At 49.1% G+C, this 63,405-nt stretch overlaps 2 protein-coding genes across 7 annotated transcripts; one reads left to right on the top strand and one right to left on the bottom strand.

Annotated features, from left to right (window-relative positions):
* The first annotated feature begins 13,736 nt into the window (after positions 1-13,736).
* On the top strand, positions 13,737-46,534 carry HCN3 (hyperpolarization activated cyclic nucleotide gated potassium channel 3). 6 transcript variants are annotated; one of them, XM_075261485.1, is made up of 10 exons: positions 13,738-14,924; positions 14,973-14,996; positions 15,117-16,836; positions 24,814-25,243; positions 25,415-25,576; positions 39,528-39,746; positions 39,826-39,972; positions 40,052-40,292; positions 40,479-40,643; positions 44,872-46,534. In XM_075261485.1, the coding sequence occupies exons 1-10, from the start codon at positions 14,057-14,059 to the stop codon at positions 45,972-45,974; spliced, it is 5,079 nt and encodes a 1,692-aa protein (XP_075117586.1). In that variant the 5' UTR covers positions 13,738-14,056; the 3' UTR covers positions 45,975-46,534. The 6 variants fall into 6 exon arrangements, with proteins under 6 accessions (XP_075117584.1, XP_075117586.1, XP_075117585.1 ...); XM_075261484.1 differs by having other exon boundaries at positions 13,738-14,996; positions 15,117-15,230; positions 15,279-16,836; XM_075261483.1 differs by having other exon boundaries at positions 13,737-14,996.
* A 2,481-nt stretch (positions 46,535-49,015) lies between these two features.
* On the bottom strand, positions 49,016-62,143 carry PKLR (pyruvate kinase L/R). Its single transcript, XM_075261489.1, is given in 13 exon segments — positions 49,016-49,189; positions 49,345-49,526; positions 49,616-49,782; positions 50,852-51,004; positions 51,133-51,283; positions 51,355-51,625; positions 51,737-51,940; positions 52,030-52,069; positions 52,072-52,127; positions 53,588-53,621; positions 53,624-53,685; positions 58,317-58,499; positions 62,038-62,143. Coding segments are annotated over 13 exon segments (1,626 nt in total). The 5' UTR covers positions 62,054-62,143; the 3' UTR covers positions 49,016-49,082.
* Between the last annotated feature and the right edge of the window lie 1,262 nt (positions 62,144-63,405).

The following is a 63,405-nucleotide window of genomic DNA, read 5'->3' as shown; positions in this document are numbered from 1 at the left end:
TGTGGCGCCCCCTATGTACTGAGCCCTCTCCTCACCTCCCCCTGTGTGGCGCCCCCTATGTACTGAGCCCTCTCCTCACCTCCCCCTGTGTGGCGCCCCCTATGTACTGAGCCCTCTCCTCACCTCCCCCTGTGTGGCGCCCCCTATATACTGAGCCCTCTCCTCACCTCCCCCTGTGTGGCGCCCCCTATATACTGAGCCCTCTCCTCACCTCCCCCTGTGTGGCGCCCCCTATGTACTGCGCCCTCTCCTCACCTCCCCCTGTGTGGCGCCCCCTATGTACTGCGCCCTCTCCTCACCTCCCCACTGTGTGGCGCCCCCTATATACTGAGCCCTCTCCTCACCTCCCCCCTGTGTGGCGCCCCCTATGTACTGAGCCCCCTCCTCACCTCCCCCTGTGTGGCGCCCCCTATGTACTGAGCCCCCTCCTCCCCCTGTGTGGCGCCCCCTATATACTGAGCCCTCTCCTCACCTCCCCCCTGTGTGGCGCCCCCTATATACTGAGCCCTCTCCTCACCTCCCCCTGTGTGGCGCCCCCTATGTACTGCGCCCTCTCCTCACCTCCCCCCTGTGTGGCGCCCCCTATGTACTGAGCCCCCTCCTCACCTCCCCCTGTGTGGCGCCCCCTATGTACTGTGCCCCCTCCTCACCTCCCCCTGTGTGGCGCCCCCTATGTACTGCGCCCTCTCCTCACCTCCCCCCTGTGTGGCGCCCCCTATATACTGAGCCCTCTCCTCACCTCCCCCTGTGTGGCGCCCCCTATGTACTGCGCCCTCTCCTCACCTCCCCCTGTGTGGCGCCCCCTATGTACTGCACCCTCTCCTCACCTCCCCCTGTGTGGCGCCCCCTATGTACTGAGCCCTCTCCTCACCTCCCCCTGTGTGGCGCCCCCTATGTACTGAGCCCTCTCCTCATCTCCCCCTGTGTGGCGCCCCCTATGTACTGCGCCCTCTCCTCACCTCCCCCTGTATGGCGCCCCCTATGTACTGAGCCCTCTCCTCACCTCCCCCTGTGTGGCGCCCCCTATGTACTGAGCCCCCTCCTCCCCCTGTGTGGCGCCCCCTATGTACTGCGCCCTCTCCTCACCTCCCCCTGTGTGGCGCCCCCTATGTACTGCGCCCTCTCCTCACCTCCCCCTGTGTGGCGCCCCCTATGTACTGAGCCCTCTCCTCACCTCCCCCTGTGTGGCGCCCCCTATGTACTGAGCCCTCTCCTCACCTCCCCCTGTGTGGCGCCCCCTATGTACTGAGCCCCCTCCTCCCCCTGTGTGGCGCCCCCTATGTACTGAGCCCTCTCCTCACCTCCCCCTGTGTGGCACCCCCTATATACTGAGCCCTCTCCTCACCTCCCTCTGTGTGGCGCCCCCTATGTACTGAGCCCCCTCCTCCCCCTGTGTGGCGCCCCCTATGTACTGAGCCCCCTCCTCACCTCCCCCTATATACTGAGCCCTCTCCTCACCTCCCCCTGTGTGGCGCCCCCTATGTACTGAGCCCCCTCCTCCCCCTGTGTGGCGCCCCCTATGTACTGAGCCCCCTCCTCACCTCCCCCTGTGTGGCGCCCCCTATATACTGAGCCCTCTCCTCACCTCCCCCTGTGTGGCGCCCCCTATGTACTGTGCCCTCTCCTCACCTCCCCCTGTGTGGCGCCCCCTATATACTGAGCCCTCTCCTCACCTCCCCCTGTGCGGCGCCCCCTATGTACTGAGCCCTCTCCTCTCCTCCCCGTGTGGCGCCCCCTATATACTGAGCCCTCTCCTCACCTCCCCCTGTGTGGCGCCCCCTATGTACTGAGCCCCCTCCTCACCTCCCCCTGTGTGGCGCCCCCTATATACTGCGCCCTCTCCTCACCTCCCCCTGTGTGGCGCCCCCTATGTACTGTGCCCTCTCCTCACCTCCCCCTGTGTGGCGCCCCCTATGTACTGAGCCCTCTCCTCACCTCCCCCTGTGTGGCGCCCCCTATGTACTGAGCCCTCTCCTCACCTCCCCCTGTGTGGCGCCCCCTATGTACTGAGCCCTCTCCTCACCTCCCCCTGTGTGGCGCCCCCTATGTACTGAGCCCTCTCCTCACCTCCCCCTGTGTGGCGCCCCCTATATACTGCGCCCTCTCCTCACCTCCCCCTGTGTGGCGCCCCCTATATACTGAGCCCTCTCCTCACCTCCCCCTGTGTGGCGCCCCCTATGTACTGAGCCCTCTCCTCACCTCCCCCTGTGTGGCGCCCCCTATGTACTGCGCCCTCTCCTCACCTCCCTCCTGTGTGGCGCCCCCTATGTACTGCGCCCTCTTCCTCACCTCCCCCTGTGTGGCGCCCCCTATGTACTGCGCCCTCTCCTCACCTCCCTCCTGTGTGGCGCCCCCTATATACTGAGCCCTCTCCTCACCTCCCCCCTGTGTGGCGCCCCCTATGTACTGCGCCCTCTCCTCACCTCCCCCTGTGTGGCGCCCCCTATATACTGCGCCCTCTCCTCACCTCCCCCTGTGTGGCGCCCCCTATATACTGAGCCCTCTCCTCACCTCCCCCTGTGTGGCGCCCCCTATGTACTGAGCCCTCTCCTCACCTCCCCCTGTGTGGCGCCCCCTATATACTGCGCCCTCTCCTCACCTCCCCCTGTGTGGCGCCCCCTATATACTGAGCCCTCTCCTCATCTGCCCCCTGTGTGGCGCCCCCTATATACTGAGCCCTCTCCTCACCTCCCCCTGTGTGGCGCCCCCTATATACTGAGCCCTCTCCTCACCTCCCCCCTGTGTGGCGCCCCCTATATACTGAGCCCTCTCCTCACCTCCCCCTGTGTGGCGCCCCCTATGTACTGCGCCCTCTCCTCACCTCCCTCCTGTGTGGCGCCCCCTATATACTGAGCCCTCTCCTCACCTCCCCCCTGTGTGGCGCCCCCTATGTACTGCGCCCTCTCCTCATCTGCCCCCTGTGTGGCGCCCCCTATATACTGAGCCCTCTCCTCACCTCCCCCTGTGTGGCGCCCCCTATATACTGAGCCCTCTCCTCACCTCCCCCTGTGTGGCGCCCCCTATATACTGAGCCCTCTCCTCACCTCCCCCTGTATGGCGCCCCCTATGTACTGCGCCCTCTCCTCACCTCCCCCTGTGTGGCGCCCCCTATATACTGAGCTCTCTCCTCACCTCGCGCCGCCTCTGTCACTTCCATCGCGTGAGTTCCCGCTTATTTCGCGCCTTAAATGGAGCAATCAGCGAGCGATGGGCGTGTCCAAAGCAACAACCAATCAGTGAGCAGAATCACAGTTATCGAGGAACCTCGGCGGCCATGTCAAGTGTGGGCAAGAAAGGTAAAGAACGTGAAGAGTTATTGATGACGACTGAGGTGACTGTGTACCCCGACTACAGAGAGGCCGGGGGTGTCAGGTGTACCCCGGGATATAACACTGAGGTATTGGGGGTGTCAGGTGTACCCCGGGATATAACACTGAGGTATTGGGGGTGTCAGGTGTACCCCAGGATATAACACTGAGGTATTGGGGGTGTCAGGTGTACCCCAGGATATAACACTGAGGTATTGGGGGTGTCAGGTGTACCCCAGGATATAACACTGAGGTATTGGGGGTGTCAGGTGTACCCCAGGATATAACACTGAGGTATTGGAGGTGTCAGGTGTACCCTAGGATATAACACTGAGGTATTGGGGGTGTCAGGTGTACCCTAGGATATAACACTGAGGTATTGGGGGTGTCAGGTGTACCCCGGGATATAACACTGAGATATTGGAGGTGTCAGGTGTACCCTAGGATATAACACTGAGGTATTGGGGGTGTCAGGTGTACCCCAGGATATAACACTGAGGTATTGGGGGTGTCAGGTGTACCCCAGGATATAACACTGAGGTATTGGGGGTGTCAGGTGTACCCCAGGATATAACACTGAGGTATTGGGGGTGTCAGGTGTACCCCGGGATATAACACTGAGGTATTGGGGGTGTCAGGTGTACCCCGGGATATAACACTGAGGTATTGGGGGTGTCAGGTGTACCCCAGGATATAACACTGAGGTATTGGGGGTGTCAGGTGTACCCCAGGATATAACACTGAGGTATTGGGGGTGTCAGGTGTACCCCGGGATATAACACTGAGGTATTGGGGGTGTCAGGTGTACCCCGGGATATAACACTGAGGTATTGGGGGTGTCAGGTGTACCCCAGGATATAACACTGAGGTATTGGGGGTGTCAGGTGTACCCCGGGATATAACACTGAGGTATTGGGGGTGTCAGGTGTACCCCAGGATATAACACTGAGGTATTGGGGGTGTCAGGTGTACCCCAGGATATAACACTGAGGTATTGGGGGTGTCAGGTGTACCCCAGGATATAACACTGAGGTATTGGGGGTGTCAGGTGTACCCCAGGATATAACACTGAGGTATTGGAGGTGTCAGGTGTACCCTAGGATATAACACTGAGGTATTGGGGGTGTCAGGTGTACCCTAGGATATAACACTGAGGTATTGGGGGTGTCAGGTGTACCCCGGGATATAACACTGAGATATTGGAGGTGTCAGGTGTACCCTAGGATATAACACTGAGGTATTGGGGGTGTCAGGTGTACCCCAGGATATAACACTGAGGTATTGGGGGTGTCAGGTGTACCCCAGGATATAACACTGAGGTATTGGGGGTGTCAGGTGTACCCCAGGATATAACACTGAGGTATTGGGGGTGTCAGGTGTACCCCGGGATATAACACTGAGGTATTGGGGGTGTCAGGTGTACCCCGGGATATAACACTGAGGTATTGGGGGTGTCAGGTGTACCCCAGGATATAACACTGAGGTATTGGGGGTGTCAGGTGTACCCCAGGATATAACACTGAGGTATTGGGGGTGTCAGGTGTACCCCGGGATATAACACTGAGGTATTGGGGGTGTCAGGTGTACCCCGGGATATAACACTGAGGTATTGGGGGTGTCAGGTGTACCCCAGGATATAACACTGAGGTATTGGGGGTGTCAGGTGTATCCCGGGATATAACACTGAGGTATTGGGGGTGTCAGGTGTACCCCGGGATATAACACTGAGGTATTGGAGGTGTCAGGTGTACCCTAGGATATAACACTGAGGTATTGGAGGTGTCAGGTGTACCCCGGGATATAACACTGAGGTATTGGGGGTGTCAGGTGTACCCCAGGATATAACACTGAGGTATTGGAGGTGTCAGGTGTACCCCGGGATATAACACTGAGGTATTGGAGGTGTCAGGTGTACCCCAGGATATAACACTGAGGTATTGGAGGTGTCAGGTGTACCCCAGGATATAACACTGAGGTATTGGGGGTGTCAGGTGTACCCCAGGATATAACACTGAGGTATTGGGGGTGTCAGGTGTACCCCAGGATATAACACTGAGGTATTGGGGGTGTCAGGTGTACCCCAGGATATAACACTGAGGTGTCAGGTGTACCCCGGGATATAACACTGAGGTATTGGAGGTGTCAGGTGTACCCCAGGATATAACACTGAGGTGTCAGGTGTACCCCGGGATATAACACTGAGGTATTGGAGGTGTCAGGTGTACCCCAGGATATAACACTGAGGTATTGGAGGTGTCAGGTGTACCCCAGGATATAACACTGAGGTATTGGGGGTGTCAGGTGTACCCCAGGATATAACACTGAGGTATTGGGGGTGTCAGGTGTACCCCGGGATATAACACTGAGGTATTGGAGGTGTCAGGTGTACCCCGGGATATAACACTGAGGTATTGGGGGTGTCAGGTGTACCCCAGGATATAACACTGAGGTATTGGGGGTGTCAGGTGTACCCCAGGATATAACACTGAGGTATTGGGGGTGTCAGGTGTACCCCGGGATATAACACTGAGGTATTGGGGGTGTCAGGTGTACCCCGGGATATAACACTGAGGTATTGGAGGTGTCAGGTGTACCCCAGGATATAACACTGAGGTATTGGAGGTGTCAGGTGTACCCTAGGATATAACACTGAGGTATTGGAGGTGTCAGGTGTACCCCAGGATATAACACTGAGGTATTGGAGGTGTCAGGTGTACCCTAGGATATAACACTGAGGTATTGGGGGTGTCAGGTGTACCCCAGGATATAACACTGAGGTATTGGGGGTGTCAGGTGTACCCCGGGATATAACACTGAGGTATTGGAGGTGTCAGGTGTACCCCAGGATATAACACTGAGGTATTGGAGGTGTCAGGTGTACCCTAGGATATAACACTGAGGTATTGGGGGTGTCAGGTGTACCCCAGGATATAACACTGAGGTATTGGAGGTGTCATGTGTACCCTAGGATATAACACTGAGGTATTGGAGGTGTCAGGTGTACCCTAGGATATAACACTGAGGTATTGGGGGTGTCAGGTGTACCCCGTGATATAACACTGAGGTATTGGGGGTGTCAGGTGTACCCCAGGATATAACACTGAGGTATTGGAGGTGTCAGGTGTACCCTAGGATATAACACTGAGGTATTGGGGGTGTCAGGTGTACCCCAGGATATAACACTGAGGTATTGGGGGTGTCAGGTGTACCCCAGGATATAACACTGAGGTATTGGGGGTGTCAGGTGTACCCCAGGATATAACACTGAGGTATTGGAGGTGTCAGGTGTACCCCAGGATATAACACTGAGGTATTGGAGGTGTCAGGTGTACCCCAGGATATAACACTGAGGTATTGGAGGTGTCAGGTGTACCCTAGGATATAACACTGAGGTATTGGGGGTGTCAGGTGTACCCCAGGATATAACACTGAGGTATTGGGGGTGTCAGGTGTACCCCAGGATATAACACTGAGGTATTGGAGGTGTCAGGTGTACCCCGGGATATAACACTGAGGTATTGGGGGTGTCAGGTGTACCCCAGGATATAACACTGAGGTATTGGGGGTGTCAGGTGTACCCCAGGATATAACACTGAGGTATTGGAGGTGTCAGGTGTACCCCAGGATATAACATGAGGTATTGGGGGTGTCAGGTGTAAACTGTACCCCCAGATAGGGAGGTCCGTCAGCTATAATCCTCCCCCTGCAGGTCTATCTATGCAGATATGTAAATGATTATACAGTGGGTTTGATCTGATCAGGCATCGGGTCTTACCACAAGAAGCCATAAGAGTACTTCCCCTGCTGCTCTACACAATGGCTACTTTTGGGTAGTGTACTTCTTTGTGAGAAATCGTCTGCTCGACGCACTCAAAGACATTTTGCTCAGCTGACAGATGTAGAGAGGGGTCAGGAGGTGTCAGGGCAGTGGTCATGTGAGGGCCCCAAAAATAAGCTCCTGATGGTCCAGCCAGATCCCCAGTACAGGGGACAGTTTGATCTGCTGACAAGCACCAGCTGCTCTCACAGCATCCTTATCCACCCTCCAGGAAAAAAGAAATTTGGTGTCAAGGCATTCATTATATGTCCTGTCACTGACAACCAGACATCACTTTTGTTTGCAGAGTTGTCGTGACTGAGAAACTTCTATAGTGATGAATCCAGGATCTATTTGGGATCTGATAAAGGTCAGTTTGGAGTATGGAGATCTGTAGTGTGTACTTATATATACATGTAATCTGTACATATAGTAGTGATATGTACAGGACACACTGCCCCCTGCTGGGGTGATGATGTGGGGGCCATCACATAGGACAGTCGGTCCCCCCTAGTAGTGATATGTACAGGACACACTGCCCCCTGCTGGTGAGATGATGTGGGGGCCATCACATAGGACAGTCAGTCCCCCCTAGTAGTGATATGTACAGGACACACTGCCCCCTGCTGGTGTGATGATGTGGGCGCCATCACATAGGACAGTCGGTCCCTCCTAGTAGTGATATGTACAGGACACACTGCCCTCTGCTGGTGAGATGATGTGGGAGCCATCACATAGGACAGTCAGTCCCCCCTAGTAGTGATATGTACAGAACACACTGCCCCCTGCTGGGGTGATGATGTGGGGGCCATCACATAGGACAGTCGGTCCCCCCTAGTAGTGATATGTACAGGACACACTGCCCCCTGCTGGTGAGATGATGTGGGGGCCATCACATAGGACAGTCGGTCCCTCCCAGTAGTGATATGTACAGGACACACTGCCCCCTGCTGGGGTGATGATGTGGGGGCCATCACATAGGACAGTCAGTCCTCCCTAGTAGTGATATGTATAGGACACACTGCCCCTTGCTGGTGAGATGATGTGGGAGCCATCACATAGGACAGTCAGTCCCCCCTAGTAGTGATATGTACAGGACACACTGCCCCCTGCTGGTGTGATGATGTGGGGGCCATCACATAGGACAGTCAGTCCCTCCTAGTAGTGATATGTACAGGACACACTGCCCCCTGCTGGTGTGATGATGTGGGGGCCATCACATAGGACAGTCAGCCCCCCTCTAGTAGTGATATGTACAGGACACACTGCCCTCTGCTGGTGAGATGATGTGGGAGCCATCACATAGGACAGTCAGTCCCCCCTAGTAGTGATATGTACAGAACACACTGCCCCCTGCTGGGGTGATGATGTGGGCGCCATCACATAGGACAGTCGGTCCCCCCTAGTAGTGATATGTACAGGACACACTGCCCCCTGCTGGTGAGATGATGTGGGGGCCATCACATAGGACAGTCGGTCCCCCCTAGTAGTGATGTGTACAGGACACACTGCCCCCTGCTGGTGAGATGATGTGGGGGCCATCACATAGGACAGTCAGCCCCCCTCTAGTAGTGATATGTACAGGACACACTGCCCCCTGCTGGTGTGATGATGTGGGGGCCATCACGTAGGACAGTCAGCCCCCCTCTAGTAGTGATATGTACAGGACACACTGCCCCCTGCTGGTGTGTTGATGTGGGGGCCATCACATAGGACAGTCAGCCCCCCTCTAGTAGTGATATGTACAGGACACACTGCCCCCTGCTGGTGTGATGATGTGGGGGGCCATCACATAGGACAGTCAGTACCCCCTAGTAGTGATATGTACAGTACATACTGCCCCCTGCTGGTGAGATGATGTGGGGGGTTTCACATAGGACAGTCAGTCCCCCCTTTGTAGTGATATGTACAGGACACACTGCCCTCTGCTGGTGTGATGATGTGGGAGCCATCACATAGGACAGTCTGTCCCCCCTAGTAGTGATATGTACAGGACACACTGCCCCCTGCTGGTGTGATGATGTGGGGGCCATCACGTAGGACAGTCAGCCCCCCTCTAGTAGTGATATGTACAGGGCACACTGCCCCCTGCTGGTGAGATGATGTGGGGGCCATCACATAGGACAGTCGGTCCCCCCTAGTAGTGATATGTACAGGACACACTGCCCCCTGCTGGTGAGATGATGTGGGGTCATCACATAGGACAGTCAGTCCCCCCTAGTAGTGATATGTACAGGACACAATGCCCCCTGCTGCTGAGATGATGTGTGGGGGGTGTCACATAGGACAGTCAGTCCCCCCTAGTAGTGATATGTACAGGACACACTGCCCCCTGCTGGTGAGATGATGTGGGGGGTGTAACATAGGACAGTCAGTCCCTCCTAGTAGTGATATGTACAGGACACACTGCCCCCTGCTGGTGTGATGATGTGGGGGCCATCACATAGGACAGTCTGTCCCTCCTAGTAGTGATATGTACAGGACACACTGCCCCCTGCTGGTGTGATGATGTGGGGGCCATCACGTAGGACCGTCAGTACCCCCTAGTAGTGATATGTACAGGACACACTGCCCCCTGCTGGGGTGATGATGTGGGGGCCATCACATAGGACAGTCAGCCCCCCTCTAGTAGTGATATGTACAGGACACACTGCCCCCTGCTGGTGAGATGATGTGGGGGCCATCACATAGGACAGTCGGTCCCCCCTAGTAGTGATATGTACAGGACACACTGCCCCCTGCTGGTGAGATGATGTGGGGTCATCACATAGGACAGTCAGTCCCCCCTAGTAGTGATATGTACAGGACACACTGCCCCCTGCTGCTGAGATGATGTGTGGGGGGTGTCACATAGGACAGTCAGTCCCCCCTAGTAGTGATATGTACAGGACACACTGCCCCCTGCTGGTGAGATGATGTGGGGGGTGTAACATAGGACAGTCAGTCCCTCCTAGTAATGATATGTACAGGACACACTGCCCCCTGCTGGTGAGATGATGTGGGGGGTGTAACATAGGACAGTCAGTCCCTCCTAGTAATGATATGTACAGGACACACAGCTCCCTGCTGGTGTGATGATGTGGGGGCCATCACATAGGACAGTCTGTCCCTCCTAGTAGTGATATGTACAGGACACACTGCCCCCTGCTGGTGTGATGATGTGGGGGCCATCACGTAGGACCGTCAGTACCCCCTAGTAGTGATATGTACAGGACACACTGCCCCCTGCTGGGGTGATGATGTGGGGGCCATCACATAGGACAGTCAGCCCCCCTCTAGTAGTGATATGTACAGGACACACTGCCCTCTGCTGGTGAGATGATGTGGGGGCCATCACATAGGACAGTCGGTCCCCCCTAGTAGTGATATGTACAGGACACACTGCCCCCTGCTGGGGTGATGATGTGGGCGCCATCACATAGGACAGTCGGTCCCACCTAGTAGTGATATGTACAGGACACACTGCCCCCTGCTGGTGAGATGATGTGGGGGCCATCACATAGGACAGTCGGTCCCCCCTAGTAGTGATACGAGGACTCTGACAGCTCAGTGATGTATACAGGACACACTGCCCCCTGCTGGCGGTCATCACATAGGACAGTCTATTATTATGATTATATTCCCCGTTATCACTACAGGTGTGTGTTTTTATTATTATATACTAGGCTCTGCCCGTGTCTTTGTCTGCGTGTTGTTGACGTCAATGATCCGCCTATATTCAGCAAATTGCTGAATATAGTTTGCCTGCTCTGACGTTTCGGCAGCTCTCAAGCTGGCCTGCCACTGAACTTGTTCCTTACTTCATTCCTGTGATTGTTCCGGGATCTCATCAGCTCGCTGGGACGCCATATAATGAACGTGTTGTTAGCGTGGATGATCTGCCTACTCCAGCATTTCGTCAGATTTAAGAACCGCTTAATGCCTAGCTTACTCAATCCTCCTCAGCTCCGCTTGAGGAGAAGTCTGTTGACTTCTCACTCCTTCATAGCTCTCATTTTTTGAGAATTTTGCGAGAAATTAGAATTTCGTTTTCCTGGCATGTTCAAAATTTGGAAATTGTCAATTTGGATTAAAGGAGTTTTCCCATCTCAGTGTCTTAGCACACTGCCTTCAGTGTATTTGTCTCCCCCCCCCCCCCCTCCCTCTGGGTAAACAGGACACAGAACACATAAGCAGATCAGATAATATGCAGATGCTTGTACACAATGGACTCAATGTTATCTGTGTGTTACATAGAGAGATAACAGCCCTGGGACCTGAGATAAGCGGCTGCAGGAGCAGTGTAATATAGTATGTGACCATAAATCCAGAACAGTAGTGAAGCCATGTCATTTACCGAGATACAAAGTAGCCGATGTGTTACTCCAGGTTACAGAGTATCTATGGGACATGTAATATAGTATGTGACCATAAATCCAGAACAGTAGTGAAGCCATGTCATTTACCGGGATACAAAGTAGCCGATGTGTTACTCCAGGTTACAGAGTATCTATGGGACATGTAATATAGTATGTGCCCATAAATCCAGAACAGTAGTGAAGCCATGTCATTACTGGGATACAAAGTAGCCGATGTGTTACTCCAGGTTACAGAGTATCTATGGGACATGTAATATAGTATGTGCCCATAAATCCAGAACAGTAGTGAAGCCATGTCATTACTGGGATACAAAGTAGCCGATGTGTTACTCCAGGTTACAGAGTATCTATGGGACATGTAATATAGTATGTGACCATAAATCCAGAACAGTAGTGAAGCCATGTCATTTACCGGGATACAAAGTAGCCGATGTGTTACTCCAGGTTACAGAGTATCTATGGGGAAAATCTCATCCAAATCCGCTCAGTGCTTTATGTGATTGAGGAACAAACATCCAAACTGTCACATGTATAATATTAGTAGGATAGGATATATATATATATATATATATATATATATATATATATATATATATATATTTATACTATCACATGTATATTATTAGTAGGATAGGATATATATATCTTATAATCACATAAAGGGGTATTCTCCCAATAAACAAATAAAACTTAACTTTTATTAGGACTGTTAAAATTTCTACGGAAGCCGCTCGAGCCCCCCAATGCACATTAAACATAGCTATTACCCCATCTCACTAACAGTTTGGATTCAAGGATATACAGGGGTATACTGTGATACTACCTCATCCGTATTAGAGACCCTAGATGTAGGTATTCCCCCAGACCCCTGACTGACAGGAACCCAAGCTGACTTGCCCCTCTGTTCTATATATAGCCCCTATTACATTCAGTGATTGCTAGATAGTGCGGTATACTGCCAGTTCCTATTAGAAGGGTCAGACTGATGGGTAACAGATTATTTGCACTGAACGCTACGTTGTTACGTCCATGACCGGTCAAATTCCTCTCAACGCCTTTCTATCTCCAAAATTCATCAGGAGGCAATTAAGAAATTATAACCTGCATCTGGGGTTTGCTCATGCATGCTGCCTAACCTATCTTCATATAGAAAAGATGTCCCGCAGGTAGCCGGGACCCTGATGGTGGATCCCGGCAGTGCAGAGAGGCATGATTATTACTATTATATCCCCAGTTATACTGCAGGCGGGTGTCTATTACTATTATATCCCCGTTATTACTACAGGCGGGTGTTTATTACTATTATATCCCCGTTATACTACAGGCGGGTGTCTATTATTATTATATCCCCATTATACTGCAGGCGGGTGTCTATTACAATTATATCCCCGTTATTACTACAGGCGGGTGTCTATTATTATTATATCCCCGGTTATACTGCAGGCGGGTGTCTATTATTATTATATCCCCGTTATTACTACAGGCAGGTGTCTATTACTATTATATCCCCGGTTATACTGCAGGCGGTTGTCTATTACTATTATATCCCCTATTATCACTACAAGCGGGTTTTTATTACTATTATATCCCCGTTATCACTACAGGTGGGTGTTTATTACTATTACATCCCCATACAGGCGGGTGTTTATTACTATTATATCCCCGTTATCACTACAGGTGGGTGTTTATTACTATTATATCCCCGTTATCACCACAGGTGGGTGTTTATTACTATTACATCCCCATACAGGCGGGTGTTTATTACTATTATATCCCCGTTATCACTACAGGTCGGTGTTTATTACTATTATATCCCCGTTATCACTACAAGCGGGTGTTTATTACGATTATATCCCCGTTATACTACAGGCGGGTGTTTATTACTATTATATCCCCGTTATCACTACAGGTGGGTGTTTATTACTGTTATGTCCCTCAATATCACTACAGGTGGGTATTTATTACTATTATATCCCCGTACAGACGAGTGTTTATTACTGTCATATCCCCGTACAGGCGGGTGATTTCTCTCTTTATTATCCTCGCACGCTGACATTGTGTGTGGCTGCCTGTTGGCCAGTGGATGGCGCTGTATCTGCTTGTACACCTCCACCTCTGTCCTTGCAGGTTGCTGGAGGTGATGTGCCCGTCCATAGCCGGCTCTGCTTAGAGGTCACATTTGGGATCCTGTGTCTTGTATTTTCCAGCCCCCCTCCCTCCCTCCCCCGTGTCATGGTTGTCATCCTCTGTGTGTCTGCTAGCATCCCTGCCTCCTCCGTTATCCCTCTCGCCTCCTCCTCCTCCTCCCTCCCTTCCTTTCCCCTCCCTCCTTCCTTTCAGGAGCCCTCATTCTGTTACTTACCTAGGACCCATCTGGTGCTCCCTCTCGTCTCCTCACCTGGGTGTGTGCTCGGCTTCTCTCCGCTCCCGTGCACGATGTCAAGGAGATGATGAGCTTATTTGGTTCTCCTCAGGGTGGAGGGCAGAGCCAGGCTGTGAGGGAAACCAGGCCGGAGCTCTGCAAGTGATCATCGCGATATGGGGACCTGGCAAGGAATGTCTTACTGAGCAGCATGGAGCCTCGTAATGGCCAATACTCCCCAGCCAGCTGTATGATGGTGGATGGAGAGGCCAGCATGGCTAGAGAAGAAGCCGCCACTATGCTGACAGGGGTGCCGGGATCATCATCCACTACATATCCACCTGCACCTGGAACAGACCAGTACACTGCTGCTCCCGGAGCCAGCCAGAAGATCCACCACCACCACGCTCCTACTGGTGGACTTAGCCCCAAACCACCTACCGCTGCTGCTGTTGGACTGTCTCTTCCATATGCCACTGTAGGACAGTGTCTGAGTGCTCCGGCAGCCAGCGTCATCCCTACATATGGACCCGACCAAACTTCTTCTTCAGGACCAAACCCAGCTCTTTTCCAGGGATCTAATCAACAGTCAAGGCTGTGCACAAAGTCCGTGACCTCCAGTGTCCCTGCACCCTGCAGACCTTCCACAGAAACTCTGCTACCATTATCAGCTCCTATGCCATCTACCACGCAAGGTCCCATGCCCTCTCCTGCCTCAGGTCCTGTGCCCTCTCCTGCCTCAGGTCCTGTGCCCTCTCCTACCCCAGGTCCTATGTCCTCTCCTACCTCAGGTCCTGTGCCCTCTCCCGCCCCAGGTCCTGTGCCCTCTCCCGCCCCAGGTCCTGTGTCCTCTTCTGCCCCAGGTCCTGTGTCCTCTTCCGCCCCAGGTCCTGTGCCCTCTCCTGCCTCAGGTCCTGTGCCCTCTCCTACCCCAGGTCCTGTGTCCTCTCCTGCCTTAGATCCGGTGCCATCTCCTGCCCCAGGTCCTGTGTCCTCTCCTGCCCCAGGCCCGTTGTCCTCTTCTGCCCCAGGTCCTGTGTCCTCTTCTGCCCCAGGTCCTGTGTCCTCTCCTGCCCCAGGTCCGTTGTCCTCTTCTGCCCTAGGTCCATTGTCCTCTTCTGCCCCAGGTCCTGTGTCCTCTCCTGCCCCAGGTCCGTTGTCCTCTACTGCCCCAGGTCCTGTGCCCTCTTCTGCGCCAGTTCCTGTGCGCTCCCCTGCCTCAGGTGCTGTCTCCTCGGCTGCCTCAGGTCCTGTGCCATCTCCTACCCCAGTTCCTGTGCCCTCTCCTGCCTCAGGTCCTGTCTCCTCTGCTGCCTCAGGTCCTATGCCCTCCCTTGCCGCAGCTCCCTTCGCCACCCCAGTTCCTGGTACCCTATCTTCTCCAGGTTCTTTGCCGCTCCCTGTTCATGGTCCTGCATCCACCCTAATCCCAGGTCCTGTGCCTTCCCCAGCCCCAGGGTCTGTCCCAGGTCCTGCGTCCTCTCCTGCCCTGGTTCCATCTTCTGTCAGTTCTTCTGGTCCGGGTCCTATGACATCTGCTGCTCCACCATCCACTGTTACCGGACCTACCTTGGCAAAAGCTGCGCAGTGTTCAGTGTCAGGACTTGCACACAGTTTTTCTTTAGACCCTACTCAAGCGTCTTACGCAGGATCCGTGCAGCCTTCAGTCTTACCACCCACAGAATCTCTTGCACAAGGTACTTCTCTGCTGTCATGTCCTGCCTCCTCACAGCCTCCATCCACAGAACCACCACTGATATCTGGGACCACCTCTCTGCAGGTTATTAGACAAAATGGAACCTCTCAGCCTAGTCATACTACAAGTACCAGCAAACCTAGTCTGGGAACAAACCAGACACCTGCATTGAGATCCAGTCAGCCGGCCCCCTCAGGGGTACTCCAGCCTCCCAACCACGCACCCATCCTGCCTTTATTAACAGCCTCCAGCCAGCCTCCTGTCACAGGTACATGTCAGGCCGAGCCCAACCAGCCTCCTGTCTCTGGTTCTAGCAAGCCTTCAACCCATTATTATAGCCCACCACAAGTCCCTGCTTTCACTCAGCCTCCTCTTGGTTATAGTTTTCCTGCAATCCCTGCCTCCACCCAGCCTCCTGTCTCAGCTTCCTTTCATCCTCCATTCCCTTCTTCCACCCAGACTCCGGTCCCAGCTTCTGCCAAACCTCCGGTCCCTGCTTCCACCCAGTCTCCGGTCCCTGCTTCCACCCAGCCTCCGCTCCCAGTTTCCACCCAGCCTCCGCTCCCAGTTTCTGCTAAACCTCCGGTCCCTGCTTCCGCCAAGCCTCCGGTCCCTGCTTCCGCCAAGCCTCCAGTCCCTGCTTCCACCTATCCTCTGGTCCCTGTTGCCGCCCAGCCTCCAGTCCCTACTTCCACCCAACCTCCAGTCCCTACTTCCATCCAGCCACCAGACCCTACTCTTCAGGGACCTACTTTGGCTTTACCGAGCCAACCTTCTCCCAGTGAACCCAGTCAAACATGTGTCCTTGCCCAAAGCCAACCTCTTGTGTCAGGGTCCAACCAATCCTCTGTCCCTACAGTAAACCAAGCTCCTAGCAGCGGGCCCAGCCAGTCTCACACCCCAGGAGCTGTCCAGGCCCCCATGTCCAGTCGGCCTTCTGTCACCAGTCAGACACAAGCTTCTGGTCCAAACCGGCCATCAGTCACGGGACTGAGCCAGACTTCTTCTGGACTGAACCAGACACCAACATTTGGTCAGAGCCAGTCTCCGGGCTCTGGCCTAAGTCAGTCCTCAGCACCAGGAGTGAGTTCATTGCTCCCCAAGTCGGAGGCTCCAGAGCAGATTGAAGTGGAGGACCCGGGCACCTTCATGCAGCGCCAGTTTGGTGCCCTCCTGCAACCGGCTGTCAACAAGTTCTCTCTGCGCATGTTTGGAAGTCACAAGGCGGTGGAGATTGAGCAGCAGCGGGTTAAATCGGCAGGGTTCTGGATCATTCACCCCTACAGTGATTTCAGGTTAGTACTTGGTAGAGCAGGAGGCGGCCATGATTCTCTTACCGATCACATGATTACAGGATGAAGGTTTATGTATGTAGCTATGCATGGAGTCAAAGACAAAGTTCTTCATTTATAGGGACCCATTACGGAACACGGTGGGATCCCAGAACATACTGACATCATGTGTCACATGAGCATCATGGGATGTATACATTTATCCTATGTGATTCTGGGTCATACATACATCAACATGATCAACACATACATAGATCATATAATCTACACACTTATTACACATGATAGGAGAACATACATACATACATGTGATCTACACACTTATTACACATGATAGGAGGACATACATGTGATCTACACACTTATTACACATGATATGAGGACATACATACATGTGATCTACACACATTTTGCACATGATAGGAGGACGTACATACATACATGTGATCTACACACTTGTTGCACATGATAGTAGGACATACATAGATCATATAATCTACACACTTATTACACATGATAGGAGGACATACATGCATCATGTGATCTACACACTTATTACACATGATAGGAGGACATACATGCATCATGTGATCTACACACTTATTACACATGATAGGGGGACATACATAGATCATATAATCTACACGCTTATTACACATGATAGGAGGAAATACATAGATCATATAATCTACACACTTATTACACATGATAGGAGGACATACATGCATCATGTGATCTACACACTTATTACACATGATAGGGGGACATACATAGATCATATAATCTACACACTTATTACATATGATAGAGGGACATACATAGATCATATAATCTACACACTTATTACACATGATAGGAGGACATACATGCATCATGTGATCTACACACTTATTACACATGATAGGGGGACATACATAGATCATATAATCTACACACTTATTACATATGATAGAGGGACATACATAGATCATATAATCTACACACTTATTACACATGATAGGAGGAAATACATACATGTGATCTATACACTTATTAATCATGATAGGAGGACATACATACATGTGATCTACACATTTATCACACATACTATGAGGACATGCATGTGTCATAAGATTTACACACCACACGTGATTTGAGGCGGTATATATGCACATTTATCACGTACTCCATTTGATCTGTGACCTGAGAAGAGGCAGATGTCACGTACATGCCTGACACACATGATGACATGCGTCAGTATAGTCATGTGACGTAGCTTACAGGTTTGGCACATATGTCATGTGTTGTTGTGTAGTGACGGTTACTATGCCGCTGTCCGCTCAGAAGGACATCTCTGGGCCTGAGGTTGTCTTATGGGGTTGTGATATGGTATAACATGGGCAGAAACCACATGTGTATGACCAGGGAAGACACTGATGACTCCACATCCTCCACCTGCCTCTAACTATAGACCAATGTCTGGTGATTAGTGGTCACTGCACATCCTCCACCTGTCCCTGATTGTAGGCCAATGTCTGGTGATTAGTGGTCACTCCACATCCTCCACCTGTCCCTGACTGTAGGCCAGTGTCTGGTGATTAGTGGTCACTCCACATCCTCCACCTGTCCCTGACTGTAGGCCAGTGTCTGGTGATTAGTGGTCACTGCACATCCTCCACCTGCCTCTAACTATAGACCAATGTCTGGTGATTAGTGGTCACTGCACATCCTCCACCTGTCCCTGATTGTAGACCAATGTCTGGTGATTAGTGGTCACTGCACATCCTCCACCTGCCTCTAACTATAGACCAATGTCTGGTGATTAGTGGTCACTGCACATCCTCCACCTGCCCCTGACTGTAGGCCAATGTCTGGTGATTAGTGGTCACTGCACATCCTCCACCTGCCCCTGACTGTAGAGCAGTGTCTGGTGATTAGTGGTCACTGCACATCCTCCACCTGCCCCTGACTGTAGGCCAATGTCTGGTGATTAGTGGTCACTGCACATCCTCCACCTGCCCCTGACTGTAGGCCAATGTCTGGTGATTAGTGGTCACTGCACATCCTCCACCTGCCCCTGACTGTAGGCCAATGTCTGGTGATTAGTGGTCACTGCACATCCTCCACCTGCCCCTGACTGTAGGCCAATGTCTGGTGATTAGTGGTCACTGCACATCCTCCACCTGCCCCTGACTGTAGGCCAATGTCTGGTGATTAGTGGTCACTGCACATCCTCCACCTGCCCCTGACTGTAGGCCAATGTCTGGTGATTAGTGGTCACTGCACATCCTCCACCTGTCCCTGACTGTAGAGCAGTGTCTGGTGATTAGTGGTCACTGCACATCCTCCACCTGCCCCTGACTGTAGGCCAGTGTCTGGTGATTAGTGGTCACTGCACATCCTCCACCTGCCCCTGACTGTAGGCCAATGTCTGGTGATTAGTGGTCACTGCACATCCTCCACCTGTCCCTGACTGTAGGCCAGTGTCTGGTGATTAGTGGTCACTGCACATCCTCCACCTGCCCCTGACTGTAGGCCAGTGTCTGGTGATTAGTGGTCACTGCACATCCTCCACCTGCCCCTGACTGTAGGCCAATGTCTGGTGATTAGTGGTCACTGCACATCCTCCACCTGCCCCTGACTGTAGACCAGTGTCTGGTGATTAGTGGTCACTGCACATCCTCCACCTGCCCCTGACTGTAGGCCAATGTCTGGTGATTAGTGGTCACTGCACATCCTCCACCTGCCCCTGACTGTAGGCCAATGTCTGGTGATTAGTGGTCACTGCACATCCTCCACCTGCCCCTGACTGTAGACCAGTGTCTGGTGATTAGTGGTCACTGCACATCCTCCACCTGCCCCTGACTGTAGACCAGTGTCTGGTGATGAGTGGTCACTGTACACCCTATACCTGCCCCTGACTGTAGACCAGTGTCTGGTGATTAGTGGTCACTGTACACCCTATACCTGCCCCTGACTGTAGGCAATGCTGAATACATCCCATAGGCCAATGCTGACTGGTGATTGTGAGCTATCACCTCACTGACACTCACCACGTATAAAGACACTTTTGCATGAAATGATGTTTTATTGAGTGTTCATTCGCAACCATTCCATCCAATGAAAGTAAACACTGATAAAGTATTGTCAATGGGGCCCATGGTAACCTATCGGACATCTGGCCAAGTGCAAGGATTAATCCACATCTCATATTTCATACTTTGGTCCAGTGTAATTCAGAATGCTACGCTTGGCACGTGGGTGAGCTGCTGATGCCAAGCTTATTATACATATGTGACATAAAGCAAGACACAAGTGGAAACGACCCGATAACACTGACAGAAAAGGACACTGGAATCTTAGGTGACAGCAGCCAGTGTCAGGCAGCTGCTGCCAAGGCAAATAAAAGCATAGGGTGACATAATAACTGTAACACTGCCATGAGAAAAACTAAGTCCACTCGCTTTCAGCGCTCTAGTATTATCAGGACATAATAAAAAAAAAAAAATCTGGTCTTTAGAAGGTCTTAAAATTAGGTAGAACTAACCTGAGGCAAAGAGCTACACGACCAATTCCACGGGGTCATTATTTACCAAAATCTGGGCCATAATGAAGGAGCACCCTCACTGCTACCATAGGAATCAAGGGGGTAAGTAACAGCCAAGTGATGGTAATGAAATGCCCTTGATTCATTGAGTGTGACCACCTCGATAGAAGCAGAAGGTTTGGCATTTTGCTGGTCTGGAGTATTTAGGTGATTTATCACAATGTCAAAGAGGAAAGATATCAGCAATGATCTTAGAAAAGTAATTGTTGCAATTCATCAATTGGGAATGAGTTAAAAGGCCTCTCTCTTCTAAACAATCTGAAGGCCATCCTCATCTGAACTGCTGTAGACGCCCATACACCTTCAATGGCTGCCGAGCTGCTCTCTTATACCATGAGCGTGATTCTGCTTCTGACTCGGTGCTGCAATGTCTCTCTGTGTTATAGACATGTGGATTAGACGGGGTAGCCTATCTCTTTAAGGAAATCTTGTCTTTATCAGTCCACCTTGTGGTGTATGGGGACTTATTAGACCATCGTGGCACTGCTAAGAATTCTGGGACAATAATATGAAAATAAGTCCTTGCTCGATCACCACCTTCTGGATGGTAGCATCCTATAGATCAGTGCTTGTTCTTCTTGAAACCTAGTGGTATAATCTTGGAATAAAGCCAAACCAGAATCTCTCTTCCATCTAGATAAGACCAAAGACATGGCACAGTAATAAATCAATGTGGAACAGAAAGCCCCGCCCATCGTAATGATGTCACTCTGCACTTCCGATGACTTCACACCTCGACAGTGTCTATTTGCAGCTCCAGGACACAGGAGTCCAAATGCGATTAAAGCCTGTTCATCTGAGAGAATCTTCTCATCTCCCAAGGAGACGACCACAAGTGAAAGCTCGGACAACCTTCCCGCTAATGACCTCCTCTAAGCCCATCAAAGCTAGCAGCGACCCACCTCCTGCTGAGTCCTAATCAACCCCCTCAGTGTCATCATGTGGGGGTATAATCAGGGTCTTGGGAAAGTGATTGTGTCACACCGCATGATACTGCCTGATAATCCTCTCCACTTCTCCAACACAATCAGATTTGTGTAACGCACTTGTTTCCTTTCCACTTGTCCCTGCTGACCTAAAGACACAGAAGAGGCTTCCCATCTTCCCTAGATACTGTAGGAACGGAATATACCTGCCCGTGACGAGAGAACCCGCAGACAGCTATACATTATGTGATGGAAGAGGATGGTTGCATGGAGACGCTGATCACTACATTGTCTTCTAGTGTCATCCGCCGGGATTGGTGCTAATCTCCTTCAGAGATAATTGTTCATCTTTCGATCACTCTCCTGGAGATGTTTCTCGTACCTGTGTTGTATCTATGACATTTCTGCAAAGATCTGGTCAGATCCTGTGTACATTCCCATGGCTAGGAGGACGCAGAGATGGCTCGCCACCTGTATGGGAATGCTGTAGGTGTTTTTTGGCCAGTGAGGCCTACATGTGATGTCTAACCTGCATCGGATATTTCTCGACAGTTCCCTGCTCTGCTGGCTCCATCAGGAATGACATCTTGTGGTGGTCACCTTGTCTTAAATGGGTCTTCATCAGTCGGAGTTGGTGAGGGCCACTATGTTCACACTACAGAAATGGACTAAGAATTTGAGGCATACATCATCTCCTCTTCCATTTCCACCTCTCCAGCACTGGAGTTATCGAAGTGGCTGATGCCTCGGCTTCTGTGGCTGGATCATCCGTGGAATCCATGGCAGGATGGAGCAGAGTGGTTATTTCATTGCTTTCATCCCTGCCTTCCATTATACTCAGTGGGCAGTATCTGATGCCGATTTTGAGGCACTATCTGTAAGTGACTGCAGATTTTTCTCCTTTAGCTCCTGTTCATGGACCTGGACTGTGAACCCGCAAGTTGTGTCTGCAGAGTAGAGGCCAACCACTGGAGTAAATGGGGAAGAGAGCAAAGGTCAGGTCCACCAAAGCAATAGAGAGGCTGCTGCAGCCAAGGGAATGTAAGGGTTAAAGTCAAAACCAGAAGGGAAGAGAATGGCAGCCAACAAATACAGTCCAGGGTCTAAAGCGAGGTAAGATAAGAAGGTTCACAGTCCACCACTATAGGGAGAGCACATCAGAACTGGCCCAGGTGGAAGTTACACTCAACAACTTTTTGAGATGGGGATCTGAAAGATCTGGCTGGCAAAGTGTGTAGTGAAAAGCTCCAAGACACCCTCCTTTTTATTGGACGCCCCTTTTTGTGACAGGCCCCTCACATAAAGTAGCCACAACGTATGTAATGTCAGACATTCAACTGGACCCCGGGAGGTCAACTGTCTGGGTAGAAGCCTCCTGGATGTTTCTAGAGAGTTGACCAGTATGGTATGAATAGATCCCTATTGTTCCTCCTTCTCCTCTCCTCGGATTGGCTGGTCAGCTTTACCCTCTGGTTGGCTATGGTACTACCAAATGTTACAGTAACCCATGTTTATGAGGGACCACCGAGCCCAGACGATTCTAGAGTGACATTATATCAGACCAAGCTGAACCCAGGCCCATTCATCAGTAGATATGGAGAGACCCTCATACCCTACACAAGTCAGTGGCCTTCTGAACGTCAAACTCCAGATGATGACTGGAAGTGGTTGTGGAGTATTGACCGGATGGACAGGACGCCGATACTGATTAACCAGTGCAGGCTGTTTTGTCCTTTCGCAGTGATAGTACACACATGTTTTGAGGGTTATTGGTGGTGGTGGTGGGGGGGGGGGGGGGTAGGACATTCAGACAATTGACACGAAGAGCTTTGAGTTTCTATCTATTTTATGGTAGTATTTTTGGATGTGATACGGTCTCTGGTTTTCATCTCTGTCAGTAAATAAGTTTCTTTAGTGTTTTCCCCTCTCCATTACAGTCATATTTATGTACAGGATATATAGTGTCGTGTGGTCGGGGGAGGGACTATAAGCAATCAGAGATTGGCTCCATCCTAAAACCTTAAAGGGATTCTACCACTAAACTAACATTTTCTAATGACCACGTCGGAATAGCCTTAAGAAAGTCTATTCGTCTCCTACCCTTAGACGTGGTCTCCAGCCCGCCGTTCCGTAGAAATGCCGGTTTTAACCGGTATGCAAATGAGTTCTCCGCAGCCGCCTCCATCTTGAGCAGCAACTCTGCCTCTTCTGTCTACTGATGCGGTCCAACTTCCGACGCCGGCGCACTAGGCTCTTGTATTGACAAACAAGCACGGCCTCCCAAAAATGGCCGCCGGCCATGATTGGGATCGGCTGGAAAATGATCTGAAATCGGATTTTAAAATCGATTCTGAAATCTCAAGATCGCCTCAACCCTTGTGGTGGCATTTCTTGGAAAGGGGGCCGTTTTTTAGTATTGCTTAGGCCTTGCATCAGTTGTACTTGTTGTTCTGCTCAGCAGAAATGAGGATCCTGAAATCTCAAGATCGGCTCAACCCCATTGGTAACTTTTTCGGCACATGGGACGTATTCAATAGATGTTATTTTCTGTCAGTTTTGGTGGTTTATTATGTTTCTTACAGAGTTAGATAACTATATGGTATAAATAACGTGATAACTTTATGGCTTGGATTGTTTTTACGAAATAAAACCACTTTTTAAGGAAAAAACCTATTTGTTGTTATTTAAACTAGTTCCACTCTCCGATGTCACAGGGTGAGTATTTGATACTCGGCACCTCCTAGTAGGCCTTTGTGAGGACCCCGGCTGCCATGACAACCTTCGACACCCTGTGATCATGTTGCGGGGGTGCTGATGAAGAAACAAAGGGATCCCCTTTTCCCCTGTTAGCGGCAGTCAGCACGGCATATTCCGGGTTAAATGACTGAGATCGGTCTTATCGCTGATCTCGGCTCTCGCATAGACGCAGCTCCTCGGTGTCACGTAATGGTACACAATCGTGCACAAACTACCTGACATCACTACGAGGTGTTCTAACGCTTATTATATACTGTGTTGTACTGCTTGTGTGTCGTCTATGGGTCAGTGTACTGATATGAGGTTGTGCTCCCCGTGTGTAACACTATAGCGGTAGACGGAGGGGAGTGCGGCTCCATAGCAGGACATTGGCCCATTGGTGATCACTAGTGGTGAGTTTGTTCTTCTCTGCCTATATCTTGTATACTAACACGTCTTGTATTCTTCTTCCCTTTGTCGGTGTAATGTCCTCTGTGTCCTGTACATCTCCTTCTCCCATAAATCTTCGCTAATCACAATCTTTTTTTTTTTTTTTTTTATCTTGGCTTCTTTCTTGTGATCTTGTTGTGTCGATGTTCCCCTCTGTAACGTCTGGGCCCTTCTTTACGTTTTCTGTTTTTCACCTCTCGATTGACATTTTTCTTGCCAACCTCTCCACTGTCTCCCCCACTATTGTCCACGTTTCTTCTCCACCTTGTCCCTTTCCTCCAGGTTTTACTGGGATCTAATCATGCTCCTCCTTATGGTGGCAAACTTGATCATTCTCCCTGTGGGAATCACATTTTTCAAAGACCAGAACACTCCCCCCTGGATTGTCTTCAACGTCCTCTCGGACACTTTATTTTTGGCCGACTTGATCCTGAATTTCCGCACAGGAATTGTGGTGGAGGATAACACAGAGATTATTCTGGATCCACACACTATTAAGATGAAGTATTTAAAGAGTTGGTTTCTGGTGGACTTCATCTCCTCCATCCCGGTGGACTACATCTTTCTCATTGTGGATTTGGAGACCAATGTAGACACAGAAGTTTACAAGACCGCCCGGGCTCTCCGAATTGTCAGATTTACCAAAATTCTTAGCCTTTTGCGTCTTCTGCGGCTCTCCCGACTCATCCGTTATATCCATCAGTGGGAGGAGGTGAGGACGTGTCCCATATCCACCTAGTAGTACATGTATGCCTTAGCATAGGACGTGCTGTAGGTGCTGGATATGGCGGTATTCACATGCAGAGTCTGATGCTTACCACCTGATGAGTTCCCAGTAGTCATTATTGCATTGTAAATTGGATCTCTCTCCGTTTTTGGTCAGATTTTCCACATGACCTATGACTTGGCAAGTGCGGTGGTTCGGATCTTCAATCTCATTGGGATGATGTTACTTCTGTGTCACTGGGATGGCTGCCTGCAGTTCCTGGTCCCGATGCTGCAGGAATTTCCTGACGACTGTTGGGTCAGCATTAACAAGATGGTGGTGAGTGATCCATCTGTTCCTCCTAATTACCAATCCCATGCTGTCGTATTAGTGGTTAGTACCCCCCCCCCCTCTCCCCCCACCAAGAGAGTGGAAAGATATGAGCGCCAGCCGTAAACAGCAATGATTTGGACTCTTCTCCCTCATTCTCGTCAGTACTAAACACTTGTAGTAAGCGTTCACTTGGGTGAGTGCCCGCTCCGAAACATCTCTGGCTCCGCATGTTCTCAGCTGCTTCAACACAAAATGTTCTCAACAGATTCTGCCCCATTTCAGGCTGGTGACTGTCATGAGAACCTAGAAAGCCCAAATAAAACACAGGGAGATTGCCAGTCCCTGTATAATCCCCTATATTCAGTAATGTCTTGGGACATCCTCCTATTCCCTGTATAATCCCCTGTATCTATATATGTTCCGGGCCATCCTCCTCCTATTCCCTGTATAATCCCCTGTATCTATATATGTTCCGGGCCATCCTCCTCCTATTCCCTGTATAATCCCCTGTATCTATATATGTTCCGGGCCATCCTCCTCCTATTCCCTGTATAATCCCCTGTATCTATATATGTTCCGGGCCATCCTCCTCCTATTCCCTGTATAATCCCCTGTATCTATATATGTTCCGGGCCATCCTCCTCCTATTCCCTGTATAATCCCCTGTATCTATATATGTTCCGGGCCATCCTCCTCCTATTCCCTGTATAATCCCCTGTATCTATATATGTTCCGGGCCATCCTCCTCCTATTCCCTGTATAATCCCCTGTATCTATATATGTTCCGGGCCATCCTCCTCCTATTCCCTGTATAATCCCCTGTATCTATATATGTTCCGGGCCATCCTCCTCCTATTCCCTGTATAATCCCCTGTATCTATATATGTTTCGGGCCATCCTCCTCCTATTCCCTGTATAATCCCCTGTATCTATATATGTTCTGGGCCATCCTCCTCCTATTCTCTGTATAATCCCCTGTATCTATATATGTCCCGGGCCATCCTCCTCCTATTCTCTGTATAATTCCCTGTATCTATACATGTTCCGGGCCATCCTCCTCCTATTCCCTGTATAATCCCCTGTATCTATACATGTCCCGGGCCATCCTCCTCCTATTCCCTGTATAATCTCCTGTATCTATATATCCCCTATTCCCCTGTATCTATACATGTTCCGGGCCATTCTCCTATTCCCTGTATAATCCCCTGTATCTATATATGTTCCGGGCCATCCTCCTCCTATTCCCTGTATAATCTCCTGTATCTATACATGTTCCGGGCCATCCTCCTCCTATTCCCTGTATAATCCCCTGTATCTATATATGTTCCGGGCCATCCTCCTCCTATTCCCTGTATAATCCCCTGTATCTATATATGTTCCGGGCCATCCTCCTCCTATTCCCTGTATAATCCCCAGTATCTATATATGTTCCGGGCCATCCTCCTCCTATTCCCTGTATAATCCCCTGTATCTATATATGTTCCGGGCCATCCTCCTCCTATTCCCTGTATAATCTCCTGTATCTATATATGTTCCGGGCCATCCTCCTCCTCTTCCCTGTATAATCTCCTGTATCTATATATGTTCCGGGCCATCCTCCTCCTATTCCCTGTATAATCCCCAGTATCTATATATGTTCCGGGCCATCCTCCTCCTATTCCCTGTATAATCCCCTGTATCTATATATGTTCCGGGCCATCCTCCTCCTATTCCCTGTATAATCTCCTGTATCTATATATGTTCCGGGCCATCCTCCTCCTATTCCCTGTATAATTTCCTGTATCTATATATGTTCCGGGCCATCCACCTCCTATTCCCTGTATAATCCCCTGTATTTATATATGTTCCGGGCCATCCTCCTCCTATTCCCTGTATAATCCCTTGCATCTATATATGTCCCGGGCCATCCTCCTCCTATTTCCTGTATAATCCCCTGTATCTATATATGTTCCGGGCCATCCGCCTCCTATTCCCTGTATAATCCCCTGTATTTATATATGTTCCGGGCCATCCTCCTCCTATTCCCTGTATAATCCCCTGTATCTATATATGTTCCGGGCCATCCTCCTCCTATTCCCTGTATAATCCCCTGTATCTATATATGTTCTGAGCCATCCTCCTCCTATTCCCTGTATAATCCCCTGTATCTATATATGTTCCGGGCCATCCGCCTCCTATTCCCTGTATAATCCCCTGTATTTATATATGTTCCGGGCCATCCTCCTCCTATTCCCTGTATAATCCCCTGTATCTATATATGTTCCGGGCCATCCTCCTCCTATTCCCTGTATAATCCCTTGTATCTATATATGTTCCGGGCCATCCTCCTCCTATTCCCTGTATAATCCCCTGTATCTATACATGTTCCGGGCCATCCTCCTCCTATTCTCTGTATAATCCCCTGTATCTATATATGTCCCGGGCCATCCTCCTCCTATTCTCTGTATAATTCCCTGTATCTATACATGTTCCGGGCCATCCTCCTCCTATTCCCTGTATAATCCCCTGTATCTATACATGTCCCGGGCCATCCTCCTCCTATTCCCTGTATAATCTCCTGTATCTATATATCCCCTATTCCCCTGTATCTATACATGTTCCGGGCCATTCTCCTATTCCCTGTATAATCCCCTGTATCTATATATGTTCCGGGCCATCCTCCTCCTATTCCCTGTATAATCTCCTGTATCTATACATGTTCCGGGCCATCCTCCTCCTATTCCCTGTATAATCCCCTGTATCTATATATGTTCCGGGCCATCCTCCTCCTATTCCCTGTATAATCCCCTGTATCTATATATGTTCCGGGCCATCCTCCTCCTATTCCCTGTATAATCCCCAGTATCTATATATGTTCCGGGCCATCCTCCTCCTATTCCCTGTATAATCCCCTGTATCTATATATGTTCCGGGCCATCCTCCTCCTATTCCCTGTATAATCTCCTGTATCTATATATGTTCCGGGCCATCCTCCTCCTCTTCCCTGTATAATCTCCTGTATCTATATATGTTCCGGGCCATCCTCCTCCTATTCCCTGTATAATCCCCAGTATCTATATATGTTCCGGGCCATCCTCCTCCTATTCCCTGTATAATCCCCTGTATCTATATATGTTCCGGGCCATCCTCCTCCTATTCCCTGTATAATCTCCTGTATCTATATATGTTCCGGGCCATCCTCCTCCTATTCCCTGTATAATTTCCTGTATCTATATATGTTCCGGGCCATCCACCTCCTATTCCCTGTATAATCCCCTGTATTTATATATGTTCCGGGCCATCCTCCTCCTATTCCCTGTATAATCCCTTGCATCTATATATGTCCCGGGCCATCCTCCTCCTATTCCCTGTATAATCCCCTGTATCTATATATGTTCCGGGCCATCCTCCTCCTATTCCCTGTATAATCCCCTGTATCTATATATGTTCCGGGCCATCCTCCTCCTATTCCCTGTATAATCCCCTGTATCTATACATGTTCCGGGCCATTCTCCTATTCCCTGTATAATCCCCTGTATCTATATATGTTCCGGGCCATCCTCCTCCTATTCCCTGTATAATCCCCTGTATCTATATATGTTCCGGGCCATCCTCCTCCTATTCCCTGTATAATCCCCTGTATCTATACATGTTCCGGGGCATCCTCCTCCTATTCCCTGTATAATCCCCTGTATCTATATATGTTCCGGGCCATCCTCCTCCTATTCCCTGTATAATCTCCTGTATCTATATATGTTCCGGGGCATCCTCCTCCTATTCCCTGTATAATCCCCAGTATCTATATATGTCCCGGGCCATCCTCCTCCTATTCCCTGTATAATCTCCTGTATCTATACATGTTCCGGGCCATCCTCCTCCTATTCCCTGTATAATCCCCTGTATCTATATATCCCCTATTCCCCTGTATCTATATATGTCCCGGGCCATCCTCCTCCTATTCCCTGTATAATCTCCTGTATCTATATATGTTCCGGGCCATCCTCCTCCTATTCCCTGTATAATCCCCTGTATCTATATATGTTCCGGGCCATCCTCCTCCTATTCCCTGTATAATCCCCTGTATCTATATATGTTCCGGGCCATTCTCCTATTCCCTGTATAATCCCCTGTATCTATATATGTTCCGGGCCATCCTCCTCCTATTCCCTGTATAATCCCCTGTATCTATATATGTTCCGGGCCATCCTCCTCCTATTCCCTGTATAATCCCCTGTATCTATACATGTTCCGGGCCATCCTCCTCCTATTCCCTGTATAATCTCCTGTATCTATATATGTTCCGGGCCATTCTCCTATTCCCTGTATAATCTCCTGTATCTATATATGTTCCGGGCCATCCTCCTCCTATTCCCTGTATAATCCCCAGTATCTATATATGTTCCGGGCCATCCTCCTCCTATTCCCTGTATAATCCCCTGTATCTATATATGTTCCGGGCCATCCTCCTCCTATTCCCTGTATAATCCCCAGTATCTATATATGTTCCGGGCCATCCTCCTCCTATTCCCTGTTTAATCCCCTGTATCTATACATGTTCCGGGCCATTCTCCTATTCCCTGTATAATCCCCTGTATCTATATATGTTCCGGGCCATCCTCCTCCTATTCCCTGTATAATCCCCTGTATCTATACATGTTCCGGGGCATCCTCCTCCTATTCCCTGTATAATCCCCTGTATCTATATATGTCCCGGGCCATCCTCCTCCTATTCCTTGTATAATCTCCTGTATCTATACATGTTCCGGGCCATCCTCCTCCTATTCCCTGTATAATCCCCTGTATGTATATATCCCCTATTCCCCTGTATCTATATATGTTCCGGGCCATCCTCCTCCTATTCCCTGTATAATCCCCTGTATCTATACATGTTCCGGGCCATCCTCCTCCTATTCCCTGTATAATCCCCAGTATCTATATATGTTCCGGGCCATCCTCCTCCTATTCCCTGTATAATCCCCAGTATCTATATATGTTCCGGGCCATCCTCCTCCTATTCCATGTATAATCCCCAGTATCTATATATGTTCCGGGCCATCCGCCTCCTATTCCCTGTATAATCCCCTGTATCTATATATGTTTCGGGCCATCCTCCTCCTATTCCCTGTATAATCCCCTGTATCTATATATGTTCCGGGCCATCCTCCTCCTATTCCCTGTATAATCCCCTGTATCTATATATGTTCCGGGCCATCCTCCTCCTATTCCCTGTATAATCCCCTGTATCTATATATGTTCCGGGGCATCCTCCTCCTATTCCCTGTATAATCCCCAGTATCTATATATGTCCCGGGCCATCCTCCTCCTATTCCCTGTATAATCCCCTGTATCTATACATGTTCCGGGCCATCCTCCTCCTATTCCTTGTATAATCCCCTGTATCTATATATGTTCCGGGCCATCCTCCTCCTATTCCCTGTATAATCCCCTGTATCTATACATGTTCCGGGCCATCCTCCTCCTATTCCCTGTATAATCCCCTGTATCTATACATGTTCCGGGCCATCCTCCTCCTATTCCCTGTATAATCCCCTGTATCTATACATGTTCCGGGCCATTCTCCTATTCCCTGTATAATCCCCTGTATCTATATATGTTCCGGGCCATCCTCCTCCTATTCCCTGTTTAATCCCCTGTATCTATACATGTTCCGGGCCATTCTCCTATTCCCTGTATAATCCCCTGTATCTATATATGTTCCGGGCCATCCTCCTCCTATTCCCTGTATAATCCCCTGTATCTATACATGTTCCGGGGCATCCTCCTCCTATTCCCTGTATAATCCCCTGTATCTATATATGTCCCGGGCCATCCTCCTCCTATTCCTTGTATAATCTCCTGTATCTATACATGTTCCGGGCCATCCTCCTCCTATTCCCTGTATAATCCCCTGTATCTATATATCCCCTATTCCCCTGTATCTATATATGTTCCGGGCCATCCTCCTCCTATTCCCTGTATAATCCCCTGTATCTATATATGTTCCGGGCCATCCCCCTCCTATTCCCTGTATAATCCCCTGTATCTATATATGTTCCGGGCCATCCTCCTCCTATTCCCTGTATAATCCCCTGTATCTATATATGTTCCGGGCCATCCTCCTCCTATTCCCTGTATAATCCCCTGTATCTATATATGTCCCGGGCCATCCTCCTCCTATTCCCTGTATAATCTCCTGTATCTATACATGTTCCGGGCCATCCTCCTCCTATTCCCTGTATAATCTCCTGTATCTATATATGTTCCGGGCCATCCTCCTCCTATTCCCTGTATAATCCCTTGTATCTATATATGTCCCGGGCCATCCTCCTCCTATTCCCTGTATAATCCCCTGTATCTATATATGTTCCGGGCCATCCTCCTCCTATTCCCTGTATAATCCCCTGTATCTATATATGTTCCGGGCCATCCTCCTCCTATTCCCTGTATAATCTCCTGTATCTATATATGTTCCGGGCCATCCTCCTCCTATTCCCTGTATAATCCCCTGTATCTATATATGTTCCGGGCCATCCTCCTCCTATTCCCTGTATAATCCCCTGTATCTATACATGTTCCGGGCCATCCTCCTCCTATTCCCTGTATAATCCCCTGTATCTATACATGTTCCGGGCCATTCTCCTATTCCCTGTATAATCTCCTGTATCTATATATGTTCCGGGCCATCCTCCTCCTATTCCCTGTATAATCCCCTGTATCTATATATGTTCCGGGCCATCCTCCTCCTATTCCCTGTATAATCCCCTGTATCTATATATGTTCCGGGCCATCCTCCTCCTATTCCCTGTATAATCCCCTGTATCTATACATGTTTCGGGCCATCCTCCTCCTATTCCCTGTATAATCCCCTGTATCTATATATGTTCCGGGCCATCCTCCTCCTATTCCCTGTATAATCCCCTGTATCTATATATGTTCCGGGCCATCCTCCTCCTATTCCCTGTATAATCCCCTGTATCTATATATGTTCCGGGCCATCCTCCTCCTATTCCCTGTATAATCTCCTGTATCTATATATGTTCCGGGCCATCCTCCTCCTATTCCCTGTATAATCCCCTGTATCTATATATGTTCCGGGCCATCCTCCTCCTATTCCCTGTATAATCCCCTGTATCTATATATGTTCCGGGCCATCCTCCTCCTATTCCCTGTATAATCCCCTGTATCTATATATGTTCCGGGCCATCCTCCTCCTATTCCCTGTATAATCCCCTGTATCTATATATGTTCCGGGCCATCCTCCTCCTATTCCCTGTATAATCCCCTGTATCTATATATGTTCCGGGCCATCCTCCTCCTATTCCCTGTATAATCCCCTGTATCTATATATGTTCCGGGCCATCCTCCTCCTATTCCCTGTATAATCCCCTGTATCTATATATGTTCCGGGCCATCCTCCTCCTATTCCCTGTATAATCCCCTGTATCTATATATGTTCCGGGCCATCCTCCTCCTATTCCCTGTATAATCTCCTGTATCTATATATGTTCCGGGCCATCCTCCTCCTATTCCCTGTATAATCCCCTGTATCTATATATGTTCCGGGCCATCCTCCTCCTATTCCCTGTATAATCCCCTGTATCTATATATCCCCTATTCCCCTGTATCTATATATGTTCCGGGCCATCCTCCTCCTATTCCCTGTATAATCCCCTGTATCTATATATGTTCCGGGGCATCCTCCTCCTATTCCCTGTATAATCCCCTGTATCTATATATGTTCCGGGGCATCCTCCTCCTATTCCCTGTATAATCCCCTGTATCTATATATGTTCCGGGCCATTCTCCTATTCCCTGTATAATCCCCTGTATCTATATATGTTCCGGGCCATCCTCCTCCTATTCCCTGTATAATCCCCTGTATCTATACATGTTTCGGGCCATCCTCCTCCTATTCCCTGTATAATCCCCTGTATCTATATATGTTCCGGGCCATCCTCCTCCTATTCCCTGTATAATCTCCTGTATCTATATATGTTCCGGGCCATCCTCCTCCTATTCCCTGTATAATCTCCTGTATCTATATATGTCCCGGGCCATCCTCCTCCTATTCCCTGTATAATCCCCTGTATCTATATATGTTCCGGGCCATCCTCCTCCTATTCCCTGTATAATCCCCTGTATCTATATATGTCCCGGGCCATCCTCCTCCTATTCCCTGTATAATCCCCTGTATCTATATATGTTCCGGGCCATCCTCCTCCTATTCCCTGTATAATCCCCTGTATCTATATATGTTCCGGGCCATCCGCCTCCTATTCCCTGTATAATCCCCTGTATCTATATATGTTCCGGGGCATCCTCCTCCTATTCCCTGTATAATCCCCTGTATCTATATATCCCCTATTCCCCTGTATCTATACATGTTTCTGGGACATGGAGTTGGGGCCCTTGTAGAGAGGTTGTCACAGGTCGGGTCCCTGGCTGGTCATGTGACAGGTTCCTGTATTTGGAATCTCTGACATGATGATGTGGTGTCTCCAAGGAGGTTGTTATCTCCTTCCGTGTTATCCTTCTCCAGCTGAGACTCCTCAGCAGATCATGTCTATGGCGTGTCCGCCCGCTGCTGTGCAGTCCGTCTCTACAATCCACCCTATGATAGACGGTCCTACATGTAGCACATAGCATCATTGCGCAGACAGAGGTAGTTGTCAGAGACCGCCCCCGAGGAGCCCAATAGTCCTGCCCACTCCTAGGAGTCGGTAGGACGCCGTGTATAACCCACCAGCACTCTTATTATGACGTGTTATTCCATGCTATGGCCTGTAAAGGCAGAACACACCATGTACACTTAAGATCCGTGTGCTGCACACGCCATTTACCTGTAGACAATTAATGGATGCGTTTTTCAGCTGCCCTGAGGTTTTTTTCCATTAATTTTCATGTAGGTATGGATATCTCTTCTCTAACTGCAAGTGTAATGTGTGCCCGAGCATGGCCGCTGCATGTCCTCCAATCCCCAGCTGTGGGAGACTGCCTATGTCATGGCTGCATGTGTCATACGGAGAGTGCCCGGCAGCAGATAGCATGTTACATGTCTGTATCACATAGCAGTGCATGCCTAATGCATGTCATATATCACAGGTCCCAGCTCACTGCCCAGTACATTAAGGCTCTATGTACAAGAGGCAGAAGGTGAAAATCTTATTACCCCTCCTCCCATCCTGCACCCTGTCACATGTTACTACCAGGGGTAAATCATATATATCTATAATACATAGTGTATGACACTGTCAGGACTCCTAGGACTATATATATCTATATACATAGTGTATGACACTGTCAGGGCTCCTAGGACTATATATATCTATAATACATAGTGTATGACACTGTCAGGACTCCTAGGACTATATATATCTATAATACATAGTGTATGACACTGTCAGGGCTCCTAGGACTATATATATCTATAATACATAGTGTATGACACTGTCAGGGCTCCTAGGACTATATATATCTATAATACATAGTGTATGACACTGTCAGGGCTCCTAGGACTATATATATCTATAATACATAGTGTATGACACTGTCAGGGCTCCTAGGACTATATATATCTATAATACATAGTGTATGACACTGTCAGGGCTCCTAGGACTATATATATCTATAATACATAGTGTATGACACTGTCAGGGCTCCTAGGACTATATATATCTATAATACATAGTGTATGACACTGTCAGGGCTCCTAGGACTATATATATCTATAATACATAGTGTATGACACTGTCAGGGCTCCTAGGACTATATATATATATGTATAATACATAGTGTATGACACTGTCAGGGCTCCTAGGACTATATATATCTATAATACATAGTGTATGACACTGTCAGGGCTCCTAGGACTATATATATCTATAATACATAGTGTATGACACTGTCAGGACTCCTAGGACTATATATATATATATATATATATATATATATATATAATACATAGTGTATGACACTGTCAGGGCTCCTAGGACTATATATATCTATAATACATAGTGTATGACACTGTCAGGGCTCCTAGGACTATATATATCTATAATACATAGTGTATGACACTGTCAGGGCTCCTAGGACTATATATATCTATAATACATAGTGTATGACACTGTCAGGGCTCCTAGGACTATATATATTTATAATACATAGTGTATGACACTGTCAGGGCTCCTAGGACTATATATATCTATAATACATAGTGTATGACACTGTCAGGGCTCCTAGGACTATATATATCTATAATACATAGTGTATGACACTGTCAGGGCTCCTAGGACTATATATATATATGTATAATACATAGTGTATGACACTGTCAGGGCTCCTAGGACTATATATATCTATAATACATAGTGTATGACACTGTCAGGGCTCCTAGGACTATATATATCTATAATACATAGTGTATGACACTGTCAGGACTCCTAGGACTATATATATATCTATAATACATAGTGTATGACACTGTCAGGGCTCCTAGGACTATATATATCTAGAATACATAGTGTATGACACTGACAGGGCTCCTAGGACTATATATATCTATAATACATAGTGTATGACACTGTCAGGACTCCTAGGACTATATATATCTATAATACATAGTGTATGACACTGTCAGGACTCCTAGGACTATATATATCTATAATACATAGTGTATGACACTGTCAGGGCTCCTAGGACTATATATCTATAATACATAGTGTATGACACTGTCAGGGCTCCTAGGACTATATATATCTATAATACACAGTGTATGACACTGTCAGGACTCCTAGGACTATATATATCTATAATACACAGTGTATGACACTGTCAGGATTCCTAGGACTATATATATCTATAACACACAGTGTATGACACTGTCAGGGCTCCTAGGACTATATATATCTATAATACATAGTGTATGACACTGTCAGGACTCCTAGGACTATATATATCTATAATACACAGTGTATGACACTGTCAGGACTCCTAGGACTATATATATCTATAATACATAGTGTATGACACTGTCAGGGCTCCTAGGACTATATATATCTATAATACACAGTGTATGACCAAGGGGCCCAAAGAGTGCCAAGAAAATATTCCCCACACCATGACACCACCACCACCAGCCTGAACCGTTACCGATACAAGGCAGGATGGATCCATGCTTTCATGTTGTTGACGCCAAATTCTGACCCTACCATCCGAATGTCGCAGCAGAAATCCAGACTCATCAGACCAGGCAACGTTTTTCCAATCTTCAATTGTCCAATTTCGATGAGCTTGTGCAAATTGTAGCCTCAGTTTCCTGTTCTTAGCTGAAAGGAGTGGCACCCGGTGTGGTCTTCTGCTGCTGTAGCCCATCTGTAGCCTCAAAGTTGGACGTACTGTGCGGCGTTCAGAGATGCTCTTCTGGCTACCTTGGCTGTAACGGGTGGCTATTTGAGTCACTGTTGCCTTTCTATCAGCTGGAACCAGTCTGGCCATTCTCCTCTGACCTCTGGCATCAACAACGCATTTCCGCCCCCCACAGAACTGCCGCTCACTGGATGTTTTTTCTTTTTCGGACCATTCTCTGTAAACCCTAGAGATGGTTGTGCGTGAAAATCCCAGTAGATCAGCAGTTTCTGAAATACTCAGACCAGCCCTTCTGGCACCAACAACCATGCCACGTTCAAAGGCACTCAAATCACCTTTCTTCCCCCCCATACTGATGCTCGGTTGGAACTGAAGGACATTGTCTTGACCATGTCTACATGCCTAAATGCACTGAGTTGCCGCCATGTGATTGGCTGATTAGAAATTAAGTGTTAACGAGCAGTTGGACAGGTGTACCTAATAAAGTGGCCGGTGAGTGTATATATAATACATAGTGTATGACACTGTCAGGGCTCCTAGGACTACAACAAGATGTATGAGATAATTGTGAAGTGGAAGGAAAATGATTTATTGCACCGTAATCTAATAAAAATCTGAAAAGTGTGATGTGAAGACTCTTCTCCCCCCTGTACTCTGATCCCCCTAAATACAATCCAGTGCACACAATTGTCTTCAAAAGTCATCGAATGAGTTTATAGATTAGTCCGGCTGTGTTTAATGTAGTCTCAGTATATATATATACACACACCTGTTCTGTGAGGGCCTCCGTGGTTTATTAGAGATCACTAGTGAACAAACAGCATCATGAAGACCAAGGAACTCACCAGATAGCAAGAGATAAAGTTGTGGAGAAGTGTAAAGCAGGGTCAGTATGTAAGAACATCTCTTCCCGAGGAGCCCTGGTCAGAGGAGCAGGGACAGGAGCTCAGAGGTGATGGGAAGATGGAGCTAAATACAGGGCAATTCTGGAAGAAAACATGAGACTGAGAAGGAGATTCCAGCAATGACCCGAAACCTCCGGCCCGAGCCCCAGTGACTGGTTTAGATCACAGAATATTCCAGGCACAGTCCAGACCTAAATCCCATGGAAATTACTGATCACAGACGCTCCATCCAATCTGACTGTAAAGGAGGGGCCGAAATCTCATCTCTAGATGTTCAAAGACCGAGCCCAAACCACTTGTAGATGGGATTGTAGCCACAAAGTGTTGGTACAGGGGGCTGAAGACTTTTGCACATCACTTGTCAGATGTTTATTGGATTACTATGTGATAACCTTCTATCATTTTCCTTCCACCTCACATTTATCTGATATTTTGTCTGGGTGTGAAGAGTTTTACAAGGCACTGTAAAGCTGACGTTGCATCAAAGTGAAAGTGACATTATAGTACTCTGGGGTGGAGGCCCAGGGGAGGTGTAAATGATAAAAAAGCATTTATATTCCCTTTTACTCACTTATTTTGGGCCTCCTGGTGGCTTCCCATGCTTTCTCCTAGCCTCCTTGGTGACATCATACACCAGAAATATTTTGGGCCTACTGGTGCCATTCCATGCTTTCTCCCAGCCTCCTTGGTGACATCATACATCAGAAGTATTTTGGGCCTCCTGGTGGAATCCTATGCTTTCTCCCAGCCTCCTTGGTGACATCATACACCAGAAATATTTTGGGCCTCCTGGTGGCTTCCCATGTTTTCTCCCAGCCTTCTTGGTGACATCATACGCCAGAAGTATTTTGGGCCTCCTGGTGGAATCCCATGCTTTCTCTCGACCTTCATGGTGACATCATGAACCAGAAGTATTTTTGGCCTCCTGGTGGCATCCCATTCTTTCTCCTGGCCTCCTTGGTGACATTATACATCAGAAGTATTTTGGGCCTCCTGGTGGCTTCCCATGCTTTCTCCTGGCCTCCTTGGTGACATCATACACCAGAAGTATTTTGGGCCTCCTGGTGGAATCCCATGCTTTCTCTCGACCTTCATGGTGACATCATGAACCAGAAGTATTTTTGGCCTCCTGGTGGCATCCCATTCTTTCTCCTGGCCTCCTTGGTGACATCATACACCAGAAGTATTTTGGGCCTCCTGGTGGAATCCTATGCTTTCTCTCGGCCTCCTTGGTGACATCATACACCAGAAATATTTTGGGCCTCCTGGTGGCTTCCCATGTTTTCTCCCAGCCTTCTTGGTGACATCATACACCAAAAGTATTTTGGGCCTCCTCGTGACATCTCATGTTTTTTTTGGCCTCCTCAGTGATGTCATACACCTGAAGCCATGCCTGAGGCCCAATTCTACAGGCTATCTCTCATGCTCCTCCGCCATCATCACTCTTCCCGCCTCTGTTACCCCTTGTCCTTTCTTCTGTTAGAGTATCTCCTTGCCCTTTCCCTTTCTGGGTGTGGTATGACTGATGACGTCTTGGTAACAGCATGATGGATCTGATGCACTAGCATGTAGCTTGGCATGTTTCATATATAACACGGGTACAATTTTGGTCAGTCCTGATATTTCTGATCTTCACAAGCCTGACTCGCACCATGCACCTGGAGAGGTTGTCCACTCCCATCTCTGACTTAACATCTCTTTTTCACCAGAATGAGTCTTGGGGCAAACAATACTCTCACGCTCTCTTCAAGGCCATGAGTCACATGTTGTGCATCGGGTACGGTCAGCAGGCGCCAGAAGGAATGACCGATGTGTGGCTCACCATGCTCAGTATGATTGTGGGGGCCACGTGTTATGCCATGTTTATTGGCCACGCCACCGCCCTCATTCAGTCTCTGGACTCTTCTCGACGTCAGTACCAGGAGAAGGTAAGGAGGACATCTGATATATGTAAGGTGCTGGTATGACTGTCAGCCATGTGTCATCTATGTATCTTGTGTCCCACAGTATAAGCAGGTGGAGCAGTACATGTCCTTCCACAAGTTGCCCCCTGACACCCGACAGAGAATCCATGAGTATTACGAGCATCGCTACCAGGGCAAGATGTTTGATGAGGAGAATATTCTGGGAGAACTCAGCGAACCCCTCCGAGAAGTAAGTGCCATGATGACCGTCCAGTCCGTCTCGCTCCCACATCATCCTCTGAGTCTTCTCATACCTTTCTCTTATTTAGGAGATCGTAAACTTCAATTGCCGGAACCTTGTGGCCAATATGCCCCTCTTCGCCAATGCGGACCCCAATTTCGTAACTGCCATGTTGACCAAGCTTCGCTTTGAGGTCTTCCAGCCTGCCGATTACATCATACGAGAGGGCACAGTTGGGAAAAAGATGTATTTCATTCAGCATGGAGTGGTCAGCATCCTGACTCGTGGCAGTAAGGAGACCAAGCTCTCCGATGGATCTTACTTTGGAGGTGAGTCTCCGTCTGAAGGTCCTCGACTCTGTACAAAGGAAGGTCGGAGCTCACCTCGGAAACAGGTGTCATCTGCTGTAGGATCAACTAATGTAATAAAGTGTACATGAGGTCCAATCCAAAATGTGAAGGACTTGGACCTTCTCCTTCCTGTCTCAGTTTATACATTGCTGCTTTGCTTTGTAGAGATCTGCCTACTGACACGAGGACGTCGGACGGCCAGTGTACGTGCTGATACCTACTGCCGGCTCTACTCTCTATCTGTGGACAACTTCAATGAAGTCCTGGAGGAATATCCAATGATGCGTCGCGCATTTGAGACAGTGGCCATGGACCGACTGGACAGGATAGGTGAGTAGATAGAAGATTAGCAGCCTGTAGTGGTGTCTGGTCACCGTTCTGTTCTGCTTGGTCATGGTCACTCCTCATCTGTCCTACTCTTCCCCATCATCAGTCCATGGTCACTCCTCATCTGTCCTACTCCTCCCCATTATCAGTCCATGGTCACTCCTCATCTGTCCTATTCCTCCCCATCATCAATCTATGGTCACTCCTCCTCTGTCCTACTCTTCCCCATCACCATTCCTTGTTCACTCCTCATCAGTCCTACTCCTCGCCATCATCAGTCCATGGTCACTCCTCATCTGTCCTACTCCTCCCCATCACCATTCCTTGTTCACTCCTCATCAGTCCTACTCCTCGCCATCATCAGTCCATGGTCACTCCTCATCTGTCCTACTCCTCCCCATCATCAGTCCATGGTCACTCCTCATCTGGCCTACTCCTCCTTATCATCAATCCATGGTCACTCCTCACCTGTCCTACTTCTCAAACATCATCAGTCCATGGTCACTCCTCATCTGTCATACTCCTTCCCATCATCAATCCATGGTCACTCCTCATCTGTCATACTCCTCCCCATCATCAGTCCATGGTCACTCCTCATCTGGCCTACTCCTCCCAATCATCAATCCACGGTCACTCCTCATCTGTCCTACTTCTCCCCATCATCAGTCCATGGTCACTCCTCATCTGTCATACTCCTTCCCATCATCAATCCATGGTCACTCCTCATCTGTCATACTCCTCCCCATCATCAGTCCATGGTCACTCCTCATCTGGCCTACTCCTCCCAATCATCAATCCACGGTCACTCCTCATCTGTCCTACTTCTCCCCATCATCAGTCCATGGTCACTCCTCATCTGTCATACTCCTTCCCATCATCAATCCACGGTCACTCCTCATCTGTCCTACTTCTCCCCATCATCAGTCCATGGTCACTCCTCATCTGTCCTACTCCTCCCCATCATCAGTCCATGGTCACTCCTCATCTGTCATACTCCTCCCCATCATCAGTCCATGGTCACTCCTCATCTGTCCTACTCCTCCCAATCATCAATCCACGGTCACTCCTCATCTGTCCTACTCCTCCCCATCATCAATCCACGGTCACTCCTCATCTGTCCTACTCCTCCCCATCATCAATCCACGGTCACTCCTCATCTGTCCTACTCCTCCCCATCATCAATCCACGGTCACTCCTCATCTGTCATACTCCTCCCCATCATCAGTCCATGGTCACTCCTCATCTGTCCTACTCCTCCCAATCATCAATCCACGGTCACTCCTCATCTGTCCTACTCCTCCCCATCATCAATCCACGGTCACTCCTCATCTGTCCTACTCCTCCCCATCATCAGTCCATGGTCACTCCCCATCTGTCCTACTCCTCCCAATCATCAATCCACGGTCACTCCTCATCTGTCCTACTCCTCCCCATCATCAGTCCATGGTCACTCCTCATCTGTCCTACTCCTCACCCTTCATTAGTTCACGGCCACTCCTCATCTGTCCTACTCCTCCCCATCATCAGTCCATGGTCACTCCTCTTCTGTCCTACTCCTCCCCATCATCAGTCCATGGTCACTCCTCATCTGTCCTACTCCTCACCCTTCATTAGTTCACGGCCACTCATCATTTGTCCTACTCCTCCCCATCATCAGTCCATGGTCACTCCTCTTCTGTCCTACTCCTCCCCATCATCAGTCCATGGTCACTCCTCATCTGTCCTACTTCTCCCCATCATCAGTCCATGGTCACTCCTCATCTGTCCTACTCTTCCCCATCATCAGTCCATGGTCACTCCTCATCTGTCCTACTCTTCCCCATCATCAGTCCATGGTCACTCCTCATCTGTCCTACTCTTCCCCATCATCAATCCACAGTCACTCCTCATCTGTCCTACTCTTTCCCATCATCAGTCCACGGTCACTCCTCATCTGTCCTACTCCTCCCCATCATCAATCCATGGTCACTCCTCATCTGTCCTACTCTTTCCCATCATCAGTCCACGGTCACTCCTCATCTGTCCTACTCCTCCCCATCATCAGTCCATGGTCACTCCTCATCTGTCCTACTCCTCCCCATCATCAATCCACGGTCACTCCTCATCTGTCCTACTCCTCCCCATCATCAGTCCATGGTCACTCCTCATCTGTCCTACTCCTCCCCATCATCAATCCACGGTCACTCCTCATCTGTCCTACCCTTTCCCATCATCAGTCCATGGTCACTCCCCATCTGTCCTACTCTTCCCCATCATCAATCCACGGTCACTCCTCATCTGTCCTACTCCTCCCCATCATCAGTCCATGGTCACTCCTCATCTGTCCTACTCCTCCCCATCATCAGTCCATGGTCACTCCTCATCTGTCCTACTTCTCCCCATCATCAGTCCATGGTCACTCCTCATCTGTCCTACTCTTCCCCATCATCAGTCCATGGTCACTCCCCATCTGTCCTACTCTTCCCCATCATCAGTCCATGGTCACTCCTCATCTGTCCTACTCTTCCCCATCATCAGTCCATGGTCACTCCTCATCTGTCCTACTCTTCCCCATCATCAGTCCATGGTCACTCCTCATCTGTCCTACTCTTCCCCATCATCAATCCACAGTCACTCCTCATCTGTCCTACTCTTTCCCATCATCAGTCCACGGTCACTCCTCATCTGTCCTACTCCTCCCCATCATCAATCCATGGTCACTCCTCATCTGTCCTACTCTTTCCCATCATCAGTCCACGGTCACTCCTCATCTGTCCTACTCCTCCCCATCATCAATCCATGGTCACTCCCCATCTGTCCTACTCTTCCCCATCATCAATCCACGGTCACTCCTCATCTGTCCTACTTCTCCCCATCATCAGTCCATGGTCACTCCTCATCTGTCCTACTCCTCCCCATCATCAATCCACGGTCACTCCTCATCTGTCCTACTCTTTCCCATCATCAGTCCACGGTCACTCCTCATCTGTCCTACTCCTCCCCATCATCAGTCCATGGTCACTCCCCATCTGTCCTACTCTTCCCCATCATCAATCCACGGTCACTCCTCATCTGTCCTACTCCTCCCCATCATCAGTCCATGGTCACTCCTCATCTGTCCTACTCCTCCCCATCATCAGTCCATGGTCACTCCTCATCTGTCCTACTCCTCCCCATCATCAGTCCATGGTCACTCCTCATCTGTCCTACTCCTCCCCATCATCAGTCCATGGTCACTCCTCATCTGTCCTACTCCTCCCTATCTTCAATCCACGGTCACTCCTCATCTGTCCTACTCCTCCCCATCATCAGTCCATGGTCACTCCTCATCTGTCCTACTCCTCCCCATCATCAATCCACGGTCACTCCTCATTTGTTTTACTCCTCCCCATCATCAGTCCATGGTCACTCCTCATCAGTCCTCACCCATCATCATGCTCGGGTTACACTTCATCAGTCCTTGGCCATGCATTATCAGTCCTCACCTTTCATTAGTTCTTGGTTAAACTTCATGAGTCTTTGTCATTGGTCCTTGGTCAGTTCTCATTAGTCATCACTTGTCACCAGTCCTCACCCCACATCAGACTTGGTCAAGCCTTGATTAGTCCTCACTGTTCATCAGTTCATCACCACATTTTAGGGCTAGAGATATTGGTTACGCATCATCAGTCATCTTCTTTACTCCTTGCCTTTCATCAGTCCTTGGTCATGCTTCAACAGTCTCTACCATTCATCAGTCCCTGGTGTCTTCTCATCAGTGTTTATCCCACATCACTCATTGTTTATTCTATGAATATTCCTGAACAGTCCTCTTCATTAGTCCTTGGTCACTTGTCATCAGTCCTTGGTTATGCATTGTCAAGTCTTCACCCTTATTTCAGTCCGTGGTTATGCTTCATCATATTAGCCCATGATCATTTGTCATCAGTCCTCTCTATTAGTCCTTGGTCACCAGTCCTAGTCCCACATCAGTCCTCACTCCTCATCAGTTCTGACACTTGTCTCCTGGTATAACTGTATTAATCTGCCTGTGAATCTTGTATTGTCCCCCTACATGTAGCCTCGTAGATCCAGATCCTACGGCCACTTCACCGCTCTCCACCCCATTGTTGATTCCTTCTATCCTAGGCTGCCTCCATCTTGCATTCCCAGTGCTCTGTGTCCTGCACCTTGTGTCTTGTGAGTGCCCCCTTAGTCGTTCCCAGCTGCTCCCAGCATTACATTCCTTTCCTTGTGTCCACTTCCCCATCAGGTAAGAAGAACTCCATCTTACTACGTAAACGTGCAGAGAACAGCTCAGGTTCGGTGAATAATGAGATGATCCAGCAGATTGTGAAGCACGATCAAGACACTGCCCATAACATCCAGGATCTGCAGGTTCTGGGGACTACGAGGGACTCTACCCACAATAAGACTCTCATCTGGGAGCCCTTGGTTCATGCCCCACTTCAGACTGCAGCAGCCACCACGAATGTGGCCATTGCACTCACACATCAGCAGAACCTTCAGGCTCATGTCTTCCTACCGCCATCTTCTTTACCCGAGACCGCATATGCCAGCCGCCAGGCGAGAAGGTCCCAGCCCAATATTGGGGCTTCTAGACTTTCCTCTGTCAGTTCTCCTTCTGGTGCACAGTCTCACTTGCAGACACCCGTTGGCATTTCTCCTTCTTCTCCATGTGGTGTCCCAAAGCAAGGAGTTGCCGTGCCTCCTGCTCGATTGTGCCAAATTCAGAGAGCGGATCCTCCTGTCCTTGCAAAACCTCTTATGGCCTCACAAGTCCAGCTTTCCCGATCTCGTGGAACTTCTGCATCTACTTCTGTTTTGCAGCAAGCAGCAGGAGCCACAAGCTCTCAAGTAATTGTAGGGCCACTTTCTGGGAGAACTCTGCACTATAGTCTGTCCAGAGCTACGGGGTCTCATATCTCTCTGCTCATGCAGCAAGCGGCCAGCTCCCCGCAACAACTTGTCAAACACAGGAGCATCCAAGGACTTCCAATTGGGAGACTATCACAGGACGTCCGTCTTCTTTCAGCGTCTCAACCCTCGCTGCCCAACAAGGTATCCCAACAGCCGGACAGTGCAGCACCTTCTCGTGCATCAGACTCGCCAGGAGCTCTGAGCAATAAATCCTCCCCGTCTGTTTCTGTCCTTCTCCCCAAACCGTCTCTATCATCTTCGAACGCTCAGTCGGTGCCTTCAGCGTCTCTTTCCATGTCTGGATCTTCAGTCAGTGGCTCAGTTGCTCCACAGTCACCGGCTACATCTCGACAGACCGCGCCATCACGGAAGGGATCAGTAGCCTTTAGTCCTGATATGGATGTTGGGAAACCAAAACTCCCGTCTAACATGTGAAGGCCTCGTGTACAAACCTAATGTAAAGCTCACGAGTCCCTAAAACCTGGAGTCCACCATGAAATACTATTCTGGTCCTGTCTGGTGTCCACATGAGAGAAGGCCGCCATCAGTGATGGTGAATGTGGTGTCCAGTCAAGCCCTGAAGCATACGTATAACAACACGGTGCACGACTCGAGAGTCACTGACATAAACCGTTGTGATCCAGAGCAGACATTAGTCGGGGTGATCATGCCTTACACACAACATAGCTTTATTCTGAAGGAGTAAGGGGCTTGCTGTCAAGTGTCTGGACCCTTTTTTGCTCAGGGTTTGTTCCGGACAGCCATTTTGAGACGCTGGGGGACGACGAGAGGCTGCTGGTGCCCATCTGTAAGGTGTGTACTGGGTTGGGGTAGACATAGATGTATTGGTGGCAAGGTTGATGTTTGCGGAGAACATGCTTGACATCAATCCTTCTAGTGTAATAACATCATCTCATGGACGGAGCGGCACGGAAAGACGCTTCGCACCGCACAATGTGTCCGTGAACCCTCTGGGTGTGACAATAATAAATATGTTATACAATACAAAAGGCCTCTGAACACTCCCACTATATGAGCAGTTGTAAGTCACATGACAGTGGCAGGTAAGTGGCCATGTGCCGGGGGGTAGATGCTGCCCACTCTGCAGGACACCATGTATATATATATGGTGCGGCCTGTCCTCCCAGCGGGCACAGATGGCACAGGCTCTAGCTGACCATGTGAGACCTTATTGAAGAGAATACAAGGCAGATCTAAGAGGTAAGATGGAGTCTGGTGAGGGGGACACAGTGTCAGCAGCGGCAGCAGCTTGTGTTTCTGTAGAGTCCTTCTTTAACAATCCCATTGGTAGTCATTGCATCTACGGAAGTTAAGGCGATCCGTTCTGCCCAGATGATTGGTAGTTTCCAGGAGCAGCAGCGCAGTCTGACAACTATCTAATGAAGCCAAAGGACAGGTTGTCAGGGCTCCAAGTGCATGCTAATCCTACGTCCACAGCCTGAGGGTTGTTGTTCCTTTGTATTAGGGTCATTGAGGACAATGTTATTGTGTCCCCAGCCACACGATCTGCTGATCTATAATGTGGACAGCTGCTCGGGTGGTGGCTTACTCCCTAATCTCCTGGGCCCAGTGCCGAGGTGCTATGTTCACAGCTGGCCACAGACTGAATTACATGGATTACAAGGGTCACTCTTCTGGGAATCAGGTCAGCAGCAGACTGCCGCTGATGTGCGGTGCCCTTCTCCTCCAAAATTATCTCCTCCACCCGCCTCAAACGGTTGTTACCTGTAAACCCATCTCAGAGAGCAGCCCGATGGAGGCAAGTGGTTTAGGCCTCTAGCACCGCACTGCTCCTGCCTTATTACTCGTCGCCATCCAGACTCTTCTAGTCCCCAAATCACCCATCTCCTCCTTCTTCAACTTATCCCCCCCTTCCTCGTGATTCCCCCTTCCAGGTGATTTTGCCTCCTGCCCCTTCCTCCCATGTTCCTGCCTTTTTCACACACTCCCTGCTCCTGTCCCCAGTTCCTTCTTTATGTGCTCCCTGCTCCTGCCCCATCTTTCTCTACTCCTGCCCCTTCTTTTTGTGCTCCCTGTCCCCAGTTCCTTCTTTCTGTGCTCCTGCCCCTTCTTTCTGTGCTCCTGCCCCTTCTTTCTGTGCTCCTGCCCCTTCTTTCTCTGCTCCCCGCCCCTTCTTTCTCTGCTCCCCGCCCCTTCTTTCTCTGCTCCCCGCCCCTTCTTTTTCTCTGCTCCTGCCCCACCTTTCTCTGCCCCATCTTTCTCTGCTCCCTGCTCCTGCCCCATCTTTCTGTGCTCCCTGCTCCTACCCCATCTTTCTCTGCTCCTGCCCCATCTTTTTCTGCTCCTGCCCCTTCTTTCTCTGCTTCTGCCCCTTCTTTCTCTGCTTCTGCCCCCAGTCCCTTCTTTCCATACTCCCGAATCCTGCCCCATCTTTCTCTGCTCCTGCCCCATCTTTCTCTGCTCCTGCCCCTTCTTTCCGTGTTCCGGCCCTTCTTTCTGTGCTCCCTGCTCTTGCCCTCCAGTTCTTTCTTTCTTTCTCTGCTCCTGCCCCAGCCCCTTCTTTCCATGTTCCTGCCCCCAGCCCCTTCATTTTGTGCTCCCTGCTCTTGCCCTCCAGTCCTTTCTTTCTCTGCTTCTGCCCCCAGCCCCTTCTTTCTGTGCTTGCTGCCCCAGTCCCTTCCTCCCATGCTCCTGGATCCAGCCCCAGCCCCTTCTTTCCGTGTTGCAGCTCTTCTTTCTGTGCTCGCTGCCCCAGTCCCTTCTTTCCATGCTCCCGGATCCTGCCCCAGCCCCTTCTTTCCGTGTTGTAGCCCTTCTTTCTGTGCTCGCTGCCCCTTCCTCCCATGCTCCTGGATCCTGCCCCAGCCCCTTCTTTCCGTGTTGCAGCCCTTCTTTCTGTGCTCGCTGCCCCAGTCCCTTCTTTCCATGCTCCCGGATCCTGCCCCTTCTTTCCGTGCCCCAGCCCTTCTTTCTGTGCTCGCTGCCCCAGTCCCTTCCTCCCATGCTCCCGGATCCTGCCCCTTCTTTCCATGTTGCAGCCCTTCTTTCTGTGCTCGCTGCCCCAGTCCCTTCCTCCCATGCTCCCGGATCCAGCCCCTTCTTTCCGTGTTGCAGCCCTTCTTTCTGTGCTCGCTGCCCCAGTCCCTTCCTCCCATGCTCCCGGATCCTGCCCCTTCTTTCCGTGCCCCAGCCCTTCTTTCTGTGCTCGCTGCCCCTTCCTCCCACGCTATATCCCCTTCATCCGCTGCAGAGACAATTATTGCCCAATAATCTGGTATTTCAGAAATCCTTTCAGTAAAGCCCCAATGATTAGTTGTCACTAAGCCGTCTTGGAGGATTCGGGGCCGGGCCTACGTGGAAACCTTCTGTAGTCACATTTCCTATTTTTAGCACACTCTATCAGCGGCCGGCACGTAACGGTTAATATTAGAGATTGCCCTCCTGAAGCCCCATCATCCGGACCCCTGGATAAGCAGGACTATGAAGACCAGATGTAGTCAAAGGAATGTTTAATGTGAAATGTTGGGGCCCACGGGGGCCAGGACAGGGGGTGCACGTCTTCTAGGGAACTCTTTCCACCTTCATGATATTGGTGTATCCCGAGCCTGGTCTCCAGCCCGTCAGGATAATGACAATGTCGTCCTTGTGCAGGAACCCTCGCACCTTCCCTAGATAAAGACAAGACGCTGCAGATGAAGACGGGGCCCCATCGCTGTCACTATAACCTGCGCCCCGTCTCCTGGACACAAAGTCACTAAAGCTCCGCCCTCTTATTCCTCCTTACTGTAATCTGAGGTCACACACGACGCCAAGCAAATCTTACCAATCGCAATTCCAAATTGCACCCTCCGGTCCACATCGTCTGCCCAGACCTCCAACTGTGACTCCCGATACAAGACTGGAAACACGCCCCGATTGAGGTGAGCCTGACGGGCTACCTGCTGGTTACGGGTCACTGCTATAATGGGGGCACGAGGGCGGTAACGCGACAGAAGCTGAGCGGACCTGGCGAGAGTAGAGATGGCAGAAACTAAAACATGATGAGGATTGGAGAGTCGGAAGAATCCCCCCACACACGGCCGACTCCTCCTCACCTGCCTGACGTGGTGAGGACAATGATGGCTCCCGCACAACATTTAAAGGAGGCCTCCACTGCTCCGATGGCCGTCACCTCTGTCGGGTCCTGAGTCAAAGAGGTGACTCTGCGCAACTCCTCGAACAATTGCATGTTATAGATGGCAGCTTCCGCCTCCCGGGCAATCTGTGGGAAGAAAAGGCACCCCCAAAATGAGGACCCCCAATATGAGGACGGCCAGGTATACCCCGATATTTAGTACACCACCCAATATGAGGACAGGCCAGATGTACCCCGAAATATAGTACACCCCCAATGGACAGGAGAGATGTACCCCAATATATAGTACACACACCCCAACATGAGGACTGATGTACCCCGATATATAGTACACACACCCCAACATGAGGACAGAAGTACCCTAATGTATAGTACACACACCCCAACATGAGGACTGATGTACCCCGATATATAGTACACCCCCCAATATGAGGACAGGTCAGATGTACCCCGATATATAGTACACCCCCAATGGACAGGAGAGATGTACCCCAATATATAGTACACCCCCCCAATATGTGGACAGCCAGGTGTACCCCGATATGTAGTACACCCCCCAATATGAGGACAGGCCAGATGTACCCCGATATATAGTACACCCCCCAATGGACAGGAGAGATGTACCCCGATTTATAGTACACCCCCCAATATGTGGACAGAAGTACCCTAATATATAGTACACCCCCCCAATATGAGGACTGATGTACCCCGATATATAGTACACCCCCAATGGACAGGAGAGATGTACCCCGATATATAGTACACCACCCAATATGTGGACAGAAGTACCCTAATATATAGTACACACACCCCAACATGAGGACTGATGTACCCCGATATATAGTACACCACCCAATATGAGGATTGGACAGACGTACCCCGACATATAGTACATTCCCCAATATGAGGACTGATGTACCCCGATATATAGTACACCCCCAATGGACAGGAGAGATGTACCCCGATATATAGTACACCACCCAATATGTGGACAGAAGTACCCTAATATATAGTACACACACCCCAACATGAGGACTGATGTACCCCGATTTATAGTACACCACCCAATATGAGGATTGGACAGACGTACCCCGACATATAGACATGAGGACAGGACAGACACCGCCCCACTATAGTAGAGTAAGGCCACACAAAGCTAGAGATCCTGATTGTGGGGCAGGTTCGGTGTCCTCACCGCGTGCTGCATATGGACGGCCTCCACCGGATACAGACCCTTGGCCGTCTCTCCAGATAACATGATGCAGTCGGCTCCGTCCAGCACAGCGTTGGCCACGTCACTGCTCTCTGCACGGGTGGGCCGAGGCTTCTTGATCATACTCTCCAACATCTGTTAGAAGGAGGACAGACCCTGGTAATCATGGACCACTAGGCATAGTGCAGGGTCTATAGGGTTACCAGGTATCCGCATGACCAGCGCAGGCCTCTGTGGGCACAGACTGGTGCACTCGGCCTCACCTGGGTGGCGCAGATCACCGGTTTCCCCGCACGGTTACACTTCCCAATCATCATCTTCTGAGCCAAGAACACTTTCTCTGCTGGAATCTCAATGCCAAGGTCTCCACGAGCCACCATGATCCCATCACTGGCCTCCAAGATCTCATCAAACCTTCAGGCAGAAGACACGGGGTGAGTGCGGCGCAGCGGGGCGAAGGTCCGGCTATTATGGGTCACACTTACCTCTTCACCCCCTCATGGTTTTCGATCTTGCTGATGATCTTGATGTTCCGTCCTCTCTCGCCCAGCTCCTGGCGGATGGCCAATACGTCCTGCGCCTTACGGATGAATGACGCAAACACCATGTCCACCCCCTGATCAATCCCGAATTTGAGATCCAAGCAATCCCGTTCAGATAAGGCAGGAAGATCCACCTCTGCTCCCGGAAGGTTCACCCCCTTCCTACTGCACAAGTTACCCCCATTTTCTACTTCGGCAAGACAGTAATCCGGACCTGCCCAAGACAGACATTACTCCTCACTATCTGGAGGTGCCACCGCAAATACCCCACCATGAGGATCCATCACCCCCAATACTACAGCCCTGTAATTGTCCAGCAACTCACCGATCTCCCTGACCAGCAGCGATATGAGACCGTCATCCACGAAGATCCTGCCCCCGACCTTCACCACTTTACAGATGTTCTTATAGTCCACCCACAGGGTCTTGTGGTCACACTTGTCCTGGTAGGCCGGGTCAGTGGTCACCTTCACCACAGAACCCTTAAGCAGCTCCACCTCCGCGTTCTCCCCCCTGCCAGACATACCGGGTATGAGAGGCGTCATGTCACCCCCCATGGGGTAAGTGCCCCCTCCCCACATACCTCGGCCACAATCCCTCTCCTCGCACCTCCCGGCTCCCTCCCTCCGGTCCCTCTGGTGTCCAGTGCAATGGCGACTCCGGTCGGTAAAACATGGGGTTGGCAGCGAAACTTTCAGTGGCTTCTCGCACGTTCACTGGGAGGAGAGGACAGGGTCAGCAGGGGCGGAGGGTGAGAGGGGTGCAAGGGGAGCAGGGGGGGTGAGAGGGGAGCAGGGGGGGTGAGAGGGGAAGCAGGGAGGTGAGAGGAGAGCAGGGGGGGTGGAGAGGGGAGCAGGGGGGGTGAGAGGGGAGCAGGGGGTGAGAGGAGAGCAGGGGGTGTGAGAGGGGTGCAGGAGGTGAGAGGGGAGCAGGGGTGAGAGGGGAGCAGGGGTGAGAGGGGAGCAGGGGGGTGAGAGGGGGGGTGAGAGGGGTGCAGGGGGAGCAGGGGGGTCAGAGGGGAGCAGGGGGGTCAGAGGGGAGCAGGGGGGTCAGAGGGGAGCAGGGGGGTCAGAGGGGAGCAGGGGGGTCAGAGGGGAGCAGGGGGGTCAGAGGGGAGCAGGGGGGGTGAGAGGGGAGCAGGGGGGGGTGAGAGGGGAGCAGGGGGGGTGAGAGGGGGAGCAGGGGGGGTGAGAGGGGGAGCAGGGGGGGGTGAGAGGGGAGCAGGGGGGGGTGAGAGGGGAGCAGGGGGGGTGAGAGGGGAGCAGGGGGGTCAGAGGGGAGCAGGGGGGTCAGAGGGGAGCAGGGGGGGTGAGAGGGGAGCAGGGGGTGAGAGGGGGAGCAGGGGGGGTGAGAGGGGAGCAGGGGGGGTGAGAGGGGGGGCAGGGGTGAGAGGAGAGCAGGGGGTGAGAGGGGAGCAGGGGTGAGAGGGGAGCAGGGGGGTGAGAGGGGGGGTGAGAGGGGTGCAGGGGGAGCAGGGGGGGTGAGAGGGGAGCAGGGGGGGTGAGAGGGAGCAGGGGGGTCAGAGGGGAGCAGGGGGTGAGAGGGGAGCAGGGGGTGAGAGGGGAGCAGGGGGGTGAGAGGGGAGCAGGGGGTGTGAGGGGAGCAGGGGGTGAGAGGGGAGCAGGGGGGGGTGAGAGGGGAGCAGGGGGGGTGAGAGGGGAGCAGGGGGGGGTGAGAGGGGAGCAGGGGGGGTGTGAGAGGGGAGCAGGGGGGGTGAGAGGGGAGCAGGGGGGGGTGAGAGGGGAGCAGGGGGGGTGAGAGGGGAGCAGGGGGGGGTGAGAGGGGAGCAGGGGGGGTGAGAGGGGAGCAGGGGGGGGTGAGAGGGGAGCAGGGGGGGTGAGAGGAGAGCAGGGGGTGAGAGGGGTGCAGGGGGTGAGAGGGAGCAGGGGGTGAGAGGGGAGCAGGGGGTGAGAGGGGAGCAGGGGGTGAGAGGGGTGCAGGGGGTGAGAGGGGGTGCAGGGGGTGAGAGGGGTGCAGGGGGTGAGAGGGGAGCAGGGGGTGAGAGGGGAGCAGGGGGTGAGAGGGGAGCAGGGGGTGAGAGGGGAGCAGGGGGTGAGAGGGGTGCAGGGGGTGAGAGGGGTGCAGGGGGTGAGAGGGGTGCAGGGGGTGAGAGGGGAGCAGGGGGTGATGAGGGGAGCAGGGGGTGAGAGGGGAGCAGGGGGTTGCAGGGTGTGACTGACCTCGTGAGTCCCATGAGAGAAGTTCAGGCGGGGGCGATGTTCAGTCCGGCTTTAATCATCTCCTTCAGCATTTCCACTGAGCGGGAGGCAGGACCTGGGGCAGATAACAGCGAGGAAGATAAGGAGGTGGGAAGAATAGCTGCTCTGGGGGCAAAAGGTGCATTATATCGGGGGAAGGAGGGGTTATTAATCAGATATAGGAGCAGTATACGGAGGAGGGGTTATTAATCAGATATAGGAGCAGTAAAGTGGGGAGGAGGAGGGGGTTATTAATCAGATGTAGGAGCAGTATAGTGGGGAGGAGGAGGGGTTAATAATCAGATATAGGAGCAGTATACGAATGAGGAGGGGTTATTAATCAGATATAGGAGCAGTATACGGGAGGAGGGGTATTAATCAGATGTAGGAGCAATATAGTGGGGAGGAGTGGTCATTAATCAGATATAGGAGCAGTATAGTGGGGAGGAGGAGGGGTTATATAATCAGATATAGGAGCAGTATAGAATGAGGAGGGGTTATTAATCAGATATAGGAGCAGTATACTGAGGAGGAGGGGTTATTAATCAGATATAGGAGCAGTATACTTAGGAGGAGGAGGGGTTATTAATCAGATATAGGAGCAGTATACGGAGGAGGGGTTATTAATCAGATATAGGAGCAGTATAGTGAGGAGGAGGGGTTATTAATCAGATATAGGAGCAGTATAGTGAGGAGGAGGGGTTATTAATCAGATATAGGAGCAGTATACGGAGGAGGAGGGGTTATTAATCAGATATAGGAGCAGTATACGGAGGAGGAGGGGTTATTAATCAGATATAGGAGCAGTATACTGAGGAGGAGGGGTTATTAATCAGATATAGGAGCAGTATAGTGAGGAGGAGGGGTTATTAATCAGATATAGGAGCAGTATAGTGAGGAGGAGGGGTTATTAATCAGATATAGGAGCAGTATACGGAGGAGGAGGGGTTATTAATCAGATATAGGAGCAGTATAGTGAGGAGGAGGGGTTATTAATCAGATATAGGAGCAGTATATCTGAGGAGGAGGGGTTATTAATCAGATATAGGAGCAGTATACTGAGGAGGAGGGGTTATTAATCAGATATAGGAGCAGTATAGTGAGGAGGAGGGGTTATTAATCAGATATAGGAGCAGTATAGTGAGGAGGAGGGGTTATTAATCAGATATAGGAGCAGTATACGGAGGAGGAGGGGTTATTAAGCAGATATAGGAGCAGTATACGGAGAAGGGGTTATTAATCAGATATAGGAGCAGTATACGGAGGAGGAGGGGTTATTAATCAGATATAGAAGCAGTATAGTGAGGAGGAGGAGGGGGTTTATTAATCAGATATAGGAGCAATATAAGTGGGGGAGGAGGAGGGGAATATTTATCAGATATAGGAGCAGTATAGTGAGGAGGAGGAGGGGTTATTAAGCAGATATAGGAGCAGTATACTGAGGAGGAGGAGGGGTTATTAATCAGAAATAGGAGCAGTATAGTGGGGGGGAGGGGTTATTAATCAGAAATAGGAAGCAGTATAGTGAGGAAGAGGGGTTATTAATCAGATATAGGAGCAGTATAGTGGGAGAGGAGGAGGGGTTATTAATCAGATATAGGAGCTGTATAGTTAGGAGGAGGGGTTATTAAGGCAGATATAGGGAGCAGTATAGTGGGGATGGGTTATTAATCAGATATAGGAGCAGTATAGTGAGGAGGAGGGGTTATTAATCAGATATAGAAGCAGTATAGTGAGGAGGAGGAGGGGTTATTAATCAGATATAGGAGCAGTATACTGAGGAGGAGGAGAGGTTATTAATCAGATATAGGAGCAGTATAGTGAGGAGGAGGAGGGGTTATTAATCAGATATAGGAGCAGTATACCTGAGGAGGAGGAGGGGTTATTAATCAGATATAAGAGCAGTATAGTGGGGAGGAGGAGGGGTTATTAATCAGATATAGGAGCAGTATACTGAGGAGGAGGAGGGGTTATTAATCAGAAATAGAAGCAGTATAGTGGGGAGGAGGAGGGGTTATTCATCAGATATAGGAGCAGTATAGTGAGGAGGAGGAGGGGGTTATTAATCAGATATAGGAGCAGTATACTGAGGAGGAGGAGGGGTTATTAATCAGATATAGGAGCAGTATAGTGGGGGGGAGGGGTTATTAATCAGATATAGGAGCAGTATACAGAGGAGGAGGGGTTATTAATCAGATATAGGAGACAGTATACGGAGGAGGAGGGGTTATTAATCAGATATAGGAGCAGTATACGGAGGAGGAGGGGTTATTAATCAGATATAGGAGCAGTATACTGAGGAGGGAGGGGTTATTAATCAGATATAGGAGCAGTATAGTGAGGGAGGAGGGGTTATTAATCATATATAGGGAGCAGTATAGTGAGGAGGAGGGGTTATTAATCAGATATAGGAGCAGTATACGGAGGAGGAGGGGTTATTAATCAGATATAGGAGCAGTATAGTGAGGAGAGGGTGGTTATTAATCAGATATAGGAGCAGTATACTGAGGAGGAGGGGTTATTAATCAGATATAGGAGCAGTATACTGAGGGAGGAGGGTTATTAATCAGATATAGGAGCAGTATAGTGAGGAGGAGGGGTTATTAATCAGATTAGGAGCAGTATAGTGAGGAGGAGGGGTTATTAATCAGATATAGGAGCAGTATACGGAGGAGGAGGGGTTATTAAGCAGATATAGGAGCAGTATACGGAGGAGGGGTTATTAATCAGATATAGGAGCAGTATACGGAGGAGGAGGGGTTATTAATCAGATATAGAAGCAGTATAGTGAGGAAGAGGGGTTATTAATCAGATATAGGAGCAGTATAGTGAGGAAGAGGGGTTATTAATCAGATATAGGAGCAGTATAGTGGGGAGGAGGAGGGGTTATTAATCAGATATAGGAGCTGTATAGTTAGGAGGAGGGGTTATTAAGCAGATATAGGAGCAGTATAGTGGGGATGGGTTATTAATCAGATATAGGAGCAGTATAGTGGGGAGGAGGAGGGGTTATTAATCAGATATAGGAGCAGTATAGTGAGGAGGAGGGGTTATTAATCAGATATAGAAGCAGTATAGTGAGGAGGAGGAGGGGGTTATTAATCAGATATAGGAGCAGTATACTGAGGAGGAGGAGAGGTTATTAATCAGATATAGGAGCAGTATAGTGAGGAGGAGGAGGGGTTATTAATCAGATATAGGAGCAGTATACTGAGGAGGAGGAGAGGTTATTAATCAGATATAGGAGCAGTATAGTGAGGAGGAGGAGGGGGTTATTAATCAGATATAGGAGCAGTATACTGAGGAGGAGGAGGGGTTATTAATCAGATATAAGAGCAGTATAGTGGGGAGGAGGAGGGGTTATTAATCAGATATAGGAGCAGTATACTGAGGAGGAGGAGGGTTATTAATCAGAAATAGAAGCAGTATAGTGGGGAGGAGGAGGGGTTATTAATCAGATATAGGAGCAGTATAGTGAGGAGGAGGAGGGGTTATTAATCAGATATAGGAGCAGTATACTGAGGAGAGGAGGGGTTATTAATCAGATATAGGAGCAGTATAGTGGGGGGGAGGGGTTATTAATCAGATATAGGAGCAGTATACAGAGAAGGGTTATTAATCAGATATAGGAGCAGTATAGTGGGGGAGGGGTTATTAATCAGATATAGGAGCAGTATAGTGGGGAGGAGGAGGGTTATTAATCAGATATAGGAGCAGTATACGGAGGAGGAGGGGTTATAAATCAGATATAGGAGCAGTATACTGAGGAGGAGGAGGGGTTATTAATCAGATAGGAGCAGTATACTGAGGAGGAGGAGGGGTTATTAATCAGATATAGGAGCAGTATAGTGAGGAGGAGGGGTTATTAATCAGATATAGGAGCAGTATACTGAGGAGGAGGAGGGGTTATTAATCAGATATAGAAGCAGTATAGTGAGGGAGGAGGAGGGGTTATTAATCAGATATAGGAGCAGTATAGTGGGGAGGAGGAGGGGTTATTAAGCAGATATAGGAGCAGTATAGTTAGGAGGAGGGGTTATTAAGCAGATATAGGAGCAGTATATGGAAGAGGGGTTAATAATCAGATATACGAGAAGTATAGTGGGGAGGAGGAGGGGTTATTAATCAGATATAGGAGCAGTATACTAAGGAGGAGGAGGGGGTTATTAATCAGATATAGGAGCAGTATACTGAGGAGGGGTTATTAATCAGATATAGGAGCAGTATAGTGGGGGGGGAGGGGTTATTAATCAGATATAGGAGCAGTATACTGAGGAGGAGGGGGGTTATTAATCAGATATAGGAGCAAGTATACTGAGGAGGAGGAGGAGGGATTATTAATCAGATATAGGAACAGTATAGTGGGGGGGAGGAGGGGTTATCAGATATAGGAGCAGTATACTGAGGAGGAGGAGGGGTTATTAATCAGATATAGGAGCAGTATAGTGAGGAGGAGGTGGGTTATTAATCAGATATAGGAGCAGTATACTTAGGAGGAGGAGGGGTTATTAATCAGATATAGGAGCAGTATACTGAGGAGGAGGAGGGGTCATTAATCAGATATAGGAGCAGTATAGTGGGGAGGAGGAGGGGTTATTAATCAGATAATAGGAGCAGTATACTTAGGAGGAGGAGGGGTTATTAATCAGATATAGGAGCAGTATACTGAGGAGGAGGGGTTATTAATCAGATACAAGACGTTTCTACCTATGGTGCAGACAATGCTGGTGTTTCTGGCTGTCAGTGGCTCGGAGTCGATATCCAGAAGACACAGATGTTCCAGGAAGGAGTCGGCCATGGAGGCGGAGAGCTGCTGCTTCTGGAAGAACGCCGTACCAAGATCCTGTGTTAACTGCGCCATATTCTCCGAGAAACGCCGGCGGCTGAAAACTGAGGAAGGAAATAAAAATCACTGTATACAGAGGTTACAGTATAGAGGTCATACGGAGGGGAGGGACGTCAGCTATACACATCACTGTACACAGCATAGGGGCAGGACAGTATAGAGGTCACTACTACAGAAGGGGAAACTCTCAAGACTTCTGTAGTTTTTGATGATTCAGGACCAATATTCAATACAAGAGGATACACGTCACCCCACCGCGTATAGTGCCCAAGTAGGGTCCCCCATATATACAGTAGGGTCCCCCATATATACAGTAATCAGCACAAGATAGGGATGAAAAGTCAGAAATTTACTTTAATGTTCCTCAGACCAAAAAAAAAAATCTGTCTCATGAAGGTCACATTATAATAGCCGAAACGTCACAGAGTGTAACGCAAAAGAAAACTCTGATCCTTCATTCATATCTCATGGAGCAACCGAAATCTATACGGACCACAGCTGTCAGGACTCCTAGGACCATATATATATCTATAATACATAGTGTATGACACTGTCAGGGCTCCTAGGACTATATATATCTATAATACATAGTGTATGACACTGTCAGGGCTCCTAGGACTAATATATATCTATATACATAGTGTATGACACTGTCAGGGCTCTTAGGACTATATATATCTATAATACATAGTGTATGACACTGTCAGGGCTCCTAGGACTATATATATATATCTATAATACATAGTGTATGACACTGTCAGGGACTCCTAGGACTATATATATCTATAATACATAGTGTATGACACTGTCAGGGCTCCCAGGACTATATATATATCTATAATACATAGTGTATGACACTGTCAGGACTCCTGGGACTATATATATCTATAATACATAGTGTATGACGCTGTCAGGACTCCTAGGACTAATATATATCTATAATACATAGTGTATGGACACTGTCAGGACTCCTAGGACTAATATATATCTATAATACATAGTGTATGACGCTGTCAGGACTCCTAGGACTAATATATATCTATAATACATAGTGTATGACACTGTCAGGACTCCTGGGACTATATATATCTATAATACATAGTGTATGACACTGTCAGGACTCCTAGGACTATATATATCTATAATACATAGTGTATGACACTGTCAGGGCTCCTAGGACTATATATATCTATAATACATAGTGTATGACACTGTCAGGGCTCCTAGGACTATATATATCTATAATACATAGTGTATGACACTGTCAGGGCTCCTAGGACTATATAATATCTATAATACATAGTGTATGACACTGTCAGGACTCCTAGGACTATATATATCTATAATACATAGTGTATGACACTGTCAGGACTCCTAGGACTATATATATATATATATCTATAATACATAGTGTATGACACTGTCAGGGCTCCCAGGACTATATATATCTATAATACATAGTGTTATGACACTGTCAGGACTCCTAGGACTATATATATATCTATAATACATAGTGTATGACACTGTCAGGGCTCCTAGGACTATATATATCTATAATACATAGTGTATGACACTGTCAGTACTCCTAGGACTATATATATATATCTATAATACATAGTGTATGACACTGTCAGGACTCCTAGGGACTATATATATCTATAATACATAGTGTATGACACTGTCAGTACTCCTAGGACTATATATATCTATAATACATAGTGTATGACACTGTCAGGACTCCTAGGACTATATATATCTATAATGCATAGTGTATGACACTGTCAGTACTCCTAGCACTATATATATCTATAATACATAGTGTATGACACTGTCAGTACTCCTAGGACCATATATATCTATAATACATAGTGTATGACGCTGTCAGGACTCCTAGGACCATATATATCTATAATACATAGTGTATGACGCTGTCAGTACTCCTAGGACCTATATATATCTATAATACATAGTGTATGACACTGTCAGTACTCCTAGGACTATATATATCTATAATACATAGTGTATGACACTGTCAGGGCTCTTAGGACTATATATATCTATAATACATAGTGTATGACACTGTCAGGGCTCCTAGGACTATATATATCTATAATACATAGTGTATGACACTGTCAGGGCTCCTAGGACTATATATATCTATAATACATAGTGTATGACACTGTCAGGACTCCTAGGACTATATATATCTATAATACATAGTGTATGACACTGTCAGGACTCCTAGGACTATATATATCTATATACATAGTGTATGACACTGTCAGGGCTCCTAGGACTATATATATCTATATACATAGTGTATGACACTGTCAGGGACTCCTAGGACTATATATATCTATATACATAGTGTATGACACTGTCAGGGCTCCTAGGACTATATATATCTAATATACATAGTGTATGACACTGTCAGGGCTCCTAGGACTATATATATCTATATACATAGTGTATGACACTGTCAGGACTCCCAGGACTATATATATCTATAATACATAGTGTATGACACTGTCAGGACTCCCAGGACTATATATATCTGTATACATAGTGTATGACACTGTCAGGACTCCCAGGACTATATATATCTATATACATAGTGTATGACACTGTCAGGACTCCTAGGACTATATATATCTATAATACATAGTGTATGACACTGTCAGGGGCTCCTAGGACTATATATATCTATATACATAGTGTATGACACTGTCAGGACTCCCAGGACTATATATTCTATATACATAGTGTATGACACTGTCAGGACTCCCAGGACTATATATATCTATATACATAGTGTATGACACTGTCAGGACTCCTAGGACTATATATATCTATAATACATAGTGTATGACACTGTCAGGGCTCCTAGGACTATATATATCTATAATACATAGTGTATGACACTGTCAGGGCTCCTAGGACTATATATATCTATAATACATAGTGTATGACACTGTCAGGACTCCTAGGACTATATATATCTATAATACATAGTGTATGACACTGTCAGGGCTCCTAGGACTATATATATATCTATAATACATAGTGTATGACACTGTCAGGACTCCTAGGACTATATTATATCTATAATACATAGTGTATGACACTGTCAGGGCTCCTACGACTATATATATCTATAATACATAGTGTATGACACTGTCAGGGCTCCTAGGACTATATATATCTATAATACATAGTGTATGACACTGTCAGGACTCCTAGGACTATATATATCTATAATACATAGTGTATGACACTGTCAGGGCTCCTAGGACTATATATATATCTATAATACATAGTGTATGGACACTGTCAGGGCTCCTAGGACTATATATCTATAATACAGGTGTATAGAATAGAGTCACTATATACAGAGGAGGAGGAGGAGGCGTACGGTATAGTCACTATATACAGAGTAAGGTGTACGGTATAGTCACTATATACAGAGTAAGGTGTACGGTATAGTCACTATATACAGAGTAAGGTGTACAGTATAGTCACTATATATACAGAGGAGGAGGAAGTGTACGTTATAGAGTCACTATATACGGTATATTAGGGTACCTGTCTGGCCCTCCATACTCCTGGGCTCTGCTCAGGTGACCGCTCTCTGGTTACACAATGTCCAGACTGCTGAGTGCACTGAGGGTAGGGAGGAGACAGCGGCCACAGGGGGGACAGCAGGGGGCAACACTGACCACACAGGGGAGGAGAGTCCTACAGAGCTACAACCCCCCACCCCGTCATCCTACTACACAACCGTCATAAAGCCAGAATACACAGACACGTGTGTGCAGGTACATATGAGTGTGTGTGTGTTATATATACATATATACACTCACAGCAACCCCCCCCAGTATATATCACCCATTACCTGATAACAGAAAGAAGCCGAGAACAGAGAAACCAGGAAGTGAGGAAGAGCCCCTCCCCAAATACTACACCCTCCGCCCTATAAGACTGAGCCCCACCTGACCTCCACGGCACCGCCCATCTCTATATACCCCTACACAGTAACTAAGGATGGCTGGGGCAACATCTCACATGGCACAAACCGCACACAGTATTATCCCCCATAGTGGCCCCTGCACACAGTATTATCCCCCATAGTGGCCCCCCTGCACACAGTATTATGTCCCCATAGTGGCCCCTGCACACAGTATTATGTCCCATAGTGGCCCCTGCAACAAAGTATATGTCCCATAGTGGCCCCTGCACAAAGTATTATCCCCCATAGTGGCCCCTGCACACAGTATTATGTCCCATAGTGGCCCCTGCACACAGTATTATGTCCCATAGTGGCCCCTGCACACAGTATTATGTCCCATAGTGGACCCCTGCACACAGTATTATGTCCCCATAGTGGCCCCCTGCACAAAGTATTATCCCCCATAGTGGCCCCTGCACACAGTATTATGGTCCCATAGTGGCCCCCTGCACAAAGTATTATCCCCCATAGTGGCCCCTGCACACAGTATTAGCCCCCATAGTGGCCCCTGCACACAGTATTATCCCCCATAGTGGCCCCTGGCACACAGTATTATGTCCCATAGTGACCCCTGCACACAGTATTATGTCCCATAGTGGCCCCTGCACACAGTATTATCCCCCATAGTGGCCCCTGCACACAGTATTATCCCCCATAGTGGCCCCTGCACACAGTATTATGTCCCCATAGTGGCCCCTGCACACAGTATTATCCCCTATAGTGGCCCCTGCACACAGTATTATGTCCCATAGTGGCCCCTGCACACAGTATTATGTCCCATAGTGGCCCCTGCACACAGTATTATCCCCTATAGTGGCCCCTGCACACAGTATTCTTTCCAATAGTGGCCCCCTGCACACAGTATTATGTCCCATAGTGGTCTCTGCACACAGGTATTATGTCCCGTAGTGGCCCCTGCACAGACAGTATTATGTCCCATAGTA

This window comes from Leptodactylus fuscus, unplaced genomic scaffold (genome assembly GCF_031893055.1).
Source record: "Leptodactylus fuscus isolate aLepFus1 unplaced genomic scaffold, aLepFus1.hap2 HAP2_SCAFFOLD_145, whole genome shotgun sequence".
Classification (NCBI taxonomy): domain Eukaryota; kingdom Metazoa; phylum Chordata; class Amphibia; order Anura; family Leptodactylidae; genus Leptodactylus; species Leptodactylus fuscus.
This window is presented reverse-complemented; position numbering and strand designations above follow the sequence as displayed.

Coding starts and splice junctions, on each gene's coding strand:
- HCN3 (XM_075261483.1), top strand. CDS start 14,057: ATGGAGCCTCGTAATGGCCAATACTCCCCAGCCAGCTGTATGATGGTG. Junction 25,577..39,527: donor TCAGCATTAACAAGATGGTG/GTGAGTGATCCA, acceptor CTTTTTCACCAG/AATGAGTCTTGGGGCAAACA. Junction 40,293..40,478: donor CGATGGATCTTACTTTGGAG/GTGAGTCTCCGT, acceptor TTTGCTTTGTAG/AGATCTGCCTACTGACACGA.